This window comes from Pantherophis guttatus, chromosome 8 (assembly GCF_059756535.1).
Source record: "Pantherophis guttatus breed Tessera chromosome 8, ASM5975653v1, whole genome shotgun sequence".
Classification (NCBI taxonomy): Eukaryota; Metazoa; Chordata; class Lepidosauria; order Squamata; family Colubridae; genus Pantherophis; species Pantherophis guttatus.
In genome coordinates this window covers 80258861-80330949 of record NC_142070.1, presented here as the reverse complement: position 1 = coordinate 80330949, position 72089 = coordinate 80258861, and the positions used below count along the sequence as shown (strand labels likewise).

General features: G+C 44.3%; 1 protein-coding gene and 1 long non-coding RNA gene across 2 annotated transcripts; one reads left to right on the top strand and one right to left on the bottom strand.

The window, feature by feature from the left end:
- Nucleotides 1–36635: 36635 nt before the first annotated feature.
- On the bottom strand, nt 36636–57416 carry GRXCR1 (glutaredoxin and cysteine rich domain containing 1). The gene is made up of 4 exons (XM_087874974.1): nt 56868–57416; nt 46753–46992; nt 38496–38561; nt 36636–36931 (listed from the first exon to the last, which is right to left on the bottom strand). The coding sequence occupies exons 1-4, from the start codon at nt 57276–57278 to the stop codon at nt 36752–36754; spliced, it is 897 nt and encodes a 298-aa protein (XP_087731100.1). The 5' UTR covers nt 57279–57416; the 3' UTR covers nt 36636–36751.
- On the top strand, nt 36925–42890 carry LOC148112726 (uncharacterized). Its single transcript, XR_015729184.1, has 3 exons — nt 36925–37115; nt 40666–40844; nt 42105–42890. It is a non-coding gene; the product is annotated as an uncharacterized LOC148112726 (long non-coding RNA).
- Nucleotides 57417–72089: the final 14673 nt, after the last annotated feature.

Here is a 72089-nt window from a genome sequence, read left to right as displayed (position 1 = left end):
GCGCTGCGCTGTGCTACAATGGAGAAACGGACAACAGAGCAGCCGCCGCGAGGGAAGGAGAAGCCCACTTTCTCTCTTTCTTCTCCCTGCTCCTCCTCCTCCTTCCCTTGTGCTGGCGCTCCTTTGCCTGTTTCTCCATTGCAGTGCAGCGCAGTGTAGCACCCAGGATCCACTTTGATAGCGGGGGTGGGTGGGTGGGTGGGGTAATTTAATAACCAGTTCTCCCAGGGTCAGGTTGACCATCACTGGAGATTCATCCCGCATGTGCGGCAGAGATGGAGGTCGGGGATGGGCCACACCTCCCCCGAAAGCCAACCTGACCCTGGGCAAACTGGTTGTTAAATTATTTGAAGTCCACCACTGTCTGAAGCCCGTTTGCTTTCATCTAAAATGGCAGATTATATCACATTCAAAGTTTCTTCTTGTCAAGCTGTTAATCAAAACCCTGAGGTTACCCCATCCTTCTCTACTATCTCAATTGCTTTATGTCTTGGGACCTATTCTGCAATATGTATACTTCTTAGACTTTTTATCCACTGATGCCTGAAATCTCTTAGCGGTTGATCTACTTGATCGTATATTTAATTGATCTACTGCCTTTCTTTTGAATGTCGGTCTCTTTGTATTTGTAGTCTGGGCATTGCTAAAAGTAGGCATGGTACTTCGATGGGCCAAGTTATGTAACCGTTCTAAAATAAAATAACATTTATGACGACTGAAGATATTTGATGATCTTAATTGTTTTCTAGATTTTATTGTTAAGTCTGTAACATAGGACAGGATGGAGCATCATTATCCAGATCAATGACCTAATTTTGTATATGAGTAATCAAAGGGACGCGGTGGGCCAGTGGCTAAGACGCTGAGCTTGTCGATCGAAAGGACGGCAGTTCAGCAGTTCGAATCCCTAGTGCTGCGTAATGGGGTGAGCTCCCGTTACTTGTCCCAGCTTCTGCCAACCTAGCAGTCCGAAAGCACGTAAAAAATGCCAGTAGGAAAATAGGGACCACCTTTGGTGGGAAGGGAACAGCGTTCCGTGCGCCTTTGGCATTGAGTCATGCCGGCCACATGACCACGGAGATGTCTTCGGACAGCGCTGGCTCTTCGGCTTTGAAACGGAGAGGAGCACCGCCCCCTAGAGTCGGGAATGACTAGCACATATGTGCGAGGGGAACCTTTACCTTTACTAATCACAGGATTCCACAATCCAATAAAAAAAACCGCCATTACAATTGCAAAAGGCATAAAGATCATAAATTCATTAATCCACCACGTTGCTAAAGGTAATGATCAATCTTGCGGTGTCAATAATGCAAGAACAGTGTTACTAGAAATGACAAAGTATGGCTGTCCTTATGATCATAGATAAATATTCCAGTCTCTGCCTCTAATATTATTCATCCATCATCAAACCAGCTTTTTGGTACGATGCTTCAGTCACTCTAAAACAAAGAAACAAAACCGGATTTGTCCCAAAGGTGCTTTTTTCCAGGAGGCAACTGAACTTCCTTGTTTTTTTCAGTGGTGGGTTTCAAAAATTTTTACTACCGGTTCTGTGGGTGCGGCTTGATGGGCATGGCATGGCATAGCATGGTTTGATGGGCATGGCTTGGTGGGCATGGCAGGGGAAGGATACTGTAAAATCTCCATTCCCTCTCCAATCCAGAGGAAGATTACTGCAAAATCCCCATTTCCTCCCAACTGGGACTTGGGAGGCAGAGAATAGATGGGGGCAGGGCCAGTCAGAATTTTTACTACCGGTTCTCCGAACTACTCAAAATTTCCACTACCGGTTCTCCAGAACTGGTCAGAACCTCTAATACACAGATAGATAGATAGATAGATAGATAGATAGATAGATAGATAGATAGATAGATAGATAGATAGGCCACGAACACGAAGCCAAACAACAGCAACACAGCTCACCAGCTCAAATCCCCCTGCTACTCAGACTAACCCGAGCACAACCAAGCCCCCACCTAAACAGAACACACACCCATCCAATCAGAGCACAGCCAGCCCCCCATCCAATCAGAGCACAGCCAAACCCCCAACCAATCAGAACACACCTCCACCCAATCAGAACACAGCCAAGCTCCCACCCAATCAGTTCACACCCCCACTGGCAGTTAAAAGGAAGAAACAGCTGCGATCACACACATTGCTCCTAGAAGCACAAAGCCGAAAACACCAGCCTGAAGATGACGAATGAGACTTCGTCGAAACGTTGCCAAGACACCTCCAATTTTACGCGGGAGAAAACCCGAATAACCAACGACCTACATAGATAGATAGATAGATAGATAGATAGATAGATAGATAGATAGATAGATAGATGATAGATAGATGATAGATAGATAGATAGATAGATAGATAGATAGATAGATAGATAGATAGATAGATAGATAGATAGATAGATTTGCATTGTAGAAGCCATGCCCTCTGTGTAGGAGAAGGGATATCAGAACTGGAGGGCAGAGTGAAAAGGGGAATCAGCCTAGAATCATTATGTAGCCATAAGAGAATTAAATCCAACTTCCCTTGAATTCCGTTTATCCGTATCTAATTCCTAGCAGGTGATAACCATTAGTGGAGAAGATTTCTGTGCACAGAAACCAATTAGATTAATTGAATTTTCACGTGTCGACCTGGTCTTTCACACCTGACATTGTGTTACTGACATCTTGGCAAAAAAAAGTGGCCACTGAAACAAAACGAAACTTCTACAAGAAGCGTAGAGAGCACCAAGGACCTCAACGCTGAGCTACAAATATTCTCCTCTATTAGCCGTAGTTATCTCTGTGGGTGCTTTCTTGAGGTCAGGAAGCCGATGGCTGCCGCCTGTTGAGGAGTTCCTGCACACTTACGGCACGATTGCTTCTGCTACGCCCATGTTCTTAGGAGATCCGTTTTACATTTGTATTCAGGGTGAACCTTTTGCAGGCAGCTGAGGTGCTGGGCGTGCTGATAAGCCATGGATGTACAGCGAAAAGAATAAATTACTGGCTCTTCCCCCTAAGGAAAAAAAAAAAACCACCTTCAAAGGTAGAATGTCTCAAAGGAAGCTAGAAGGAGGAGAGAGAGGAGATGAGGAGGTCCCTGCACTCTGCACGAAACGGTGTTGCTACGGAGCTTCTTCTGGGGAGTCCCGAAAATCAAAGAGCACCTTCATGTATTCTCCTCCCGTTTGCTAGACTATCCGTTGCAATTAAATTTACACTGAGAGGGATAACACATTTTGTGGGGGGGGGGATGAAAAAAAACCAGAATGGGAAAAAGCATAGAAGAGGGACAATTCTGAGACGGGAACACTTGTTACATTACTTTTCTGTTCTCAGTTTCTTTTTCGTATAGCAGCTTTTCTATAACGAGGACTCTGATTAGGGCTAGAGAAGGGGTGAAATCCAGCAGGTTCTGACCAGTTCTAGAGAACCGGTAGCGGAAATTTTGAGTAGTTCGGAGAACCGGTAGCGGAAATTTTGAGTAGTTCGGAGAACCGGTAGCGGAAATTTTGAGTAGTTCGGAGAAGCGGCAAATACCACCTCTGGCTGGCCCCAGAATGGGGGTGGGAATGGAGATTTTGCAATATCCTTTCCCCTAGAGTGGGGTGGGAATGGAGATTTTGCAATATCCTTCCTCCAGGAGTGGGGTGAGAATGGGGATTTTGCAATATCCTTCCTCCAGGAGTGGGGTGAGAATGGGGATTTTGCAGTATCCTTCCCCTGGAGTGGGATGGGAATGGGGATTTTGCAGTATCCTTCCCCTGGAGTGGGATGGGGATGGGGATTTTGCAGTATCCTTCCCCTGGAGTGGGGTGGGAATAGGGATTTTGCAATATCTTTCCCCAAGGAATTGGGTGGGAATGGAGATTTTGCAATATCGTTTCCCCAGGAACGGGGTGGGAATAGGGATTTTGCAATATCCTTCCCCAAGGAATTGGATGGGGAATGGAGATTTTGCAATATCCTTCCCCCAGGAGTGGGGTGGGAATGGAGATTTTGTAATATCCCTTCCCTGCCACGCCCACCAAGCCACACCACTCCCATGAAGCCACGCCCACAGAACCAGTAGTAAAAAAAATGAATTTCACCACTAGGCTGTAGCCTCTACCTACGTCAGAGCTGAAGATGCTTCTTGGATGAGAAGCAAAACATCTTCTAAGAAAAAGTAAAGTCCAGTTGCTTTTTGAAAAAGCACCTTGCTCAGCAACTTGTAATCCTTTGACAATATTTTGTTTAGTTTACTTTTCTCTCCCTTGCCTTGTGGACGTCCGTTCAACCCAAATGAGGAATTCTGGGAGTTGAAGTCCACAAGTCTTTTAAGTTGCCAAGTTTGGAGCTTACCACATGGGGCTGTTGAGAGGACAAAAATGGAGCTGTGTGCCTACAACTTTCAGCGCTGCGACATCTCACTTCTTTCTTTAATGTATTTCGTCAAGCATGTATAAGATAACAGATATAAGTATAAACATGATTATGGATACAGGAAATGGATACGAATAAAAGAAGGACATTAGGACAGGGACGGTAGCAGTGGTGGGTTCCAAAATTTTTTACTACCGGTTCTGTGGGCGTGGCTTGGTGGGCATGGCTTGGTGGGCGTGGCAGGAGAAGGATACTGTAAAATCTCCATTCCTTCCCCAATCCAGGGGAAGGTTACTGCAAAATCCCCATTTCCTCCCGATCAGCTGGGACTTGGGAGGCAGAGAAAAAATGGGGGTGGAGCCAGTCAGAATTTTTACTACCGGTTCTCTGAACTACTCAAAATTTCCACTACCGGTTCTCCAGAACTGGTCAGAACCTGCTGAAACCCACCTCTGGACGGTAGGCACGCTGGTGCACTTATGCACGCCCCTTACAGACCTCTTAGGAATGGGGTGAGGTCAACAGTAGACAGTTTAAGGTTAAAGTTTTGGGGAAGAAACCACAGAGTCCGGTAGTGCATTCCAGGCATTGACCACTCTGTTGCTGAAGTTGTATTTTCTGCAATCGAGTTTGGAGCAGTTTAACCTTGAGTTTGTATCTATTGTGTGCTCGTGTATTGTTGTGGTTGAAGCTGAAGTAGTCATTGATAGGAAGGACGTTGTGGCAGATAATTTTATGTACTATGCTTAGGTCAGACTGAAGTTGGCGAGGTTCTAAGTTGTCTAAACCCAAAATTGGAAGTCTGGTGGCATAAGGTATTTTATTGCGGGTAGAGGAATGGAGGACTCTTCTCGTAAAATATCTTTGGACTCTCTCAATTAATGTCCGATATGCAGTTCGGGTTCCAGACAGATGAGCTGTATTCGAGAATTGGTCTAGCAAATGTTTTGTATGCTCTAGATTAGGTTAACAATCCTTTTTTTGGGGGGGGGGATTTTTTTTATTTTTAAACAAAACTTAAAACATAAAACAATTATCATCCATTACAATTACAGAAAGTGTATTGATCGGTTACAAATCTTTTGTGCTTAATCCTCTAGCCAACATTTTCTTATTTAACAGTTTATTACATTATTATTCTTATTTACCAATTATTTAACATATTGACTTTAAACCAGAGATATTTTTATTGGGGATTTTACCAGAAATATACAATAGAGAAATGAGATATTTAATTGTGAATTGTTTTAACGGCGGCTAGAATTGTATTTGCTAGAAACTGGAAAGGTGAGAAGATACCCATGGATGATGACGTTATCAAGAAAATTTTGGAGTGTGCTGAAATGAGTAAATTGACATTTGAAATTAGGGAACAAAGAAGATAAACAATATTATTTGATATGGGATTTATTTTATCAATGGTTAGACAAGAAAGAATGGAAATGAAGATTAGGTTAACAATCCTTAATGACTTTTCGGCAACGTTGTTACAGTGGGCTCTTCACTTCACCCCAGGCTCGCTTCAGCTTGGGCTTCATAAATGTAGGACACGTTATCGTTACAGAATGCCATTTTCCTCCTGACAGGATGTCACTCTTTTTCTTCCCCTGTAGGGTGAGACAATGGATGTCACTGGGCTCAGTTTCCTTTTATCTGTGTTTCATTCGTGTCATCATCCTCTTCATTGCCGGTCATTAAAAAGAAGGAGGGGGGGATTTTTGTTAAAAGAAATAAATAAATAAAAGTCTATTCAGAAAAATTAAACAATAATTCAGGATACAGTGGGGTTTGCCTTTGAGATAAGATGTGTCACGATGTGCTATTAGAGACGATGAAATGAAAGCTCCTGCTTGTCATTTCTTCTTCTTCGCGTCAATCAACTCTGGCACGAACTGTATTCAGGGCTATGGATTCTTCTTTTTTTTTCCCCTTAGAGAACAGTGTGAAATATATGGGTTATTTCGGTTTCTTTCTTTCTCTCTCTCTCTTTTTTTTTTTAGCCCTGCCGTCATTGTTAGATGAAGCTTCTTCCCTGGTCCCCCAGGTGAGTGGGAGTGATGAGGGACGCAAACCACAATCTTGGCTTTTGTGAGGATGCGAGCGTTTTTGAATAATGATAACAAATGGCTCTGCTTCAAGAGAACCCCGGGCAGATTCTAGAACAAAAATGAAAATGGATGAATCGGCTCGGAAGGGAATTTCAGAGCAGGGTTGCATCGTCTCGTTCCGCAAAAGGAGAAGATCTGTAGGCCTTCTTGCAAGAAGCTCAGCTTCATGAAAGGATCACACTAGATTGGGCCCTGCGATAGTACTTAGACTTATATACCGCTTCACAGTGCTTTTACAGCCCTCTCTAAGCGGTTTACAGAGTCAGACTCTTGCCCCCAACAATCTGGGTCCTCATTTTACTGAGGAAGGAAGGAAGGAAGGAAGGCAGCCAGGAAGGAAGGAAGGAAGGAAGGAAGGAAGGAAGGAAGGAAGGAAGGAAGGAAGGAAGGAAGGAAGGAAGGGCAATAGCATTTAGACTTATATACCGCTTCACAGTGCTTTTACAGCCCTCTCTAAGCGGTTTACAGAGTCAGCCTCTTGCCCCCAACAATCTGGGTCCTCATTTTACTGAGGAAGGAAGGAAGGAAGGAAGGAAGGAAGGAAGGAAGGAAGGAAGGAAGGAAGGAAGGAAGGAAGGAAGGCAGCCAGGAAGGAAGGAAGGAAGGCAGCCAGGAAGGAAGGAAGGAAGGAAGGAAGGAAGGAAGGAAGGAAGGAAGGAAGGAAGGAAGGAAGGAAGGAAGGGCAATAGCACTTAGACTTATATACCGCTTCACAGTGCTTTTACAGCCCTCTCTAAGCGGTTTACAGAGTCAGCCTCTTGCCCCCAACAATCTGGGTCCTCGTTTTACTGATCTCGGAAGGATGGAAGGCTGAGTCAACCTTGAGCCGGTCAGGATTGAACTCCTGGCAGTCGGCAGAGTTGGCCTGCAATGCTGCATTCTAACCACTGGGAAGGTTGTGAAGGCCCTGACTGAATCCCCACCTCTGGCACCACATCTTCTCCAGCCTCCTCGCTGTCCGACTCAAGCGCCGGCTGCACAGGCTGCTGGCGCAGCACCACACCAGCCTCCTCGTCGTCGGGATCAGCCACAATCCGCGCAGGCCTCTGGTGGGCCACAACACTGTCCTCTTGCATTTTCTTTGTTGTGTTAACTATAAAAAGGAATGTAAGATAGGTCTCGAAGTTCTCCCTTTTCATAGAGAGATCCCACTTTATCCGGGTATCCTAATAAAACTGCTTTTAAATGATTTTCCGACTCAGTTGGCTTATTGGGAAGGTAAACTGAGGCAGAACCTAGGGCCAGATTTGGGTATCACCAACCCACAAGCTTGGAGAACAAACCTCCACCTTCAGTCTGTTATGCTTCCAACTCAAGCTCTGGTTTCACCGTGCCTCTAACGTGTTTTAATTTTAGACAAACTCGCCTCTCATTAGCCTCTCTTTCCATTTGTTATCCTGACTCCAATTTTGATCATGTGTGTTTGGATAATGGTGAATAATTAGGCAAGGAGGAATAGAACTTGTTAAGGAATTGGCAGAGTAACCCTTGAGTAGCAAGGGTGTGCACATGAAAGCGATTGAGAGTAGTTACGAATAAACACAGCCAACACACAGATACACTGAGTTGTGTTTACTTTCAGGAAATAGTAAGGCACAGTCCAATAAACAGTCCAGGTCATACACATATAAAGCAGGAGATAGCAAAACGACAGTCCAGGGATAATCCAATAACAAAGTCTTCTTACCAGTCGTCGTAGTCATACGCAATAAACAGTTCTTCTGGATTTGCAAACAATAGCATACAGAGATATCAGAGAGCAAGAACAGCAAAGAGAAACAAACCATGTTTCTAGCTCCCTCTTAAGGATATTGGCTACAGAGCTAACCAATCAGGACACAGTATGATGCAATACAGCAGTCTTAAACCTATATTGAGGGTTATATATTGCCAACTCAACAAGGTAGGTAATAGTCATTTCCTAACAGAACTTCTGTTTGTTTCCAGCTAGAGTAAAACTCAGGGCATTATTAAAAGTTGCCAAGAGTGTCAAATTAATGGAGAACATCTGATTTCCCCCCCCCTTTTTTTTTTTTATGCATGACCCTTTGTTTTACTCTTACCTCCCTGGGTTTCAGCTGTTTATTAAAAGAAAAATGCACCAAAAATAATGTACTATCCGAGCAAGATTCCTGGTTGCCTCTGAAGACTCTGTTTGACTAAGATAATTAAACCATGCTGGACTTTTTAAATTATATTAATTTTAATTATGCATGGTACATTTTAATTACATAGTCCGGGGATGGATGTCTCCCATCTATTAAAAACCTCTGTGATTCATTTGAATATTGGACCCCCCTGCCCGTGGATAGATACGCTCTTCAAAATTTTTCCCCCGGTGTGCAAGGTTACGTTATTTGATAGCTTCATTAGTCGTGAAGGTGGAATTTTAATTTCAATTCCATTTATTGCTAGTGGGGGATAGAAACGGGTTCATTACTCCCCAGCACAGAAAATCAATTTTCTCATCAAAAAAAAATGAGGCTTCAAATAATCACACATTTAAGGTGATGTCCTTGCCAGACAGGTGAGTAATTTTAAAAATTTGAGCAGGTGTGTTTTTTTCCCCTGACTATGTGTATTTCAGGTATACGATAGCATTGACGTGTGCTTATTCAAAATAATTGAGCAACTGAGATGATTAAAAGCCTGGAGACTAAAACATATGAAAAACGGTTGCAGGATTTGGGTTTGGCCAGTCTAGGGAAAAGAAGGACTGGGGTGGGGACATGATACCCTGTTTCCCCCAAAATAAGACCTCCCCTGATAATAAGCCCAATCGGGCTTTTGAGCGCATGGCAATAAGGCCAAGCGCTTGTTTCAGAGTTCAAAAAAATATAAGACAGGGTCTTATTTTGGGGGAAACACGGTAGATAGAGATAGATAGATAGATAGATAGATAGATAGATAGAGAGAGAGAGAGAGAGAGAGAGAGAGAGAGAGAGAGAGAGAGAGAGAGATACCCTGTTTTCCCCAAAATAAGACCTCCCCTGATAATAAGCCCAATCAGGCTTTTGAGCTCATGGCAATAAGGCCAAGCGCTTATTTCATGGTTCTAAAAAATATAAGACAGGGTCTTATTTTTGGGGAAACACGGGAGATAGAGAGAGAGAGAGAGAGAGAGAGACAGAGAGAGAGAGAGAGAGAGAGAGAGAGAGAGAGAGAGAGAGAGGGAGGGAGGGAGGGAGGGAGAGGGAGAGGGAGATGGATAGATAGAGATAGATAGATAGATAGATAGATAGATAGATAGATAGATAGATAGATAGATAGAAATAGAGATAAATAGATAGAGAGAGATTAGAGAGATAGATAGATAGATAGATAGATAGATAGATAGATAGATAGATAGATAGATAGATAGATAGATAGATAGATACAGTAGGTAGGTAGGTAGGTAGGTAGGTAGATAGATAGATAGATAGATAGATAGATAGATAGATAGATAGATAGATAGATAGATAGATAGATAGATACAGTAGGTAGGTAGGTAGGTAGGTAGGTAGGTAGGTAGGTAGGTAGGTAGGTAGATAGATAGATAGATAGATAGATAGATAGATAGATAGATAGATAGATAGATAGATAGATAGATACAGTAGGTAGGTAGGTAGGTAGGTAGGTAGGTAGGTAGGTAGGTAGGTAGATAGATAGATAGATAGATAGATAGATAGATAGATAGATAGATAGATAGATAGATAGATAGGTAGGTAGGTAGGTAGGTAGGTAGGTAGGTAGGTAGGTAGGTAGGTAGGTAGGTAGGTAGGTAGGTAGATAGAAAGATAGATAGATAGATAGATAGATAGATAGATAGATAGATAGATAGATAGATAGATAGATAGATAGACAGACAGACAGACAGACAGACAGACAGACAGACAGACAGACAGACAATGACATAGACAGATACCCTGTTTCCCCCAAAATAAGACCTCCCCTGATAATAAGCCCAATCGGGCTTTTGAGCGCATGGCAATAAGGCCAAGCGCTTATTTCAGGGTTCAAAAAAATATAAAATAGGGTCTTATTTTCGGGGAAATGCGGTAGCTGTATACCAGTATTTGAGCAGCTGCCACAAAGAAGAGGGGGTCAATTTAGTTTCCAAAGCACCAGAGGGCATGTCAAGAAACAATGGCTGGAAACTACTCAAGGAGAGAAGCAACACGGAATTAAGGAGGAACTTTCCAATGGTGAGGACCTGCCCTCTATTCACCCTGCCCCCCCTGTGCATGCACACACGACCCCTGCATGCTCCCCCTGCTTTTGGCACGCGTTGGCACGGTGGGCATGGTAAGCCCATTTTTCGCCCTCCCCAGGCTCCAGAGGCTTTCTAGGAGCCTGGGGAGGCGAAAACATCGTTCCCCATCCCCTTGGAGGCCCTCCAGAAGCCGGAAACAGCTTGTTTCCCAACTTCCAGTGGGCCCAGAAGGCCCTAAAATCAGCTGGCTGGCACACGCATGCATGCCGGAGCCAAGGTCCCTTCCAACTCTGTTACTGTTACAAAAGAACCTGACCTAACCTAAGGACCTACCATACTTCTGTGTTTAATTCTGATTTCTCCATACCCGAAATTTCTTTGGGAGTTACCCAAAAGTTCAGAATTGAAAAAAGTTACCGACCAGTTTTCTGAGTTCATTGTTCATAAGCCATCGTTCAGATCCACCAGTCTGAGATCTGAAAAGCTTTTGGCTAACGAGTCATCTCTATTTTTCCTCCCTCCATTATGCTGACAGCAATTCTGTCGGTTGCTAGAAGAATGGCACACAGTGTTCACTGCCAATAGATGTTGAGCCCCCTTTGTTCCATCTGCAGAGGGGTGTGAGTAATGGAGCAATTCTCCGTGGCAATTTCAAGAGCAGAGAGGTTGATTTGAAGGACACAAGCAGAGTTCAAGCCATTAGTAGCATCAATGGGGGCCTACAGCAGAAGATCTCAAAGGCTTCCACCCTCATTGACTCCTTTTTGTGAGGTCAAGGTCTCGTTCAGCTCATTTGGAACTGGTTCCTTCTCCCTGTTGTGGTCCGCCAGCAGCCTGCGGAGCTGGCAGTGGACAGTGAGGAGGCTGAGGAAGAGCATGGGCCAGTCCTGGAGGCTGGGGATGACCCAGATGAAGGCTCTGCATCGGAGGCAGAGATGGGGCCAGGGTCATCGGGGAGTGATATGTGGACTCCGGAGCCTCCAGAGGCTGACAGCAGAGAGGCAGAGGAACAGGAGGAGCCTGTTCCTAGTGCACGCATGAGAAGAGCTGCCACAAGGCAAGAACAGCTAAAGCAAAAAGGACGACTTGGGAGTAAGGCCAGGAGATGATTGGCCCTCCCATAAGGCTTAAAAGACCAGCAACGGCTCTTGGCCTCTTTGCCGGAAAACAACGTTGATAGATTTGTTTCTTGTCTTGCTGCATTTATTTCTTGTCGGCGTCTTCTGCTCCTGAACTTTTGCCAAGAAAAGCCTTTGGCAGGTTGCCTAATTAGACCAAGGTTGGTGATTAGACTGAAGAATTTGTGTTAAGAAGAATTTGTTTTAATTTAATTTGGACTACACTGAGAATGTGTTAATCGTCAGCTGTTCTAATAAAGTCTGTTTGTTTTGGAACTGTTTGCATCTAATACTACCTACTTGGGCCTGGGTCACAACACTCCCCTCCCGCAACAAATTAGTTGGTCTTTGTGATAGACACCACTCATCCAGAACATGTCCATCCGTCTCAAGGATCTGAGTTCTGGACCTAAACCAGCATTAAAATGCCACTCTCATGGAGGCTAACTGGGTTTATTTAGCCGGACTCTGGCACACAATGGGTTCCAACAGCAAAATGCAGCAAAGATGTAAAATCAGTACTGGGAGCATCCACCTCCCAGCAAGTTTTATTTAGGCGAGCCACGCCCTTCTGTCGGTGCTGTCCTCACCACATTGTCAATAATGCGTCAGAATGAGCAATTGGATACCGCCCTGCCGTTCCATGGGCCAGAACAGCTGATCATTGGCCCAGAACAGCTGCTCATTGGCCTGACACTGGAGCTCTGAATCCTGGCCTCGCATTGCCCCGCCTCCCCGCTGCACAGCTGATCCGCAGCTCACTCTTCACCAACCAGCTGGTCTCTTGCATTCGTCAGCACACAGATGCAGCCTCTGGCTTTCTACACCCACCATCACCAGTGCTCCTTCCCTTCCCCGATATGGCAAATTCCAGGGCTTCAAGATTTGACAATCCATCTCTGTGTAGATTTTGTTGTTGCTGTTGCTACTTGGATCTACATCAGGGGTGAAATCCAGCAGGTTCTGACAGGTTCTGGAGAACCGGTAGGGGAAATTTTGAGTAGTTCGGAGAACCAGCAAATACCGACTCTGGCTGGCCCCAGAGTGGGGTGGGAATGGAGATTTTGCAATATCCTTCCCCCAGGAGTGCAGAGGGAATGGGGATTTTGCAGTATCCTTCCCCTGGAATGGGATGGGAATGGAGATTTTGCAGTATTCTTCCTTTGCCACACCCGCCAAGCCACGCCCACCAAGCCACACCATGCCCACCAAGCCACACCCACAGAACCAGTAGTAAAAAAATTTGGATTCCACCACTGGTCTACATATTATTTTTCATTCTCGATCAGGGACGAAAAAGCATGTCAACCCTAAAGTTGACTTGACCGAAAGCATTTTGAGGCTTCAGTGTTGCCACACTGGAGCTGAGAGATAAGGAGGGGGAGAAATTAGAGATAGCTGGGATTTTGTAGCCAAAACAAAATACTTTCTCTTGGGAACCAAGAGAAACACCTGGTCAGAGAGAGGAGGAGCAACGTTACCAGGCGACTAGAGGACACCTTGATCGGACTGTGTGACTGATTGTTTGGGGAAGGGGAAAAACCAGGGGTGAAATCCAGCAGGTTCTGACAGGTTCTGGAGAACCAGTAGTGGAAATTTTGAGCAGTTCAGAGAACCGGCAAATATCACCTCTGGCTGGCCCCAGAATGGAGATTTTGCAATATCCTTCCCCCAGGACTGGGGTGGGAATGGAGATCTTGCAGTATCCATCCCCTGCCACACCCACCAAGCCATGCCCACAGAACCGGTGGTAAAAAAAATTGGATTTCACCACTGGGAAAAACTTTTACTTTTAATTAGGTGAAACCGCAGGAACTTTCAGAGTCGGTTTTTCACCAGGACTGTGCCAATATGATATATCCAATGAAACGATTCTTTGAGGAATCTACCTGCCTTGTAGTTTTGTGTGCTATGGGTGCATTACTTGGAAACCTGACAAAGCATACCATTATTAAAATGGAGAGGTTTTTTAATCTATACTTCTCCCCCCCCCTTTTTTTTTTAATTCTCTCCTTCTCTTGAGGTTCCCCCAGAACACTCAAATTTGGATCAAAAGCATCACACTGAGATAGAAGCTTCTTTCTTTTGCGTGTATTAATGTTGATTGTCACTGCTCCATCGAAGAGTAAATAAGGGAAAACGTTAATGCACCGGTGTCCAAACTTGGCAACTTTAAGTCTTGTGGACTTCAACTCCCAGAATTCCCCAGCCAGCATGGTGATTCCTTTTGACTAAGAGCTTGCCACCATCACAACCATCTCAGCAGGATGCTAATCACTGCTGAAGATTCTCAATCCATAACAGAAGAAATCTTTGGACGTGATTACCATTACTGTAATTTGGCAATGCTAAGTCATTAAGTCAAAGTCTAGAAGAAAATCCAGTTGTCTCTGGAAAAAGCACTTTTGGGACAACCGTGACCTGGATGACGGAGAATCTCCGTAGACATTCAAAGTCTAGAAATAGATATTGCATCTATAGGATTGATTTAAATCAACGTGGAGAATACCATACTGATTTAAATCAATCATACAGATAAAATATCTATTTCTAGACTTTGGATACTGATTATATATAAGAGCCGAGGTGGCGCAGCGGTTAGAGTGCGGTACTGCAGCTACTTCAGCTGACTGCTAGTTCAGCAGATCAGCGGATCAAATCTCACCGGCTCAAGGTTGACTCAGCCTTCCATCCTTCCGAGGTGGGTAAAATGAGGACCCAGATTGTTGGGGGCAATATGATATTTAGTATACTGTCTTTGGTGTAAGAGTGGGCGGCATAGAAATGTGAATAAGGAGCCTTGATAGTACAGTGGTTTAGTGCACCCTGTCATTAACACAGCTGCCTGCAATTTCTGCTGGTTCGAATCTCTCCAAGGCTCAAGGTTGACTCAGCCTTCCATCCTTTCTAAGGTAGGTGAAATGAGGACCCAGCTTGTGGGGGCAATAAGCTGACTTTGTATAAAATATACAAAAGAATGAAGGCTATTGCTTAACGCATTGTAAGCCGCCCTGAGTCTCCGGAGAAGGGCGGCATATAAATAAAAAAAAATAAAATAATAAATAATAAATAATAAATAAATAAATAAATATATGGGTCGTAAGAGCACAATCAATAATGAAGGGCATTGGGCTTCCATAACAGGCTTCATAATTATCTATTGTTAGTCTAGAGAGCATTTTTCTCCCTGCTGGGTTTTTTCCTGAAATATTCTCATAAAATTCTACATCAGAACAACCAAGATTTCATCAAGAGAATGAGTGCCAAGAAACAACATCTTGAATGCTGCCGAAAAGAGTTCGCCTTGTCAACTGGTTGTCAGTACACCCTCTACGTGCTATACAGCTTAAAAATGGTACATATCCTATGACAGAAAAGCATTAGATGAATATTGGTTGAGGAAAAATCTCTCTTTCAGTTGTAAGGGGGGAAAAAACACCATTTCAAAGACATCTTTGTTTTGGACCCTAACCTTAACTAGAGGTGGTATTCAGCTGGTTTGGACCGGTTCACCAGAACCGGTAACAGAAATCGAGGACCTTCCCCGGCTCTATGCCATCCTGTTTAGGCACGTTTTTGAGGCCAGAGTTGTGGTCCGGCAACAGCCTGCGGAGCTGGCAGTGGAGTCAGACAGTGAGGAGGCTGAGGAAGAACATGGGCCAGTCCTGGAGGCTGGGGAAGGCCCGGATGAAGGCTCTGCATCCGAGGCAGAGATGGGGCCAGGGCCATCGGGGAGTGATGTGCGGACTCCGGAGCCTCCAGACGCTGACAGTAGAGAGGCAGAGGAACAGGAGGGGCCTGCTCCTAGTGCACATATGAGAAGAGCTGCCAGAAGGCAGGAGCAGATAAAGCAGAGAGGACGACTCGGGAGTAAGGCCAAGAGATGATTGGCCCCTCCCATAAGGCTTAAAAGACCAGCAACGGCTCTTGGCCTCTTTGCCGGAAAACAACCGTTGAGAGATTTGCTTCATGTTTGGATGTATTTCTTTCTTGTCAGCATCTTCTGTTCCTGAACTGTTGCCAAGAAAAGCCTTTGGCAGTTTGCCTAATTATCCCAAGGTCAGAGATAAAGTGAAGAGTGGTGTTTTGAGGACTTTGCTTTCATTTAATTTGGAATATGCTGAGAATGAGTTCATTCTCAGCTGTTTTAATAAAATCTGTTTGTTTTTTGGAACTGTTTTGCATTTAATATTAACTACGTGGGCCTGGGTCACAAAAGCTGGGAGCATGCGTGGAAGGTACGCACGCCAGCAAAGCACATGCACGGAAGGCCGGTGCATGTTCTCACATTTGTGAACAGGTAGGGAAAGTAAGTGAATATCAGCCCTGACCCTAACCCTGCACCGGAAGCAAGTTGTCTCCAATTCGCACTTCTCAACTTGCGAATAAGAACGTACGTCTCGTTCCTCAGCTCTCCGAATTTTGTCATCAAGCCCGTGACCTTAAAAATGTACCTGAATATTTCCACCACTGTGAAATTTACTGTGCTGCACTTGTTTCAAAAATCCCAGAGCAATATACCAAGCACAATTCGTTTTCTTTCTTTCTTTTTTTTTAAAAAAATGACATTGAAAATAAGCGCTAAAACAAGTGAACGTAAGAGTAGCATTAAGATATTAAAGTAAAGTATACAATGGGCCAGAACACACAGTTGTAGCTAATTGGTTGAAGAGTGTGGGCTCCTGTATGAGGTAATCTATGTTATGATTGGGTGCTGGGTGAGAAGGGGGAGTTCCCTTTTTTCCCGCCTTTTTCTTCTGTGTGCTCTGGGTGCTCTTTGAGATTTTACCTCATGATGTTCCTGTCTTTCATGTCTGCTGTAGACATAAATGTAAAACATATTTATTTATATAAAGCTATAACTGACTTCATTTGGACACTTGCTGCTCAATTCCCTGACAATAAGTCCGATCACGTTATGGTGAATCAAGATTAAAATATCACATTGTCAAAGCTGAAGATCATCATCATCTTCTTTTAACGACCCCATAATCCCTTGCGGGGGTGGAGTCTGGACAACTGAATGGAACTAGCAGAGTGTTTTAATGGCCGGATGCCCTTCCTGTCGCCAATACAGAGCTTTGTTCAGCAGATAGGTTCTCAGTGTGCCCAGAGAGAGAAATATCTGCCTCTACCTAGGATCGAACTCACAGCCTCCTGATTGTGAGGCGAGCTCCACCTCTAGGCCACCGCACCACTCCATTGTCAAAGCTGAAGATACCAAAGATTAATTATGGAATACATGAACTTCTACTCCGGCCTCTACTTAGTCATCAGCCTCCAAAATGTGCTACGTTCTCTTGAGTTTCTAATGATATCTTTACCCTGAGGCGATTCAACAGGCGTAGAAGCTTAATAGAATATCTGAGCATCTTTCCATCTGAATTGACAAAGACATCTCACTGGCCTAACACCGAATCTCTTCTGAAGTGTCTCCTATTTAGCAGAAGTGAATAGCAGCTCCTGGTTGTAATAATCCCTCCAGAGGAATAGAATGAAGCCAAGCGTTTAGTCTTGTTCTATAACTGATTAACCAGGTCATTGCTACTCATGCAGATGAAAGAGGCTGAATTAAATAGACTGTATATTTTAATTAGATGAAGGAAAATAGATATTCACCATCATCTACAGGGTAATATAAATGTAATAACTGAGCTCCAGAGCGCGCACACAAAAATCTTCACACATTTGTAGCAAGTCGCTGAGAGTTTCACATTTTTTCCTTTGGTTTGGTTGAACTTTGGCTGTTGTTTTTTCGAAACTTGTTGGAAGAAATCCACGAGTCCTCCATGCAACAGGAAGCAAATTAATTCAAGAAGTAAAACTTTCACAAGTGTCGGACCTGCTATAACTTAAACTTCTAAAGTGAAATGATCTTTGGCTCCATTTGTTGAGAAAGCTATATTAGAGATCAAGTGTACGGCAGTATTGCAAAGCCAGAACTGAGAATTGCACACCAAAATCCCTAAGTTCTACTTTTCCCTTCCTTCATGATCTCTCATTGCCCACCACGCAGTGGTGAAATCTGAATTTTTTTACTACTGGTTCTGTGGTGTGGCTTGGTGGGCGTGGCTTGGTGGGTGTGGCAGGGAAAGGATACTGCAAAATCTCCATTCCCACCCCACTCTGGGGCCAGCCAGAGGTGGCATTTGCCAGTTCTCCGAACTACTCAAAATTTCCGCTACCGGTTCTCCAAACTGCTCAAAATTTCTGCTACCAGTTCTCCGAACTGCTCAAAATTTCCGCTACCGGTTCTCCAGAACCTGTCAGAACCTGCTGGATTTCATCCCTGCCACCACGTCATAACCAATCATGTTCAGGCAAGATGTTTTCATAACAGTCAGTCCAAGTGGCGATTTGGTATGTGGCTCCCTCCTTCTCCCAGTGGGCTGACCTTGAGGCAGTGTCTGGAGGAGATACAGCAATTACTTTCATTTCCCCAAACATTTCCTGCTCTTCACTCTCTCTCCTGTCACTGCACAGCAGCGAAGTAGAAGCAAGCTTAAGGGGGCAGCTGACAATAAGTCTCCCCAGACCTCAGGAGCCTGATGGTGGTCCTCCTACATGAGTTGGTCTTTGCTGCCTTTCAACCACCGTCTTGCGGAACAATCTGTACCCCAAATATGGTTTTCTTTATGGGATGTCCGTCAACTCCTCTGCATCCCTTTACTTTTGGAAAACCTGATTTGTAGTCAGACACACAATAATTAAATGCATGCTCAAACTGATTTTTGTCCCACAATTTCTATCAGTAACTGTGAGAGGGATGTTGGAGTCCTAGTGGACAATCACTTTTTTTTTTAATTTGATTTATATGCTGCCCTTCTCCGGAGACTCAGGGCGGCTTACAATGCGTTAAGCAATAGCCTTCATACTTTTGTATATTTATACAAAGTCAGCTTATTGCCCCCACAAACTGGGTCCTCATTTAATCTACCTTAGAAAGGATGGAAGGCTGAGTCAACCTTGAGCCTTGGAGAGATTCGAACCAGCAGTAAATTGCAGGCAGCTGTGTTAATAACAGGGTGCATTAAACCACTGTACTACCAAGGCTCCTAAAAGATGAGCCAGCCGTTTGCTGGCCAACACAGTTCTGGACTGGATAAACAGAGGGATTAAAGAATCAAGATCACGCGAAGTGTTAATACCACTTGATAATGCCTTAGTAAGGCCACACTTGGAATCCTGCATCCAGTTTTGGTCCCCACAATGTTAAAAAAGATGTTGAGACTCTAGAAAGAGTGCAGAGAAGAGCAAGAAAGAGGATTAGGGGACTGGAGGCTCAAACATAGGAAGAACGGTTGCAGGAACTGGGAATGTCTAGTTTAATGAAAAGAAGGACTAGGGGAGACGTAATAGAAGTATGTTTCAATATCTCAGGGGCTGCCCCAAAAAAGAGGGAGTCAAACTATTCTCCAAAGCACCAGAAGGCAGGACAAGAAGCAGCGGGTGGAAACTCATCAAGGAGAGAAGCAACCTAGAACTAAGGAGAAATTTGCGGATAGTAAGAACAATTAATCAGTGGAACAACTTGCCTCCAGAAGTTGTAAATGCTCCAACACTGGAAGTTTTAAAGAAGAGATTGGACAACCATTTGTCTGAAATGGTACAGGGTTTCCTGCCTAAACAGGGGGTTGGACTAGAAGACCTCCAGGAAACAAAGATCTAACCTGTTTACTCATGCTGTGGAGGGTTTAGCGTTTTCTGTAGTTCCTTGTTCAATTTATGATGATAATTTACCTTTTAATTTACCAATTTAAGCATGTTATTGCTTAAATCAGGGGTGTTCAACCTCGGCAACTTTAAAACCTGTGGACATCAACTCCCTGAATCCCTCAGCCGCTATTCTTTTATAAACATCATGAGGAAAAAAAATTAAATATCAGCCTTGAACTCGGCAAACTCAAGCCATCGTTCTCCAGACCCCCTCATTAAAAAAAATAAAATAAATCCTTCTTGGAGCCCAAGGTTTTCATCTGGGAGCTTTATGAAGTCAGTCAAAGGACTCATTTCTTTTTCCAGGTGGAAAAATAATCAGATTCTCTTTCATCTGATCATCACAGATGATTGGATTCTTTTTGATGAGATCAGAATGATCAGATCATCAGAATCTCTTCGATCAGATTTTCTTTGACAGAAAGCTCCATTCAAGTGGATTGACCCAGAATGGAATTGTAATCCTTCCAAACAGTCACATTTGAGTCTCACCTTCTACAGAGTTTGGATAAATCGATGACCTTACTTCCTTCTGAATGATTTTTCTCCATATAAGGGTGTTAAAGGTAAAGGTAAAGGTTCCCCTCGCACATACGTGCTAGTCGTTCCTGACTCTAGGGGGCGGTGCTCATCTCCGTTTCAAAGCCGAAGAGCCAGCGCTGTCCGAAGACGTCTCCGTGGTCATGTGGCCGGCATGACTCAATGCCAAAGGCGCATGGAATGCTGTTACGGAATTCCCACCAAAGGTGGTCCCTATTTTTCTACTTGCATTTTTTACCTGCTTTCGAACTGCTAGCTGGGACAAGTCACCGGAGCTCACCCCGTTACGCGGCACTAGGGATTCAAACCGCGGAACTGCCGACCTTTTCGATCGACAAGCTCAGCATCTCAGCCACTGAGCCACCGCATCCCCTATAAGGGTGGTAGGACTCACTTTTTTCCTTGTTTGAATGTCAAAGCAATGCCCTCTGGATCTTTTTTTTGAAACGACGGTGATTTTACATCTAACTATCTCCCTTGTTGCTGCAGGGATGGAGTCAGGAGTTAATTGCTGCATTCTCTTAAATTAATGAACTGGAAAGTAGCCTTGGTATCTACAGTGTTTAGTAACTCCTACATGCTTCCTCAATTTTGTGAACTCGGGTCATTGGAAAAGTTGGACTTTTCCACGACAAACCCTCTGTAGTTGAAGTAATGATTCCTTTATTAGTGTTGTGACTCCGACCCCCGAGGCCGACTTATCGGAGGGAGAAGGCTCCGAACATGAAGGAGAGGAGTTGGCCAGGCCTCCCTCTCCAGGACCGTCCTCTCTGGCAGTGCCTCAGGTGTCTCCCAAAGGAGAAGAGATTGGCCAGGAGCCAGGTATTTCCTCGCAGTCGGACAGTGAGGGAGATAAGTCTTGGCTGGATCCACGCCAGCGTCGGAGAGACAAGCGCACGCAGCAGAAAAGGAGGCGTGCCAGAGATTAAGCTGAATCACTGGACCACACCCCACAGGGTATAAAAGGGGGTGAGGTGGCCATTCAGACTCTGTGATGGACAAAACTAAACTACTAGCGAGTCACATTGTATCTTTGGAAACAACGTTATCTGCCTTGGATTTAATACGGACTGGACTTGACAATTCTTGAACTGTGTGTATCTTGTTTTGGTTTATCTGAGGAACAACCCCTCCCTCTATGAGTAAAGTTCTTGGCAAGCAGCTACTGGGTTGCTGCCAATCCTCTTATCAAAAGAATTTGTTGTCTGCCAGTTTTATTTAACCCCTGGCTGTCTGTTCGTGTGCGTGTGTGAGACAGGGACAGAACAATTAGGAGCGTCAGCAGCTCCAGTAAAAAGTTTCTTTCTCACTGTAGTCTGTCCGGTAGGAAGATGAATAGTTGTCTGCCACATCTATTCACCTCTGCCCCCTGCCTTTTCTCCCCAGAGCTAGGGTGGGGCTTCACTAGCAGCGGTGGCTCTTCCATCCCGAGGACCGGCCCATAGATTTCCACTGCTCTCCTCTCCTCTGCCTATCCACGTGTCAGGCACTGGACCCAGCTGTTCCTCCTCTTTCTCATCAGCCACCTCCAGACCTGGGGGCTGTTGACTCTCCATCGGAGGGCTGACGGACAGCCCAGGCTCCGCCTCTGTCTGTCTCTCTCTCTCTGAGAGCTCCATTCCTTCTTCCCCCTCGGAGCTCTTAGGTTGCCTTGATGCTGATCCTGACTCCCACACCTCCTCTTCCTCCTCTGATTCAGCTGCTGGAGGGGCCGGTAGCCAACAGGCCACAACAGAAACCGAAGTCAATCCGTTTTGTTAGGACTTCATTCCCTCCATGACCAAAACATTGATTTCATTGTTGGTTCTGCTGCTAGATTTCCTCCTTTCCATGCACAGCAGTAACCATTTTTCAAAGCAATTCTATATATCACACCCAGGCATCTGCCTAGTGCACTGTTTGTCCATGTTAACCCACGAAAAATACAAAGCCATCCATCACTTCGCAAAGCCCGGCCAACTTGAAAGTGCCATGTTTGTACTTTCCCAACGTGTCATTTATAGTTTCCCCATATTTGGGGCTTTAAAGACTTCATCCTTAATCCTTTATCTTTAATTTAGACAACTAATTGCTTCAGACAAACTACCCGCATTCCCTTTCATATTTCCCTATATGCTGCAGAGTGATAAGTCACCTCAATTTATCAGCGATAGTCAGCTTCGTGTTAATTATATTCTCCAAAGCCCACAGGATTCATTCTGCTCTCTCCCAACTTTGGCAAGGCGTAAATGAGCTACATATTTAATATTCCAAGTTGCCGGGAAGAATTGAGCAAGAACAAAGTTGGAAATCCTAAGGCCTTTGCAATCGGAAGTCAAATGCGTTTGCAGCCATCTGACTGGGCTTGGTTCACCCTCTTGGTGTCAGGATCTGTGGGAAGAGCGAAAGGGGACGGGGGAAGTGAGGAAACGTGTGTCATGATGTTGCGACAGAAACTTTGCCCATTACGCACTTGCACGCAGGGAGTCATGATGGCAGTCACACAGGGGTGGGTTCTACTTACCTTTACTACCGATTTGCAGCGGGGCCGTGCGCGCGCTCTTCTGCGCAGGCGCAGAAGCGCTTTGGTGACGTTGGGGTCGGTGGGCGGAGCTTCCCATCGGTTTTACTATCAGTTCTATAGAACCGGGGGCAACTCACCACTGCAGTGACAACTATGCAATCAAGGGCCGTCCTGTTTTTGCAAGCAGGGGGTTGATTGGTTCTGCCTCCATCTTGATTTTTCTCCCCAAACACCTCCCTGCTTGCATGCAGGGGTGGGATTCTACCGGTTCAGACCGGTTTGGGTGAACCGGTAGCTCCGATGATCAGCTGGGAGCAAACCAGTTCCCTCCGACGATCAGGTTGGTCCACCTGCCCGCCCCTGCGCTTTACTTACCGTTATCTTTTCAGCTGATTGGTGTGCAGGGAAGCCTACTAGGCCCAAAAGGGGCATGGTGAGTGTGACCCCCCCACATGGCCTGTTTTTGCTCCCAGGGGGATGCAGGAGGCCGAGTGCTGCCTATCACACCCCCTGGCCATGCCCACCGTAGCCGCAGCAGAGGGCCCAAAGAGCCGTATGTGGCTCCGGAGCTGCAGGTTACCGACCCCTGGCTTAGGCAATAATAAAAGTAATCAAATCCTTTAAAAAAAATAGGTTCCAACCTGCAATTGGGTCAGCAGATTCAAAGCCCAGATCTTGACAGATGAAATTGCAGCTGAGCTATCAGGTGAAAACAACTGACTTTTTCACCGCTTAGATGAGAAAGGGCTCCTGCATTATTAAACACGAACCTCAGAAAGACGGGCCAGGATGGAAGACCTGTCTCACCTTAGCTCAATCATGGGCAGAAGTGGGATTCACATAATTTACCTACTGGTTTGCCCAGCACCAAAAATGTGAGAATGGGCACATGTGTCCAGCCTTCCGTGCACGTGTTTTGCTCGTACGCACATCTTCTGCGCATGCGCCCAGCCTCAAAAACGTGCCTAAATAGGACAGCATAGAGCCGGAGCTTTCCACTACCGATTTGCCCGAACCGGTCCATACCACCTCTGATCATGACCCTTTCCTACCAAACCCAACGAGAAACCTTAAAATGTAGAGCTCAGAGCTACTCAAACGCATTACAGGGATGGCCACACTAATACCAGCCCAACCTGTGTTTGAAATAATTCTCTTTGGAGGCTTTGCTAAGGAGTGGCTTGGCTGAGGAAATTCTGGGAGTCGAAGTCCACATGTTGGCTGAGGAATTCTGGGAGTTGAAGTCCACATGTTGGCTGAGGAAATTCTGGGAGTCAAAGTCCACATGTTGGCTGAGGAAATTCTGGGAGTCAAAGTCCACAGGTTGGCTGAGGAAATTCTGGGAGTCGAAGTCCACAGGTTGGCTGAGGAAATTCTGGGAGTTGAAGTCCACATGTTAGCTGAAGAATTCTGGGAGTTGAAGTCCACATGTTGGCTGAGGAAATTCTGGGAGTTGAAGTCCACATGTTAGCTGAAGAATTCTGGGAGTTGAAGTCCACATGTTGGCTGAGGAAATTCTGGGAGTTGAAGTCTACAGGTTGGCTGAGGAAATTCTGGGACTTGAAGTCCACAGGTTGGCTGAGGGAATTCTGGGAGTTGAAGTCCACATGTTGGCTGAGGAAATTCTGGGAGTTGAAGTCCACAGATTGGCTGAGGAAATTCTGGGAGTCGAAGTCCACAGGTTGGCTGAGGGAATTCTGGGAGTTGAAGTCCACACGTTGGCTGAGGAAATTCTGGGAGTAGAAGTCCACACGTTGGCTGAGGAAATTCTGGGAGTTGAAGTTGAAGTTAGAGACTCCTGAGTGGTACCTTATTCAGGCAACAATGGAATAATATCCATTTAGGTCCATGAAAATGCCCTTTTGACTCCAACAGACTTCTCTTCCAGACATTCACCCATAAATATTAATGCAAGTGCTTCTAGTAAGTGGGGAATTCATACAGTCTGCGGAGATGTTTAATATATAATTGTTAAGACTCAAATCCATTTCATCTCCCTCGTCATAAATTCACTCTCCCTACCAGGCAGAACCTCTTAAAATTTCCTGAAATTGCTTTCTGGCTTTCTATAAGACCTTTCCGTGAGACCTTTGTGTCTATCCTAAGGGAATAAGATTCTTCATTGTGGCAGGCGTAGCCACAGACTCTTAGCAAATTTAGAGCCAATTCAGATGGGAGCCGTGGGAAGCATTTCGTTCAGTTTTCACTCCGAAAACCTGACCCCGTGTTTGGCAACATTTAAAAGTCAGTTTCAGAGAAAGATGCTCGTATGAAAAAAATGATTCAGATAGGATTTCCTCTTCCACAGTGACGAACTACTAAAATTAATCCAAGTCCCAGGTTCCATTAGAAAGTCACCAGTGCTCTCTGTGAATGACTTATCAGGAGAGATAAAAAATAAAAATAAGATCCAGCAGCTGTTGCAAACTTGGCGATCCTAATGCTGAGGGGTTCTAAGTGGCCTCTGTTGATTTTAATAAAATTGATGGACGTTCTTCTTGGGACAATTACATCTCAAGCAGAATTAGCGGATGTAATAAAGGAGGAGAAGGAGGAGGAGGAGGAGGAAGAGGAGAAAGAGGAAGAGGAAGAGGAAGAGGAAGAGGAAGAGGAAAAGGAAGAGGAAGAGGAAGAAGAGGAGGAGGAGAAGGGAGGGAGAAGGAGAAGGAAGGAGGAGGAGGGGGAGGAGGAGGAGAAGAAGAAGAAGAAAAAGAAGAAGAAGAAGAAAAAGAAGAAGAGGAGGAGGAGGAGGAGGAGGAGGAAAAGGAAGAGGAAGAGGAGAAAGAGGAAGAGGAAGAGGAAGAAGAGGAGAAGGAGGAGGGAGGGAGAAGGAGAAAGAAGGAGGAGGAGGGGGAGGAGGAGGAGAAGGAGGAGGAGGAGGAGGAGAAGAAGAAGAAGAAGAAGAAGAAGAAGAAGAAGAAGAAGAAGAAGAAGAAGAAGAAGAAGAAGAAGAAGAAGAAGAAGAAGAAGAAGAAGAAGAGGAGGAGGAGGAGGAGGAGGAGGAGGAGGAGGAGGAGGAGGAGGAGGAGGAGGAGGAGGAGGAGGAGGAGGAAGAGAGAAGGAGAAGGAGAAGGAGAAGGAGAAGGAGAAGGAGAAGGAGAAGGAGAAGGAAAAGGAGGAGAAGGAGAAGCCCCCAACTGCTCCTTTATCTGCACAGTCCATCACATTATATCTTTATACCAACTTTTCCTGCCCCCCTTTTTCCCCCCATCAATCCAGCCCAGGGGTGTCAAACTCAAGGTCCACGGGCCAGATCCAGCTCACAGGGTGCTTAGACCTGGCCCACGGGGCCACCCTAGAAACCACGAAGGGCAGGCCTGCAGTGAATCTGCCAGCAAAATCAGAGCTCGGGAGGGCTGCGTACGGCCCACCCAGCTCCATCTTTGCTGGCAGAGGGTTGCAGGAGGCTGTCGCAGCCGGAAACGGAGCTTCGGACCGTGGTGGTATTCAGCCGGTTATATCCGGTTTAAGCGAACTGGTAGCGGCAGCTGTGGGAGGCTCCGCCCACCCATCCGGATGTCATCAGGTCCCATTTTTGATGCTCTACGCATGTGCGCGCTCTCATTTCCGAACCGGTAGTAAAGGTAAGTGAATATCACACCTGGCTTTGGAGCAGCACGTGCAGCCCTCGCAAGTGCCGTTTTCGGTGGCAGAGGGTTGCAGGTGGCCGTCGCAGGCGGAAACGGAGCCCGGGAGCACCACACGCAGCCCTCACAAGCTCCATTTTTGGTGGTAGAGGGCTGCAGGAAGCCATCATAGCCGGAAAAAGAACCCGGGAGCCCATTTTCACTGGCAGAGCGCTGGGGCCACTCCAACACGAGTGACATCAAGCTGGCCATGCCCACCAGGGGTGGGTTCTACTTACCTTTACTACCGGTTCACTACCGCGCACAGAAGCTTTCTGATGACGTCGGGGTCGGTGAGCGGAGCCTCCCTCTGGTTTTACTACCGGTTCTATAGAATCGGTCCGAACTGGGAGCAACCCACCACTGATGCCCCTGCCAGTCCCCCCCCCCAAGGTCAAACACAACCCTGACGCAGCCCTCAATGAAATCGAGTTTGACACCCCCGGTCTCGCCAATTGTCGCATCTGATGAAGTGAGAAGCAGCTCACAAAAGCATTCTGCCTTTTGACAGAATGACTTAGTCAGGAAAAAAAAAGTTCTATTAAACTCGGGATGTGCTTCTCTAAGGTTTATTCTCGTCTCCTAACTTTGTAGCTTCCTCTTAGAGTTTTGACACAATGGGCTATAGATCTGGTCTCGTTCGTTCTGCGAAGCATTTAAATATATTAAATACATTTCTTACCGCGCTGAGGTCTCTAGAAATACCGTACTTGGCTGTGGTGGCTGCCATTATTTTAGGGAGTTACTGACCTGGCGACTGAAGATTCAAAGCACAGCAGCTCCATCTGCTGATAATATTTGAGTATCCTTTCCAAACTGAGAACTGAGGCTAAAACAGATGGGAGCTTCATCACTGGAAGCTTTCAAGAAGAGACTGGTGTAAGGTCTTCTTGGGTGGGGGTTGGACTAGATGACCTACAAGGTCCCTTCCAACTCTGTTAATCTGTATCTGTAACCCACTGCTCAGGCAGGAAACCCTACACCACCTCAGACAAATGGTTATCTAGTCTCTTCTTAAAAACTTCCAGTGTTGGAGCATTCACAACTTCTGGAGGCAAGTTGTTCCACTGATTAATTGTTCTAATGGTCAGGAAATTCCTCCTTAGTTCTAAATTGCTTCTCTCCTTGATGAGTTTCCATCCGTCGCTGCTTATCCTACTCTCAGGTGCTTTGAAGAATAGCTTGACTCCCTCTTCTTTGGGGCAGCCCCTGAGATATCGGAAGACTGCTATCATGTCTCCCCTCGTCCTTTTCATCAAACTAGACATATCCAGTTCCAGCAACCGTTCTTCATATGTTTTAGCCTCTGGAGAAGATAGGTAGTGGCGCACAGAACAGGCAATGGCATCTCTTCAGAGAGAGAGAGAGAGAGAGAGGAAAAGAAAAACAAGCCATCATTTGTTTTAGCCTCCAGCCCCCTAATCATCTTTGTTGCTCTTCTCTGCACTCTTTCTAGAGTCTCAACTTCTTTTTTACATCGTGGCAACCAAAACTGAATGCAGTATTCCAAGTGTGGCCTTACCAAGGCATTATAAAGTGGTACTCAGGCTATTTGCTGATATTCTGCCTTAGCTATTTGCCCCCTTTCCACTTTTTATACATGTCCTTTTTGTCTTTCAATTTGTCAGAGAGTTCTTTATGCAGCCATACTGGTTTCTTTTGAGAGCTATTGTTTTTCTTCTTCATTGGTATTGTGCTAGACTGGGCTTTTATAATCTCACTTTTCAAAATTTCCCAAGCTTCTTGAGTTGTTTTCCCCTTGAGGATTCTTATCCATGGAATCCTTCCCAAGCTGTCTCTGTTTACTGAAATTAGCTCTCTTAAAGTCCAAGACTCTAGTTTGACTTTGTTTCTACTACTTGTGTTTGCACAATGTTGAATTCCAATATTGCATGATCACTTGCCCCCAAGGTTCCTGTAGTTTCCACACCTTCTATCATTTCATCTCTGTTTGTGAGAATTAAGTCCAATATGGCTGATCCCCTTGTTCCCTTCTCTACTTTTTGGGAAACAAAGTTGTCTGCTAGATTTGTTAGGAACCTGTTGGATCTTCCACTTGGTGCAGAGTTCGTCTCCCAGTTGATGTTAGGTTAGTTAAAATCCCCCATTACTATTGTGGTGTGCTTCCTACATACCTTAGCTAGCTGACTAGCAAAAAGTTCATCTACTTCCTCTGTTTTTAGACCTATGGCAATGCCATTCCCCCCCCCCCTTTAATATTGACCCAAATGCATTCAAGATAATTTTCATCGTTGTTGTGCTCTATTTCTGTAGAGATGTAGTTATTTCTTACATATAGTGCAACTCCACCTCCTCTTTTATTTGGTCTATTTCTTTTAAATAAGTTATATCCCTCTAGCTGTATGTTCCATTTGTGGGTTTCATCCCACCAAGTTTCCGTAATGGCAACAATATCATATCTGCCCTCATTTACTTGAATTTCTAATTCACCCTGTTTATTCCTCATGCTCTGTGCATCATTGTATAGACATTTGAGTCCATTTTGATTGACCCTGTGTTTACTGTCCAACAATGGACAGACCACCCCAACGATGCCCTTGAAGTGATGTCCCGATGCCTGGAGGCCGTGCGGATCTGGATGGGGAGGAATAGGCTCAGGCTCAACCCATCCAAGACCGAGTGGCTGTGGTTTCCGACATCCCGATATAGTCAGTTGGTGCCATCACTGACTATTGGGGGCGAATCATTGGCCCCCACGGAGAGGGCGCACAACTTGGGCGTCCTCCTGGATTCACGTCTGTCTTTAGAAGAGCACTTGACGGCCGTGACCGGGAGGATTTTTCATCAGGTTCGCCTGATCCGCCAGTTGCGTCCCTTTCTGGATCGAGACTCCTTACACACGGTCACTCATGCCCTTGTCACCTCCCGCCTGGACTATTGCAACGCTCTCTACATGGGGCTCCCCTCCAGGAGCACCCGGAGGCTCCAACTGGCGCAGAATGCAGCCGCGCGGGTGGTAATGGGAGCGACATGGCGTTCCCACGTAAAACCCCTCCTGCGCGAGCTGCACTGGCTCCAGGTGGTCTTCCGGGTGTGCTTCAAGGTTTTGGTTACCACCTTTAAAGCACTCCATGGCTCAGGACCTGGGTATTTGCGGGACTGCCTACTACCACCAATAACCTCCCACCGGCTGGTACGCTCCCATAGAGAGGGGCTCCTCCGGGTACCGTCGGCCAAACAATGCCGACTGGCGGCCCCCAGGGGGAGAGCCTTCTCTGTGGGGGCACCTACTATCTGGAACGAGCTCCCCCCGGAGATACGGAGGATCCCGGATCTGCGCACCTTCTGCCGTACCCTCAAAACATTTTTATTCCAGCAGGCTGGCCTGGCCTAATTTTCTCCCTCTTTTATAAAAGATTTTTAATTTTTTAATATCTTTTAGTATTTTATATATTCAAATTTTAAAATTGGTTTTAAATAGTTTGGGGTTTTAATTTGTCTGGGCCAAAACTATTTAATTTGATTTTAATTCTACTTTTAAATTTTGTATGTATGTGTTTTATTGTTTGGCTGTGCACCACCCTGAGTCCTTCGGGAGTAGGGCGGTATAGAAATCGAATAAAATAAATAAAAATAAATAAATACTGTCTACATAACCTGCATTGTGCCTGACTGCCACTACTTTCGTGCCACCTGTTTGATTAATGCACATGGTAAGGCACTTGCTATTAAATGCTTGCTTTTGATTGACAGCAAGGGTGATAATCCTACCTACACGGATAACCCTATTAATTTTGGATTGCTGGGGACAGAAATCTTCTGCGTCAATTAATTCTCTGTCCCCGCTGTTCAGTTTAAATGTTTATCCAGAAAATCTGTGAATTTATTGTTAAGTAACTCAGTCCCTTTCTTTGATGGATGCAATCCATCTCTTTTGTACAGTTCTTCATTGGACCAGCTGCAGACATCATGAGTAATAAAATCAAAGCCTTCCCTTCTACACCACTCCTTTAGCCACACATTAAACTCTGCTACAGGTTGGCCTTTCTCTTTTTGTTCCTTATATACCAGTAAAACCTCTGAAAAGATAAGCCTACAACCTATACTACTAAGTTCGTACCCCAAGCTCTGGAAATCATTCTGCACGGAAAGTACATCCTTTTGGGACAGATCATTTGTGCCAAGATGCATAATTGTTGTGGCTCCGTTACCTGAGCCTGTGTCATCGGCAGGAGAGGACTCCGAGAGTGAAGGAGAGGAGTTGGCAAGGCCTCCTTCTCCAGGACCCTCCTCTCTGGCAATGCCTTCGGTGTCCGCCGAAGGGCAAGAGATAGGGCCGGGGCCAAGCATGTCCATGCAGCCACAGGTGGACAGTGATGAGGGTAATGAGTCTTGGCTGGATCCTCGGCAGCGTCGCAGAGATAAGCACGCGCAACAGAAGAAAAGGCGTGCCAGAGATTAGGCTGAGTCACTGGACCACACCCCACAGGGTATACAAGGGGGTGAGGTGGCCATTCAGACTCTGTGACGGACAAAACTAACTACTACCAAGTCACATTGCATCTTTGGAAACAACATTATCGGCCTTGGATTTATTTTACGAACTGGACAATTCTTGACTGTGTGTATGCGACAAAATAAATAAATTTTGAAATAAAACAAAATCACAATGACAAGTGCACTAACCCTGAATGTATTATTGCTCTTTTTGGTTTATAGTTATATGACTCCACCCCCACCTTCACAGCCAGCAGCTCCTCCCACCAGCTTCTGTGAAGTTAAAATCATATCGATGGCAAGATAATTTAATCAGGAATGTCATGCAACAACTTTCATGAAGGATTTGCTATTAGAATAGCAGTTACAGTATAAAGAGGAAAAGGGAAACACGTAGAAAAAAACAAGATATAGGAAAATGATCACCCTAGAAAAAACGAGATCTACAAAAATTATCCCCGTGTCAGTGAATACTTTGTTGGGTAACTTTTAGCATGAATTGTGGCCTTTACAACGTCTTCCCATGGAGTGAACCAAGTCTTTAAGTTCTGCAGCTGTTCTCATGTGAAACCAGGTTTGAATGATGGCTTCTATTAACTGGGTTTTATTCCAGGGTTGCAAGTTCTGACTAACAAGTTTCTTTCGTCGGCTCCCTAGATTTTCCATTGGGTTAAGAAAGTTGGGCTATTCCCAGGCCATTCCAGCAGTGGAATAGGATTATCTTGAAACTCCCCCAAAAAAAGTAATACACTTTTCCCAAAAGGTTTCCACAATTTTGGCCACTACTGTACTTATTGGTTCAATTTATATTTATTGGTTCGATTTATATGCCGCCCTTCTCCAGAGACTCAGGCCGGCTTACAATGTGTTAAGCAATAGCCTTCATACTTTTGTATATTTATACAAAGTCAGCTTATTGCCCCCACAATCCGGGTCCTCATTTTACCTACCTCGAAAGGATGGAAGGCTGAGTCAACTTTGAGCCTGGTGAGATTCGAACTTGCAGTAATTGCAAGCAGCTGGTGTTACTTAACAGTGCTTTAATCTGCTGCGCCACCAAGGCTCTTCCTTTCAGGACACTCCAAGTAGCCAATGCCCGCCTCAAATACCCCATTTAGTGTGCAACAAAGCGATTAACACTGCACACACTTTGTATCTCACTGCCACAATTGCCAGCTTGCCTTTTAAAAAAAAGCTCCAATATCTTGTGGGACGTCCCTGGCAGCTGTGTAATATTTTCTCAGCCTTTTTTTAAAAAAATCTTTCTCGTGTTATAAAACCTTTCCTAAGCAAGGATTAATTGAATTAACTTGTTAATTGATTCAAAATCCCCGCCTGCGGGCGGCCTGCTTTTATTTTTTTATTTTTCTTCGAAGCGTGATTAAAACATTGGAAAAGGTCTTTGAACGGGTCTATGCAACGTGTTATGCCTTTTAAATCTCGACTTTTTACATTTTACTCCTGATTAATTATCCCATCAATAGGAATAATTTGAGCTGTTTGGCACCAAAGCCTTCCTTTGTTTATCCTAAACCCACTGGACATGAAAGTGGCATTGAAATAAAAATCCAGTTCTAATTCCAAGCCAGGAATAAAATCGAGGATGCTTAAGAAAGACAATTTATTGATATATAGAACCAACAACAGCTGACCAAATGGGATTGGGATTAGGTGGACTTTTATACACTCTTTGGGGTTTTGTGTTTGAGATGCTCCGGGGAGGTTGTGCAATTTTGTGAGCCTTGTGACTTTTGCTATTCTAATGATGGTAGGCAAATTCGATTATGTCTAAAAGGTCATTTCCTATCCTTGAAGCTGGGTGAGGAATGTAGATTTTAGGAATCTTCCCTTTTCTGCTTTTAATCCCTTCAAGGGGATCTGGGCTGAAAGTGTTTTGTTTATGAATAGGGTGGTCTGGATTTCTTAACGGGCCCGAAATATCCATCTCTAAAGTCTTTGGACATCTGCTGGAGGCTCTGTTAGAGATAAAAGATGGCGATTTGCATAATGAAGTGGGCCACTGCTGATTTTTCCTACCTGGCTAAACAAAAGCCATCACAAACTCCATCGAAGACCTAAATTGTAGCTATGGCCTTACCTGCCAGTGATGACTTTCTGCTTAGAGAAAGTCTTAGGAGGAGTAGGATCCCGTACTAATTCAGGTTACAAACCCATCACCTGACTTGAGTCTACATTCCTAGATGAGACAGAACTCCAGGGGCAGGCTAGAGAGAAATGGGGTACAGCAGCAGATTTTTTAATAGGGGGAGCTTATCCGGGGTGTGGAAGTGTCTACGTGCTGTTTCTAGGGTGACACTTGAGGGGTGTGTGTGTGTGTGTAGGTATGTTGATTCTTCTGAACATGCAGTTCCTCTGGGAGAGCTAATTTAATTAATTCTGTTCGTGTTTGCAGACCTTATCCTTTGATATGTGGATTAGGTCCGGATAACCTCCACACTTTCCGTAAGGCCCTGAAGACGTTTTTATTTCAGCAAGCCAGCCTGGCCTGAATAGGTTTTATGGATTAGTTTTTAATTGTATAGCTAGGGGTTTTAAATTGGGGCGGCCGTTTAATTTAATTTATTTTTAATTATTTTAACTTTTATATTGTATGTTATTTTAATTCTCGGCTGTTCACCGCCCTGAGTCCCTTTGGGGAGAAGGGCGGGATATAAATTTAATAAATAAATAAATAAATAAATAAATAAATAAATAAATAAATAAATAAATAAATAAATAAACAAACAAACAAACAAACCTATATGGGAATTTGCTAATTTTAGTTGATTAACTCAGTTTCAGTTTGGCTGTCGATTATCTAGTGGAGACCCCAGTTCTCAGGCCACTGTGAATTCGGTTAATATTTTAAGGGAAGATGGAAACAGTATAAAGAATAAAAACTACGTGGATATAAAACTTCTCACAGCTGTGAAGGCCACCATAATTGCATTTTTTTTCCTGAGCGTGGCTTTCAAAATTCTCTACACCGAGTAAAAGCCAGCCTGTACACAATTTTACAGAGCGTTCCTCTCCATGGACGTCACAACTCACATACGGGAACAAAGACTCCGCCGCCAGAGAAGAGTAAATGAATTTTTGGACTAGTCGAGCAGGAGGCTATTACAAATAAAATAGAATCCAGGCCCTACTGGTTTTACACTTGACAGCTAGGCGGTCGTCACAATAACCCAATTTTGACAAATCCCTCTCTTTGCGAGCTACAGCTGTTTTTTAATTTTTCAAAGCAGAAGGTCGTTCAATCCCCTCGTTGTATCAGCTTGCGAATACTTTGCTGAAGAAAAATAGACCTTTTGCAGAGATCTCTTATGAGGCGTCGTTGTATAGGGATTTATTTTTTTATTTTTTGGGCCTCCTGATGCAGGAATTTTTAAGAGCAATTTTCTTCATCGATGCCATTTTTACCAGCAATTTCCCCCCCCCCCCCGACAGATGGATTTTACATAATGCATGGGACACAGCTGCTTTATTAGAGGAGTGGGTGGCAAATTATGATGGGGTTATGAACATTAAAGATTAATTATGCTCCGGTCTCACGTTCTTCTGTTCGGAAAGAGTAAATAAAGTCATCCAGAATGTGATTCCCTGTTGTGGCCTGTTGGCCGCCGGCCCCTCCAGCAGCCGAATCAGAGGAGGAGGAGGTGTGGGAGTCGGGGTCAGCATCCGAAGGGGGAAGGGGGAATGGAGCTGGCAGAGAGAGAAAGAGAGACGGAGGTGGAGACTGGGCCGTCCATCAGCCCTCAGATGAAGAGTCAACAGCCCCAGGTCTGGAGGTGGATGATGAGGAAGAGGAGGAACAGCTGGGTCCAGTGCCTGACGCACAGATGCACAGAAGGCAGAGGAGAGGAGAGCAGTGGAAATCTATGGGCCGGTCCTTGGGACGGAAGAGCCATCGCTGCTAGCGAAGCCCCACCCTACCTCTGGGGATCAAAGGCAGGCAGCGGAGATGAATAGGTGTGGCAGACAACTATTGATCTCCCTTGTTAGTCTTTTTGGAACTGCTGAAAAGACTGTATTGTTGACTGGAGACTATCTATCTATCTATCTATCTATCTATCTATCTATCTATCTATCTATCTATCTATCATCTATCTATCTATCTATCTATCTATCATCTATCTATCTATCTATCTATCTATCATCTATCTATCTATCTATCTATCTATCTATCTATCTATCTATCATCTATCTATCTACAATATCTACCGACCAGTATCTATCGATCGATCGATCGATCGATCAGTATCTATCTATCTATCTATCTATCTATCTATCTATCTATCTATCTATCACGTTCCATGTAGTGATTTCAGTACTAGGACGTGGTCAAAAAAAGGCAAGATGGCAGAAGAATTTAAAAAATAATTAAATTAAATGTGAAGGTTTTCCGTGTAAGAAAAGTGGCATTACTTTAGAAAGAATTTGTTGTGGGGGGTTCATAAATCTTTCAGGATGTCTGAAAACCTTTATTCAAGATAGGCCAGAAGCATTTTAAACCAGATCGATCTTTTCATAAACCTTCCTCCCCTCTCCCAAAATATCATCATTTACCAATTCAACACTCAGATGAGAAAAAAAGGGATATTGGGCGAAAGAGTCAGGGAGATGCTTAAAGAATTATTTCTCTAATTTTCATGACGGAAATCGTCTCGGGATGACAACACTCTTCTGTCTCTCCCGTGAATTATTTAAACTAAGCCGAGCAATCAAAATTTTCCCACCGTCTAAATTATTTAGGGCATAAATGTTTCCTGTTGAATGCTTTTGAGCTCGTATCCAAAGTGAGTAAAGTTAGCTTTTAGGCAAGAGGGTAGAAATTATACATGGAACATCTGTCGTTGTTTTGTGAAGGATGTGATGGAGAGGCATGAAAAGAAGCATTAGAAGTAGCAAAATCCATACGTGGTTACTCATTAACAAAACCCAACAGCTATGGAAAAAGGTCTGTTTTTAGCAATGATGGAGCAATGATGCTCCATCATTAGCAATGATGAAGAAAGGATAAATTTGGTTTGGTTTGATTTTTAGGAATAGCACTTAGATTTATGTACCGCTTCATAGTGCTTTTACAGCACCTCTCCGAGCGGTTTACAGAATCAGCCTCTTGCCCACAATAATCTGGGTCCTCATTTTACTGACTTGGGAAGGATGGGAGGCTGAGTCAACCTTGAGCCGGTCAGGACTGAACTCCTGGCAGTGGGCAGAGTCAGCCTGCAATGCTGCATTCTAACCACTGTGCCACCGTGGAAGGAAGGAAGGAAGGAAGGAAGGAAGGAAGGAAGGAAGGAAGGAAGGAAGGAAGGAAGGAAGGAAGGAAGGAAGGATGGAAAAGGATGGAAGGAGGGAGGGAGGGAAGGAAGGAAGGAAGGAAAAATAAGGAAAGAGGAGAAGGAAGAAGGAAGAAGAAAGGAGAAGGAAGAGGGAAGGAAAAAGAAGAAAAGGGAGGGAGGGAGGGAGGAAGGAAAAGGATGGAAGGAGGGAGGGAGGGAAGGAAAGAAGGAAGGAAAAATAAGGAAAGAGGAGAAGGAAGAAGAAAGGAGAATGAAGAGGCAAGAAAAAAGAAGAGAAGGAAGGAAGGAAGGAAGGAAGGAAGGAAGGAAGGAAGGAAGGAAGGATGGATGGAAAAGGATGGAAGGAGGGAGGGAGGGAAGAAAGGAAGGAAACATAAGGAAAGAGGAGAAGGAAGAAGAAAGGAGAATGAAGAGGCAAGAAAAAAGAAGAGAAGGAAAGAAGGAAGGAAGGAAGGAAGGAAGGAAGGAAGGAAGGAAGGAAGGAAGGAAGGAAGGAAGGAAAAGGATGGAAGGAGGGAGGGAGGGAAGGAAGGAAGGAAACATAAGGAAATAGGAGAAGGAAGAAGAAAGGAGAATGAAGAGGCAAGAAAAAAGAAGAGAAGGAAGGAAGGAAGGAAGGAAGGAAGGCAGGCTTCTCGTTTCCTTCAGTGTGGACTCCCTTTATATATATTACACAAACGAGCCGAATGGATTCAACTAAATAAACGTGGTGGCTTTTAATTTAAAAAAAATTGAGCATCACAAGCGGCTCTGTTGACATAACAAAATGAGGTTGTGCGTGTGGGTTTGGGTTGCGCGTGGGAGACGCAGGCCATTCTCAGCTCGTGCAGTTCTGGCAGCGTTGCAAGCCGTTCTCGTTGCATGCGGTGCACCTGAGGGCTTTGAAGGAGTCTGTAAAACGGTTCCGGAACATGGACATCTTGCTCCCATGGCACATCGAGCACGGAAGGAAACCGAAGCCCCCACAGGAGAGGCACTCGTGGGGGTGTTGAACTCTCTACAGGAACGGGAGGAAAAAAAGAACAATGGCATCTATTAGTGGCGTTAGACCAGTGGTGAAATCCTCCGTGGTTTGCCACTGCTTCGCTGCCCACGGATGTGTGGTGTGTGCCAAACGCACGCAGCACATGCACAGTGCGCGCCAGACACATGCTTCGCATGGGAAAAGGAGGCTTAAGAAGGTAAGTAGAACAGCGAGGGGGGAACAGCTGTGCCGCGCGATTTAGATTAGCTAGAAAGCCTGCTTTCTAGAGAATATAAATCGTGCGGCATAGCTGATCATCGGAAATACCAGTTCGAACGAACCTGTAGCTCTTTTTTTTACTACCAATTCACCCGAACTGGTAGCTTCTATTACTACCGGTTCACCCGATAACACAGGGGTGAAAAGCGAACCAGTAGCTTTTCACCCCTGCGTTAGACCCATGATCCTCAACCCTAGCAACTTTGAGATGGATGGATTTCAAGCCCCCCAAAATGGTGCAGTCCTTCGTGCTCTCTGAACTTCGTTGTTTTCCTGCAGAGATTTCATTAACCATGGGTGACATCATCAGTGCTAGAAGGGAATGAGATTTTTGGAGGGGAGGAGGAGGAGAGGAGGAGGAGGAGGAGGAGGAGGAGAGGAGGGGGAGGGAGGAGGAGGAAGAAGAGGAGGGGGAGGAGGAGAAGAGGAGGGGGGAGGAGGAGGAGGAGGAGAAGAGGAGGAGAGGAGGAGGAGAGGAGGAGGAGGAGAGGAGGAGGAGGAAGGAAGGAGGAGGAGAAGGAGGAGGAGGAAGAAGAAGAGGAGGGGGACGGGGAGAGGAGGAGGAGGAGGAAGAAGAGGAGGAGGAGGAGAATTGTTGGGCCCTTGGTACTCTCTGAGTTTGGTGGTTTACTTGTAGACGTTTCACTACCAACCCAGGTAACTTCATCAGCTGTAGAAGGGAGTGGGTTTTCCTCTAATTTTATAATCTAGGGGTTTCCTAGGAATGTTCTTGGTGATCCCTTGATTGGGCTGTTTGTTTATGACTTAGTTGTTGTTCTACGGTTGATCTTGATGTTCACCTCTGCTTATCTGGGTGTTGAGGAGGTACTCTGGTCTCTCTGTTTCCTTTCTGACTTTTTGGACTGTCTCTTTTGAATAGTGTGCAAATGTGGTTTACCTCTATGTGCCCGTTGATGGCCAATTTGTATGCTTGCCGGGTTTCCAAGAATTCTCTAGCATTTTTGGATTTAGCTTGATCTGGGATGCTCACAGCTTCCCCGTTGAAACCACGGTTAAATCTGGTTAACTAATGGTTAACTCCCAGAATTCTCCCACAGATCCCCAGCATAATAGCTGTATGCACCTATATTCTTACCAATCCATGGGAAAATTCAATAGTCTATCATTTTAAGGCAAATAATCATAGCAATTAGAGCACAAAGGGTAAAAAAAAATCTTTAAATGCTTTAGTAAAGATTTGTCTGGAGAAATCAAGTGGGCCTTTTGTATATATTTGGATCAATATAATGACACACTCTTGTGACGAGGAAATGTGAAGTTTTATTCCATATGGATTTTTGCTAAGCGCGTTAATTACCTCAATTTTGGTTAAGAGGTCCTGCAGTTTTCCCGATTCATTCATTGACAAAATTTTCTCGGCACCCTAGAAGGAAAAAAGCAAAAACTATTTAGTTGGTGTGGCTAGGTGTTCTGACCCAGCCTTAGCAGAAACAAGAAACAGACTCCTTCTCTCGAAAAAAACCCTCTTGATTTATCTTCAGTGAATGAATGGCATTCACACACCAAAAAGTCCAAGCAAGAGTCCTGCAAAGAGTTAAATACAGAAACAAACCTTATCAGTTCCTTGCGATAATTGCCAGGCTGTGAGCTCCCGGCCGAAAAGCTGCAAATTAAGTTTGTCTGGAAAGCAGTCTTTGATGCACAAAACCATCCATGGTTTTGGGGTGAAGTACCACCAGTACGCTGATGACACCCAGCTGTACATCTCCACCCCAGACAACCCAAACGATGCCCTTGAAGTGATGTCCCGGTGCCTGGAGGCCGTGCGGATCTGGATGGGGAGGAATAGGCTCAGGCTCAATCCATCCAAGACCGAGTGGCTGTGGTTTCCGACGTCCCGATATAGTCAGTTGGTGCCATCACTGACTATTGGGGGCAAATCATTGGCCCCCATGGAGAGGGCACGCAACTTGGGTGTCCTCCTGGATTCACGGCTGTCTTTAGAAGAGCACTTGACGGCCGTGACCGGGAGGATTTTTCATCAGGTTCGACTGATTCGCCAGTTGCGTCCCTTTCTGGATCGGGACTCCTTACGCACAGTCATTCATGCCCTCGTCACCTCCTGCCTGGACTATTGTAACACTCTCTACATGGGGCTCCCCTTGAGGAGCACCCGGAGGCTCCAACTGTCACAGAGTGCGGCCGCGTGGGTGGTAATGGGAGCGACATGGTGCTCCCATGTAACACCCCTCCTGCGCGAGCTGCACTGGCTCCCGGGGGTCTTCCGGGTGAGCTTCAAGGTTTTGGTTACCACCTTTAAAGCGCTCCATGGCTCAGGACCTGGGTACTTGCGGGACCGCCTACTACCACCAATAGCCTCCCACCGGCTGGTACACTCTCATAGAGAGGAGCTCCTCTGGGTGCCGTCGGCCAAACAATGTCGACTGGCGGCCCCCAGGGGGAGAGCCTTCTCTGTGGGGGCACCTACTATCTGGAACGAGCTCCCCCCGGAGATACGGAGGATCCCGGATCTGCGCGCCTTCCGCCGCGCTCTAAAGACCTTTTTATTTCACCAGGCGGGCCTGGCCTAACTTTCTCCCTCTTTTTTAAAAGTTTTTTAAAATTTTAATTTTAATTTTAATATTTTTAATACTCAAAGTTTAAATTTGTTTTAAATTGATTGGGGTTTTAATCTACCTGGGCCAAACTATTTAATTCGATTTTATTTCTGCTTTTTAAATTTTGTATGTATGTATTTTATTGTTGGCTGTTCACCGCCCTGAGTCCTTCGGGAGTAGGGCGGTATACAAATCAAATAAAAGTAAAAGTAAAACACAATGAGCAAAATCTCCAGAAATATGAATGGTTGTCTCCTACAACAATCACTCCCTTTCCTTCTATTTATTCCCCAGCCAGGGAGGGGCCATTCAGCATCCACATGTACTTTGCTTCCTGAGTCAACTCCTTGTCTTCCATTGTTCCCCTCTCCTAACTGCTCTACGCATATGTGCATCTGGAACAGGCCCCAGCTATTCTTCCTCCTCACTCATCTCAGCCTCCAAAGGCAGCTGCCTCTCCGGTGGCTGGGAAATGTCGGACAGCCCTGGCTCTATCTCTGCGTCCGACACAGAACATCCATCAGAGCCTTCACCAGACTCCAGGACTGGCCCAAGTTCCTCCGCAACCTCCTCATTGTCTGAGTCTGCCGGCAGCTCTGCTGGCCGCTGGCAGGCCACAACAGTATGTGTGTACCTGACTGTGTGTGTGAGTAAGACACAGAGAGAGAAAGAGAGAGAAAGGTGGACGATGTTTACTTTTGAGAATTGAACAGAGAAAAGGAGAAACTCTTTTTGCAAAAAGTATTGGCATAAATCAACACTTTTTCCGTTATACCAAGTCAAGCCCGCTGAAGAAATAACATTTGTTTAAATAGTGCGACATGGGCATTGCCAAATGTACTTCTTGCTTTACTAAATATGCCTTTCTATCAAAACAGAGTTAAAACGTACTCTTTAATTTCTTCATAGACAGGTCGTCCTTGATTCAGGCTTCAATGGGGGCATGGCACAATGTCTCCTATACAGACTAGCCAACAGGTTGTGGCTGTGACACTTTTTGAAGACGCCTTGGAAACAAAGCCATTTCCCGCATCAAGGAAGACAACAATTTGTCCGGAATAGTATAAAGTCAGGCGTGGGATTCAGGGGTGGGTTCTAAATTTTTTTACTACCGGTTCTGTGGGTGTGGCTTATTTTGTGGGTGTGGCTTGGAGAGCATGTGACTAGGTGGGCATGGCTAGCTTGTCAGAGCCATTTCTGGAAGGTCCTCGCACTTACGACCAGTCCTCGCACTTACGGCCCGACTCATTTGTTTGCTTTTAACACTGATCAGCTGTAGGGCGGCCCTTTGAAGCCCCGCGGCAAGAGTTTAAACAGTTTTTTTTCCCTCTAGTCATCAGCTGGGACTCAGGAGGCAGCAATAGATTGGGGTTGGGACCAAATAAAAGGTAAGAATAATGTGGGGGGGGTGGGGGGAGGGCAGGGAGGGGAGAACCAGTTCAGTGACATCATATCGTCACCGCTACCGGCTCGGCCGAACCGGACTGAACCTGGAGGAACCCACCACTGGTGGGATTCAGCCAGTTCTAATTTTACATCTGGTTCGCTGAACTGGTAGTTGCGAGGACTGACTGGCCCTGCCCACCCCACCCCACCCCACCCCTCCCAGGAGTCTCCACACGGCCCATTTTGGATGCCAGGTAAGTGCAGCGCCCATGCGGAGGCTCTGGGAGGGCAAAAAATGGGCCTCCCGGAAGTTTCGGAAGTCTGGAAATGGGCTCGTTTCCAGTCTCCGGAGGGCCTCCTGAGTCTAGGGGTGGCCGTTTTCACCCTCCCGGAGGCTTGAAAAAAGCCTCCAGAGCTTGGGGAGGGGGAAAACGTCCCCCCGCACCATGGTGCAGGAGGCCGAGTAGGCCACGCCCACCATGGCCTACCCAGCAATCAGGCCGAGAACCAGTTGCTAAAATTTTTGAATCTCAACCCTGTATAAAGTCTCCTTCTCAAGCAGGAGGGGTGGACTACAGGACCTCCAAGGTCCCTTCGGATCCTGTTATTCTATGTTGTATGGAGGTGATGTGAAATTTAGCACCAGCAATGGTTAAGGGTCCAGAGATGAGCAAGTGCTAAGTTTGGAGACCCCAGATAGACAGTTCTCGGCTGCCCGGGATTGTATGGCCATCTCTTTTGAACTTCTTAGCTTCTCGTCTTAGCTAGGTCAGCTTCTGATGGCCAAGTTATTTTGCTTTGCTTTGCTTTTTAATTGCTCACAGCAGCCCTCAAGCTAAGAGTTAGCAGCCACTCCTAAAGCCTCAGTGGATATAGGAAGTATACAGCTACCACGGTCATTGCAAGTTTAATGAGCAAGCACCATCTGGTTCTCAGTCATTCTCTCGTGTTTTTTTCTCTAGGTACTTCCAATCATTCAAACTCGGAGCCCTCCCTTCAGTTCCAAGTTCTCAAGAACATCACCGGTTGCCTGGAAGGGCCAACAACTTTCAATCTTCTGCTGAAGAGTGAAGAGATTCCAACTGATGAGAATGTGATTCGGCAAATATTAGAATGTGCAGAAATGAATAGATTAACATTGGCTGTAAAGGAGAAGGAACAAACGGAATATTATATGACATGGGAGCTCTTTTATGGATGGTTGGAGAATACAAACAGAAGTTAGAAACAAATGGAGGTCAAGTGAAATGTAGAAAATATGTTTATTTTATTTTTATTTATTTTATTTTATTTCAAATTTATCTACCGCACCTTCTCCCGAGGGACTCAGGGCGGTGTACAGCCAGATAAAAACATACAATACAAACGTTAAAAACAATTAAAAGAATATATATTAATTTGGCCCCAGTTTAAAATGACAAACCAATTAAAAATATTTAAAAATATGTTAAGCCAGCCCGGCTTGCTGAAAAAAGAAAGTTTTGATGTTAAGATAGAGATGTAAACAATATGATGATTCTTACAAATATTATTGTTAAGACTATTGTGTTTAATGTTACTATTATATATTCCTTTTAGAAGATACGTTAAGAGGGAGAAATGAATAGGTTTATTATGCTTATTATTGTTATTATTATTATTAGATTAGAGAATTAATATCAGTGTAATGAATACCGTAAATTCTGATTGCACACAGATATTTGTACCCAGACGACACACTGTTTAATGGAAGATGAAATGTTCAAATTAAAAAATTAAAAAATATATATATAAAAAAAAAACTTTCAATCTTCTGCTGTGTTTTTGTTGTTGTTGTTGTTTTTGACAGATGGAAACTCGTTAAAGAGAGAAGCAACCTGGAATTAAGAAGAAACTTCCTAAAAGTGAGGACAATTAACCAGTGGAACTGCTTGCCACCAGAAGTTGTGGATGCTCCATCACTGGAGGTTTTTAAGAAGAGACTGGACAGTCACTTGTCTGAAATGGTGTAGGATCTCTTGTTTGAGCAGGGGGTTGGACTAGAAGACCTCCAAGGTCCCTCTATTCTGATTGAGAAATTGTAGCTTCTCTCTCTTGCTGTCTCTTCTCTTACTAGATGTGTATGGATGTGTAACTTGTATGTAAAAGAAAATATATATATAACTTTTTCGTAACTTACTCATTGGGTCTGCGTTCCTTTGGCAGAAAATCTAGACTGGATTTTGGATCAAATCAGCCAAGCTTTTATCTTATTAAATATGATTTCTAATAATCATGGCAGAAGAGAATTATTGCCTCTCTTTCAAGCTCATTATCTCTGCTGGACTCCCTTAAAATGCTTGCTTTCACTGTAAGAAAAGAAATAAGGTCCAATTTTTCTGCCTGATAATTGCTTTTAAAATTCTTTTTTTTTTTTTTTGTAATTTGATTCAATAATCAAAGATAGCAAAGGACTTGGCAGCTGAGTTTATTGTTCGATGCCATTATTTTTCCATCTAAAAAAAAGAAAAGAATTAGATGTATTTTCCAATAAGATGCATGTGTCATCGTCTATCTTTGATGGTTATTCCCGCTGGTTGAGTGGAAAGATTTCTGTCAAATATCTATTGTGCCTATCTATTCTCCTTAACTGTCCTCTTTGCCGGCCTCTTTCGCCCCTCCCAGACCTTCTGAAAAATGAAGGACAGTAAACACAGTGCTGCGTTTTTTCTAAGTGCCTCCTTGCTCCTCTTCTTTCTGCTATTAGAATTTTAGTTGCCACCTAATGCTCCCTTCAAAAGCTCTTCAGATTAATTACACGTTAAGGAGGCTGAGGGAGGGAGGGAGGGAAGGGAAGGGAAGAGGAGGGAGGGAGGAGGATGGGAGGGAGGGAGGGAAGGAACGATGGAAGGAAGGGGAAGAGGAGGGAGGGAGGGATGGGGGAGAGAAGGAGGGAGGGAGGGAAGGAAAGACAGAAGGAAGGAAGGGGAAGAGGAGAGAGGGAGAGAGATGGTTGGGGGAGAGGGAGGGAGGGAAGGAAGGGGAAGAGGAGAGAGGAAGGGAGGGAGATGATTGGGAGAGAGGGGAGGGAGGGAGGGAAGGAAGGAAGGAAGGGGAAGAGGAGAGAGGGAGGGAGCGAGATGGTTGGGAGAGAGGGAAGGAAGGAAGGAAGGAAGGGGAAGAGGAGAGAGGGAGTGAGATGGCTGAGAGGGAGGGAGGGAAGGAAGGAAGGAAGGAAGGGGAAGAGGAGAGAGGGAGGGAGCGAGATGGTTGGGAGAGAGGGAAGGAAGGAAGGAAGGGGAAGAGGAGAGAGGGAGGGAGATGGTTGGGGGAGAGGGAGGGAAGGAAGGAAGGAAGGAAGGGGAAGAGGAGAGAGGGAGGGAAATGGTTGGGAGAGAGGGAGGGAAGGAAGGAAGGAAGGGGAGGAGGAGAGAGGGAGGGAGGGAGATGGTTGGGAGAGAGGGAGGGAGGGAAGGAAGGGGAGGAGGAGAGAGGGAGGGAGGGAGATGGTTGGGAGAGAGGGAGGGAGGGAAGGAAGGGGAAGAGGAGAGAGGGAGGGAGATGGTTGGGGGAGAGGGAGGGAGGGAGGGAAGGACGGAAGGAAGGGGAAGAGGAGAGAGGGAGCGAGATGGTTGAGAGGGAGGGAGGGAAGGAAGGAAGGAAGGGGAAGAGGAGAGAGGGAGGGAAATGGTTGGGAGAGAGGGAGGGAAGGAAGGAAGGAAGGGGAGGAGGAGAGAGGGAGGGAGGGAGATGGTTGGGAGAGAGGGAGGGAGGGAAGGAAGGGGAGGAGGAGAGAGGGAGGGAGGGAGATGGTTGGGAGAGAGGGAGGGAGGGAAGGAAGGGGAAGAGGAGAGAGGGAGGGAGATGGTTGGGGGAGAGGGAGGGAGGGAGGGAAGGACGGAAGGAAGGGGAAGAGGAGAGAGGGAGCGAGATGGTTGAGAGGGAGGGAGGGAAGGAAGGAAGGAAGGGGAAGAGGAGAGAGGGAGGGAGCGAGATGGTTGAGAGGGAGGGAGGGAGGGATGGAAGGAAGGAAGGAAGGAAGGAAGGAAGGAAGGGGAAGAGGAGAGAGGGAGGGAGCGAGATGGTTGAGAGGGAGGGAGGGAGGGATGGAAGGAAGGAAGGGGAGGAGGAGAGAGGAAGGGAGGAAGATCGTTGGGAGGGAGGGAGGGAGGATCCCTTTTCTCCCACCTGTTACCTCCAGGAGGTTTGTATAATCATGTGAAACGTCAACTCGCCTCCTATTTTTTTCTTTTTTAAAAAAAAAAAAACACCAAATAACCCAACCTCCAACCTCTTAGAGACCCAGGATTAACCATCCGTGCTTTCCTTGCGCCTCTCATCCGAAATCCTGCTTAGCAAACCCGTTGGACTAGATTTGAGGATTTCCACAAAGCTGATTTTTCTTGGCAGACCCAGATCCTGCTGCGTTGGGCCGGGACGGTCTTCCTCTTAGCGGGAACGGACAGCTCTGCTTAGCTTATTTTCTGAACGGGGGTCTTTAAATAATACCTTTCCTCCCCTAAACCGGTCGAGCATGAAATTACGTTGCATATTGTATCATCTTCCTCCATCCTTTCAGTAATTTCAACCCAAGTCCCCTTTTTATGTAACCTTCCAGCAAATTGACATAAAATAAAAACGTTATATTCTTTTCCCAGCAGAGGGCGCAATTCGTTTTCAGATATGACCGCAGAAGATAGGGGGCAGAAACAGTTTATTTCTTTCAAAGATTTCTCTTTTTTTTTTTTTAACCTTGCCTTTATTATTCTTATAAATAAATCCAGGCGACGAACATACCCCTAGGGGAGAGCTTAGGGAAGTTAATATTACAGGTAGTCCTCGACTTACGACAATTCGTTTAGTGACCGTTCAAAGTCACAACGGACCTGAAAAACGTGACTTAGGACCGGTTTTTGAACTTACGATCTTTGCAGCATCCCCATTGATCAGGTGATCAAAATTGGCAGCCGGTTCATATTTACGACAGCCGCCGTATCCCAGGGTCATGTGATCAAAATTCAGACATGTGGCAAACCGACGCGTACTTATTGCAGGGGATCCCCTTTTGCGGCCTTCTGGCAAGCAAAGTCAACGGGGAGGCCGGATTCATTTAACAACCAAAATACTAACTTAACCACTGCAACGATTCGCTTAACAACAGGGGCAAGAAAAGTCTTACCATGGGACACAGCTCACTCGGCGAACGTCTCACTTAACTAAATAAATTTTGGACCGTAAGCCAAGGACTACCTATGTATGCTATTCAAATTTTTTTACTACCGGTTCTGTGGGCGTGGCTTGGTGGGTGTGGCTTGGTGGGCGTGGCAGGGGAAGGATACTGTAAAATCTCCATTCCCTCCCAACTCCAGGGGAAAGTTACTGCAAAATCCCCATTTCCTCCGGATCAGCTGGGATTCAGGAGGCAGAGAATAGATGGGGGCGAGGCCAGTCAGAATTTTTACTACCGGTTCTCCGAACTACTCAAAATTTCCGCTACCAGTTCGCCCGAACTGGTCAGAACCTGCTGAAACCCACCTCTGATGCTATCTCTTTCTCCTGTGTGCATCCCTTTGGTTTCTCATGCTTTCAGGTTTAAAATCTGCAGGCAGACACACATAATCTCAACAATGTCTCAATAAGGCACTTACTTACCCCCAGATACTGGCCTTCGATGAAGGCAACGGGGACCGAGGGAGCTTCTCCCAGTTTTCGGCACCTCTCGCCGAGTTCCTTCCCGTAGTCTCCGTTCAACGCAATGTTTTTCTCTTCAAATTTCACCCGGTGGTTTTGGAAGATCTTCCGAACTAATTCGCATCTTTCGAAAGTCGTTCTCACCACCCGGAGGCTGGTGGTGTAAATGACGATGCGTCCGTTTTCCAAAACAGACGATAACTGCAAACATAAAAGAGACAGAGAGATGAGAGAGAGAGAGATGAGAGAGAGAGAAAGAGATGATAGATAGATAGATAGATAGATAGATAGATAGATAGATAGATAGATAGATAGATAGATAGATAGATAGATAGATAGATATGAGAGAGAGAGAGATGAGAGAGAAATAGTGATTAGAGAGAGAGAGAGAGAAATAGAGATGATATATATATATAGAAAGAGAGATGAGAGAGAGAGAGTTTATATATATAGCGAGAGAGAGAGAGAGAGATGAGAGAGAGAGAAATAGAGATGAGAGAGAGATGAGAGAGATAGAAATAGAGATTAGAGAGAGAGAGAAATAGAGATGATATATATATAGAGAGAGATGAGAGAGAGAGATGAGAGAGATTTTATATATATATATATATAGAGAGAGAGAGAGAGAGAGATGAGAGATGAGAGAAATAGAGATGAGAGAGAGAGATGAGAGAGATTTTATATATATATATAGAGAGAGAGAGATGAGAGAGAGAAATAGATGAGAGAGAGAGAAATGAGAGAGAGATGAGAGAGAGACAGAGAGAAATAGAGATGAGAGAGAGAGAGAAATAGAGATGAGAGAGAGAGATGAGAGAGATTTTATATATATATATAGCGAGCGAGAGAGAGAGATGAGAGAGAGAAATAGATGAGAGAGAGAGAGATAAGAGAGATTTTATATAGAGAGAGAGAGTGAGAGAAAGATGAGAGAGAGAAATAGAGATTAGAGAGAGAGAAAAAGATGAGAGAGAGAAACAGAGATGAGAGAGAGAGATAGAAATAGAGATTAGAGAGAGAGACAGAGATTTGTTAAGAGAGTTTTGCCCTCATTTTAGAACCTTCCTTGCCACAGTCATTAAGCGAATCAGCACAGGTCTTCAATTAGTTACAAGGCGGTTAAGGGAATCTGGCTTTCCCCCTTGTTGGAAAGTTGCAAAAGGGGATCACTTGACATTGGGACACTGTGTCCGTCATAAATGTGAATCTAGTTGTCAACCATCTGAATTTTGATCATTTACAAACCATGGAAGATGGTTGGGAGGGAGGGAGGGAGAAAAGAAGGGGGAGGAGGAAGGAAGATGGTTGGGAGGGAGGAAGATGTGAGGGAGGGAGGGAGGGAGGGAGAAAGGAGGGAGGGAGGGAGGGAGAGAAAAAAGAAGATAGATGGGAGGAAGGGGGGAAAGGAGGGAAGGAGGGAGGAAAGAAGGAAGGAAGGAAGGGAGAAGAGAGGGAGAAAAGAAGGGAGGGTGGGAGGGAGAAAAGAAGAAAGGTGAGAGGGAAGGAAAGGAAGGGGAAAGGGAAGGGGAGGTGCCATTGTGTACAAGTTGTTGCAGTCACAATTCTCAAACCTTGTGCAAATTTAAGTAGATGCCAATCTCCCTTATAGAGTGTCACCAAAGGCGAAATATGAAATTTTATTTGTTTGGTTTCTATTCTTCTTTCTAACCTAATTAGCACTCTCAAAGTAGTGAATGCAATTTTCACAATTTCAGTAACAGAAATCCATTAACAGCCTAAAACAACAGGTACAAACACAGCCAGCTGCTGCATATATTTATATATAAATTTAGTTATTTATAAAATTGCCAAGGAGGTGTCTTTTAACCTCAGAATAACATTCCTTTAGCTGAATGAAGCTTTAAAAACGTTGAATCTGTGCCACGGCAAACCAATCTATCCAACAGGAAAGAAAAATAGAGCAGAAGTAATGATATTCGAAACCAACCTTTTGTAAAGATAAGCAGGTTAGAAAAAAAGTTTAAGGACCTTAAACTGAATTAAAAAGAGAAGCTGGTGTCCTCTTATCAAGAAGCCGTGTGCTCTGTTCTTATCAAGCTAATCTCCAGAAAAGATTTCCAGAACAAACTTAGTTTTCAAACACGTTGATGCTAGAAGGGAGCTAGCTGAGTCCAAAACCTTACGACAAAGATGGAGAAATATATTTTACCTTGCTACATGCAGTCAGGTACGAAATATCACACTGAATGAAGGGAAGGAGGGAGGGAGGGAGGAAAGAAAGTTAAGGGGGAAAAGGGAAGGAGGAAGGAAGATGGGAAGGAGGGAGGGAGGGAGGGAGGGAGGGAGGGAGGGAGGGAGGGAGGGAGGGAGGGAGGGAGGAAGGAAGGAAGGAAGGAAGGTTAAGGGGAAGAGGGAAGTAGGAAAGAAGGAAAGAAGGAAAGAAGGAAAGGGAAAGAGGAAGGAGGAACCATGTTGCCAACTGAACAACAGCCGAGTTTCATTTGACAAGGAAAGTCATCAAATGGGGCCAAACTCGCTTAGTGTCAACTCGCAAAGCATCCCTGGCCTGCTCTCGAGTTGCCATAGGCAAGGGGGATGGGAAACCGACGAAGCAGTATGGCAATCAAAGACAGGAGTACCTTCCAGACATATCTTTCTCAAGGCTGTCTCCCAGGGTTACCCACAGCAGCCGGAGGGGAGTGATCTCTACAACCCACAAAATTGCTCCATTGGCGAATATGATTGATGACACACCCTGGGGGAAGGGGGGGAAACAGGGTCATGATTGGGGCCGTAAATTACGTGGGGTCAGAGCTGGCTTTATTTTGGAACGTGCCGACCTGAAGCTCCTAATAAATAACTGGATTTCTTTCGAAGCTTGGCTCGAGGCTCGTGATTTAATGAGGGCATCCATCGGAACCCTTAGCACATTTCTCCCTTAACAACATAAATGTGGGGCTCAACTGTGGTTGTACGTCGAGGACTATCTGTATTTATCCTTATCTGAGGAGGGGAAGAGTGGATGGCTCTAGGAGTGGGCTTCAAAAATTTTAGCAGGGGGTTCTCTGCCCGGTTGCTGGGTGGGCGTGGCCATGGTGGGCACGGCCTAGTCAGACTCCTGCATCACGGTGGAGGGAGTGTTTTTGCCCTCCCCGGGCTCCGGAGGCTTTCCTCGAACCTCCAGGAGGGCGAAAACGGCCTCCCCAGGCTCCGGAGGCCCTCTGGAGGCCAGAAACGGGCCCATTTCCAGCCTTACCGAACTTCCAGTAGGCCTGTTTTTGCCCTCCCCGAGCCTCCGCGTGTGTCCTGCACTTACCTGCATCCAAAACGGGCCGCATGGGGACTCCTGGGAGGAGCGGGGCGGGGTGGGAGGGGCCAGCCAGGTGTGGGATTTAGGGGTTCTCCAAATTGCACAGAATCTTAGCTACAGATTCTCCCGAACCCCCAGCATCCCAGCCCTGGGTGGCTCCGTCTTGAAGCAGCAAGAGAGATTCGTTTCAAGAAAGGTTGGAAAAGGCGCTTGAATTATTTGCGTGAATTTTTTGGGGGGGTTAATTCTTTATTAATGTAGCCTCCCAGCATTTTCACAGACACGAAGGCAAAGGCTGCAGGCCCTTCCTTGGCCGGGAAAAAACCGAGAGTTTAAATAAGGTTGAGGTTTAATTAATTATGTATCGGGGATCTTTTATTCGTAGCCCTTAGTTTAGATGAGGACATATGCTAATTATCCTAAGAGGCGTCATTCCAAGAAGGGGTTTTTTTAAAAAAAAAAATGCATTGTTTTTATTTACTGCCTGATTTCTTCAGCAATCCAAATGAATAGTCCAAGGGGGGAAGGAGAGACGGGGAAGTGGGGGGAAAAGGATGAATTATTAAGACTTCTGGATGGGAAATATACTTCTCTCCAGAGTCCATTTGATGTGCATTTTCTTGGCTTCGGGGCGAGCATTTTTATTCACGCAGTTCGACGTACCCATGGGCGTAATAAAGCATCTATATTTCATGGTCACATACTCTGCCATCTCGGATTTCCAACACACTTGCCGAGGATTTTCAAAAACAGAAAATAGAGATTTGTAGCAGCCTCAGAATAACAGAGTGGGAAGGGGCCTTGAAGGTCATCTCGTCCAACCCCCTGCTATGGGAAATAGGAAACCCTATACCGTTTCAGACACATGGTTGTCCAATCTCTTCTTTAAAATTTCCAGTGGTGGAAAATTCACAACTTCTGGAGGCAAGTTGTTCCACTGATTAATTGTTCTGTCAGGAAGTTTCTCCTTAGTTCCAGGTTGCTTCTCTCCTTGATGAGTTTCCATCCGTTGCTTCTTGTCCTACGTTCAGGTGCTTTGGAGAATAGCTTGACCCATTCTTCTTTGGGGCAGCCCCTGAGATATTGGAACACTGCTATCATGTCTCCCCTAGTCCTTCTCTTTATTAAATTAGATATACCCGATTCATAAAACATAGAATAATAGAGTTGGAAGGGACCTTGGAGGTCTTCTAGTCCAACCCCCTGCTCAGGCAGGAGACCCTCTACCAGTGGTGGGATTCAGCCAGTTCGCACTTATTCGGGAGAACCGGCTGTTAACTTTCTAAGCAGTTCGGATAACCGGTTGTTGGAAGAAATCTTATTTTGTTTTTTTCCACTTTACAGGACTAATCCTGTAAGGAAGTCAGGAAGGAAACATTCTGGTGGTGTTTCTAGCCTAATCTTTATTGCCCTGCTTACAGAAACTGCCTCTCCGGTTAACCCTTGTTACATTGTAACAGCTAAGGCAAAGCGCCCATCGACGCGAGTGACGTTGAGTTGGCCATGCCCACACGGTCACATGACCACCGAGCCACGCCTACCCAGCTGGTCATTAGGGCAGAGAACTGGTTGTTAAATTATTTGAATCCCACCACTGCCCTATACCATTTCAGACAAATGGTTCTCCAATCTCTTCTTGAAAACTTTCAGTGTTGGAGCACCCATAACTTCTGAAGACAAGTTGTTCCACTGATTAATTGTTTTAATTGTCAGGAAGTTTCTCCTTAATTCCAGGTTGCTTCTCTCCTTGATTAGTCTCCATCCATTGAATCAGAATAGAGCTGGAAGGGACCTTGGAGGTCTTCTAGTCCAGCCCCCTGATCAAGCAGGAGAACCTATACCATTTCAGACAAGTGACTGTCCAGTCTCTTCTTGAAACCCTCTCCCTCTTCTTTGTCACAGTCCCTGAAATATTGGAAGACTGCTCTCATGTCACCCCTAGTCCTTCTTTTCATTAGACTAGACATCCCCAATTCCAGCAAGAAGGAATCTGCATTTCAAAAATGAGCCTGAGTGGTGTAGAAGGCTAATGCCTCCTACTAAGGCAGCATTTAACATCCAGCTGCCTGCAATTACTGCGAGTTCAGTTCTCACCAGGCTCAAGGTCGACTCAGCCTTCCATCCTTTCTAAGGTGGGTAAAATGAGGACCCGGTTTGTGGGGGCAATAAGCTGACTTTGTATAAATATACAAAAGGATGAAGGCTATTGCTTAACGCATTGTAAGCCGCCCTGAGTCTCCAGAGAAGAGCGGCATATAAAAATAAATAAATAAATAAAAAATGAAGTCTGGCTAATTATGAATGGTCAAACAAGGGGCAATTCCAAATTTCTGCTAACAAATGCTCAGTCCTGCACATTGGCAATAGAAATAAGAACATCAAATATTTGCTGGCCAGAAACGATCTAAAAGTTGACCCACACTCTGTCAAGGACCTAGGACAGTGATGGCTAACCTTTTCGCCATCGCATGCCAGGAGGGGGGGAGGGGGGAGGTAGCGCACACGTGCCCACACCCATAACTCTATGTGTCCCGCGCATTCGCGTGCGCCCCCCTCCCCCCACCCGCTCCTGGCACGTGATGGCCCGGTAGGCCCATTTTTCTTTCTCACCTGGCTCCTCCGGCGGGGTGGGGAAGGTTGTTTTTGCCCTCCCCAGACTCCTAGAGAAGCCCTGGAGGCTGGAAACAGCAAAAAACAGACCTTCCGGTCCCACCGGAAGTTGTTAAACGGGCTGTTTTCGGCCTTTGGAGGACCTCCGGGGGGGGTGGGGAAGGCTGTTTTTGCCCTCCCCAGACTCTTAGAGAAACCCTGGAGGCTGGTGAGAAAGAAATACAGGCCTTCCTCTCTCCCCACCAGGCCCTCTGGAGGCCACTACTTCTGGTGGGCCCAGAAGACCTGAAAATCAGCTGGCTGGCGCGCGCATGCACGCCGGAGCTGAGCTCGTGTGCCCACTGATACGACTTCACATGCCACCTGTGGCATGTGTGCTATAAGTTCACCAACACGGATCTAGGAGTACTCATTTCAAAAGATCTAAGCCCCAGAGCTCACTGTTAACATCATTGCAAAAAAAGGCATTAAGAGTTGTCAATTTTATTTTACAAAGTTTTCTCTCTGGTAACGCTATACTTCAAACTAGGGCCTACAAAACCTTTGCCAGACCTATCCTTGAATGTTGCTCACCTGTCTGGAACCAACACTGTATTTCGGACATTGATACATTAGAGATGGCCCAGAGGTATTTGACTAGAAGAGTACTCAGATCCTCTGCTCGGAATAAAATCCCCTGAGTCTCTGAGAATGTTAAGCAACTTTCTCAAACAGCGAGATTCGAAGATGTCGTCCAGGGCTGGTAGCTGGAGCCCGATGATATTTTGGGCATAAAATTATTTATTTCCTTTTATCTGTGTCCATGTCCAATTCTATACTGTTACTTGTTTCTTTGTACTTGTTGACAAATAAATAAATAAATAAAATAAATAAATAATTAAGTCTCAGTTATTTGGGAGCTGAAAGACAAATAGCAAAATCCCAACACTGCATAACTATTAGAGGAAAATCCACTTTTCTGCTGAAGAGGGATAGGAATGCAATTTCCTGCTGCTTGGATAGAGGTGAATTACCATGAGGACTACCGTCCTGGAGCCTTATCCTCCATCTTATAACCAAAAACCAAAGGAAAAAGATCAGCCCACGGTGGTTATGTCACCTTTTTTCCACGCTTTTTAGTTCTTCAGTTCACACCCGGAGGATGTCGAAAGGTGTTGTCCTGGCAACCACGTCACAGAAAGATGAAGGGGAAGGGGTCGCCATAGCAACCTTTCCTCCACTTCAGACATCAGGGGGAAAGCCTGAGGAGATAAATCACCTCACAGGCAACGGAACCACTTTCTAGGAAGATCAAAAAGCCCGTTTTTCTACATCTACTTTTGTCAAAAGCGAGATGTTTTATTTTTTTCCGTGGAAGGAGGGGAAAAAAATCTGCCATTCCGAAAAGCAGAGAAGAATCTGGAAGACTTTTCAGAAATTTATCCTTTGACTTTCCTTTTTCCTTTCATGTCTGATGTCAGAGTTGTGGTTCCTAAGTGTCCTGCTGGTGGAAAAAGACACACACAAATCTCTAAGTAGCCTCGGGTAAAGGTAAAGGTTCCCCTCGCACATGTGTGCTGGTCGTTCCCGACTCTAGGGGGCGGTGCTCATCTCTGTTTCAAAGCCGAAGAGCCAGCGCTGTCCGAAGACGTCTCCGTGGTCATGTGGCCGGCGTGACTCAATGCCAAAGGCACACAGAACACTGTTCCCTTCCCGCCAAAGGTGGTCCCTATTTTTCTACTTGCATTTTTTACGTGCTTTCGAACTGCTAGGTTGGCAGAAGCTGGGACAAGTCACGGGAGCTCACCCTGTTACGCGGCACTAGGGATTCAAACCGCTGAACTGCCGACCTTTCGATCAACAAGCTCAGCGTCTTAGCTACTGAGTCACCGTGTCCTCAACAAATGGCCTCAATAACCCCCTAAAAAGGATGCAAATGACCAGCAGTTTTCAAGGAGTATAAATCCTCCCATTCCCCACCCTTCAGTCAGAGCTGAAGAAGCTTCTTGGATGAGAAGCGAATGTCAACTCGGAAAGATTTCCTGACCTGTTCCCCTAGGCCGGGGAATGGGGAATCGCGCCTCGCAGCTGCATTGAGGGATTCGAACCTCAGTCAAAACAAAACACATCCTAGCCGACCGAAGTCAAGGCCATTTCCACGGAGACTTCTATGACCCGCGAAATTGCATCTAGGCACTGAGCCACCGCATCCCACATACGTTGCTTTACCTTGTATTAAAAAATCCTCTGTCAATAATAATAATAATAATAATAATAATAATAATAATAATAATAATAATAATAATGACAAATTTTAAAGACAACTAAAACAAAAGCAGAATATAAGAAAGAAATAATTGAGCAGCGAGCTGAAAATTGGAAACACAAAGCTCTGCATGGCCAATACTTGAAAAGTATTGAAGGCAAAGCTGACCAGAAACTAACTTGGAACTGGTTAAGATCAGGAGTACTGAAAAAAGAAACAGAAAGCTTTATTTTGGCAGCTCAAGAACAAGCCCTAGCCACAAACTGCATGAAGGCAAAAATTCAACATGTTACCACCAACAGCAAATGCCGCCTCTGCAATGAGAAAGAGGAGACAGTCGACCACCTGATGCAGCAAAATTTCACAAACTGACTACCTACAATGCCATGACCGCGTTGCTAAGATCATTCACTGGAAATTGTGCCAGAAGTTTGGATTTGAGTACAGCAAAAACCACTGGGAACATCAGGTTGAGAAAGTTTTAGAGAATGAGAAACTCAAGATCTTGTGGGTCTTTAGGATTCAGACTGACAGGCCCTTGGTCCACAACACACCTGACATAACAATAGTTGAAAAGAAAAAAGTATGGTTCATTGACATTGCAATACCTGGTGATGCACGGATTGAAGATAAGCAGCAAGAAAAAAATCACAAAGTACCGGGACTTGCAAATTGAAGTTGAGAGACTGTGGAAAAAGAAATTGTGTGTTGTCCCGATTGTAATTGGAGCCCCTGGAGCAATACCCAAAGGGCTACCCCGCTATTTAGAAATTCTAAATTTGCCAGACTTGAACATTTTGACTCTACAAAAAACCACCTTACTCGGAACAGCTTACATCCTCCGACGATACCTTAACAGTTCCTAGGTCCTTGGTTAGGACTCGAGCTGCTGAGCTATTAACCAGCCTCAAAGCTGTGAATCTCACTAAAGATTAACCAATAAATAATAATAATAATAATAATAATATGAACATAACAGGTCAGATATCATGGTTCTTGAGGGCCGAAGCGTACAGTTTATTGACATCGCGGTACCAGGAGACGCCAGAGTCGAAGAAAAAGAACTGGAAAAAAATCATGAAATATCGCGACCTGGTCATCGAAACTACACGGCTATGGATGAAACATGTCACGGTGATACCCATTGTCATCCGGGCACCATGTCCAAGAATCTTTCAAAATACATCAAGAAATTGCAGCTTCCTGCAATAACACCAGCGGAACTGCAAAAAACTGCGCTACTCGGAAAATGGTACATCTTAAGAAGGTACTTGGTTGATCCCTAGGACGCTGGCAGCAACTCCTATCAACCATTAGCGCCAGTCAATGGTATTTGTGACGCATTTTTGAATGTTCAGTTGACTGAGTTTCATATTTAATGAATAAAAGAGAAAACTATGAACAACAAATCAAAGAAATACATAAAGGTAGCCCTTGACTTACAACAATTCATTTAGTGACTGTTGAAAGTTACAGCATCACTGGAAAAGGTAACTTGTGACCGTTTTTCACACTTACGACCATTGAGGACCACCACCACCCCAATGGCCCCACAATTTGCATTCGAATGTTTGACAACTGATTCACATTTATGACGATCGCAGTGTCCCAGGGGTTAGGCGATCCGCTTTTGCGACCTTCTGACAAGCCAAGTCAACGGAGGGAAACCAGATTCACTTACGACAGTGTTACTAATTTAACAGCTGCAGCGGTTCACTGAAGAAACGTGGACGAGAAAAATGTCGTAAAGCGGGGCAAAACTCCCTCAACACGTGTCTCGCTTAGCAACATTGGGTTCCATTGTGGTCGTAAGTACACAAAAAATTAAAATACACAGCCGCTGAGGGGAAAAAAACTGACCCTAATTCACCAGGGGTGTGGGTTTGTGTTACACCTGAGAAGGGAAGCAGCGAAGGGGTGATTGCATAAAAGGAGAACTCGCCCACTTACCTCAAAGGCTTTGCTTAAGTTGTCGAAAAGGACCTGGCCAGCGCTGACTTTATGCTTCACTCCTCTGACCGTCCCGTTTTTGCTGAGGATGTTGATTTGTTTAGTGCCGAACCCTCTTTCTTTGGCGGCCCTCAGGAACGCGAACGTCTCGTCCATCTCCGTCTCGTTCTCATCGCCTTCCGAGCTGGCCTGTCCGTTGTTCTGTCCATCCGACTCGCTGAGGCGGCTGTTGGGGTCGCTTTCCGAGCTGCTGGTACACTCCGAATCCAAGGAGTCGGATGTTTCTCCATTGGTGTAGACCTCCTTCAGGATCCGTCCGCTGTGAGAAGACGCGATGCGAAATCTGACTTTCCTCGGCTGCCTCTGGCCCTCCGCCGGGGTGTTCTCCCTCGTCAACATTGTCCCATCCATTGACGGGAACCCGCTTACATCATCCCTGGTCTAGGTTGTCATTAGAGACGCCAGATCCTCACACTAATAACAATATCAAAGTTGTCTTCCAGTGACAGCAGGACGGCTGATAGGAAGCCACTGACTAAAGGAAACTGGACGCCTGAAACGTTCGAGCACCGTTCTGCCATGAATTATGGATGTCCCAGTGTGCTATGGTTACCTTTAAACGAACACCTGCAAAATGAGAACTTTCATTCAATATTAATGACCCAGGGTGTACTTTCCCTTCAGTGGAGGAAGCCGAATAATTCTGATTCTTTCTTTCTTTCTTTCTTTCTTTCTTTCTTTCTTTCTTTCTTTCTTTCTTTCTTTCTTTCTTTCTTTCTCTCTCTTTGTTTCTTTGTTTCTTTCCTTTCTTTCTTTCCTTCCTATCTTTTTTCTTTCCTATCTTTCTTTCTTTCCTATTTTTCTTTCCTATCTTTCTTTCTTTCCTATCTTTCTTTCTTTCTTTCTTTCTTTCTTTCTTTCCTCCTACCTTTCTTTCCTATCTTTCTTTCTTTCCTATCTTTCTTTCTTTCTTTCTTTCTTTCTCTTTCTTTCTTTCTTTCCTTTCTTTCTTTCCTTCCTATCTTTTTTCTTTCCTATCTTTCTTTCTTTCCTATTTTTCTTTCCTATCTTTCTTTCTTTCTTTCCTATCTTTCTTTCTTTCCTATTTTTCTTTCCTATCTTTCTTTCTTTTCTCCTACCTTTCTTTCTTTCCTATCTTTCTTTCTTTCCTACCTTTCTTTCTTTCCTATCTTTCTTTCCTATCTTTCTTTCTTTCTTTCTTTCCTATCTTTCTTTCTTTCTTTCCTATCTTTCTTTCTTTCCCATCTTTCTTTCTTTTTTTCTTTCTTTTCTTTCTTTCTTTTCTTTCTTTCTTTCCTTCCTTTCTTTCTTTCTTATCTTTCTTTTTTCCTATCTTTCTTTCTTTCCTATCTTTCTTTCTTTCCTATCTTTCTTTCTTTCTTTCTTTCTTAAAAAATATCAGAAATGTATCTCAGACACACATAGTACATCAGTTTTCATGGGTTTATGGGCAGGATACAAGAAATAAACGTGAAGAGATCGTGTGTAGGGTAATAGTGGATCCTCCCATCCCTTGAGGAGATCTGTATGAAAACAGGTGGCCGCGGGTGACCTACTACGCAGGGGGTCCTTGACTTACTACAGTTCATTGAGTGACCATTCAAAGTTACAACGGCAATGAAAAAAGTGAAAAGGATTTGCCAGTGACATCACTGTTGTCCTTGGGGGATGCTCAATTGGGGATGTTTTTCATGTCCCCAGCTGGAGCAAAGGACGAGCGCTCAACCCCGCCCCAGGCAGCTCTCGGGACTCAAACACGGACTTGCTAACCTCCTGCCCAGTGTCCCAACCAAGTGAGCAATTGTGTTCTTTTGGTCAGGTAGATATAATTGGAAAAGACGGTCCTTCAAATAACCTGGTCCAGGCCTATGTAAGGCTTTGAAGGTGAATTGAATTGGAACTGGAAGCTAATTCATCTAACTCAGGTCCTGCAAGAGAGGTGACTCACATGCCAATCTAGGTTTTGCACAAAACCTGTTCTGAACTAGCTCCCCAAACACGACAAACCCTCTGATGTGAATTCCAAAGATTCCTTTATTAGGAGTGCTGGAGGCCCTGGCAAAAAGTTTTCCTCGCAGGCTAACAAGTCCATCCGGCAGGGAGATGAATAATTGTCTGCCACATCGATCCATCTCCATCGCCTGCCTTAAGAACAATTTAAGATGTTGATATTTCAGTTCACTATGAATTCATATAGAATAGAATAGAATAGAATAGAATAGAATAGAATAGAATAGAATAGAATAGAATAGAATAGAATAGAATAGAATAGAATAGAATAGAAAATATGGAATGGAATGGAATGGAATGGAATGGAATAGAATAGAAAAAATGGAATGGAATGGAATGGAATGGAATGGAATGGAATGGAATAGAATAGAATAGAATAGAATAGAATAGAATAGAATAGAATAGAATAGAATAGAATAGAATAGAAAATATGGAATGGAATGGAATGGAATGGAATGGAATGGAATGGAATGGAATAGAATAGAATAGAATAGAAAATATGGAATGGAATGGAATGGAATAGAATAGAATAGAATAGAATAGAATAGAATAGAATAGAATAGAATAGAATAGAATAGAATAGAATAGAATAGAATAGAAAATATGGAATGGAATGGAATGGAATGGAATGGAATAGAATAGAATAGAATAGAATAGAATAGAATAGAATAGAATAGAATAGAATAGAATAGAATAGAAAATATGGAATGGAATGGAATGGAATGGAATGGAATGGAATGGAATGGAATAGAATAGAATAGAATAGAAATCATAGGGATAAAAGGAAGAAAGTTACAGTCATGCAGTCATAAGTGGGAGGAGATGGGTGATGGGAACGATGAGAAGATTAATAATAATAGTAATGCAGACTTATGCTTATATGCTTATAACATATATTTATTTCTGTTTGGGAGTACATATTTGAGCAAAAGTCAAAATAATTTACGATCTCTCTCTTTTTTTCCTAATTTGCCTCTAACATTTGGAACGTTTTAGAAGCAATTGTATTTTTTTCTTTGACAGTTTGCTGGCTGTTTACTTACAATTACTTCTAGAATGCATTTCATTTTCCCACAATTGCTGATCTCACTCCCTCCTAATGCTAAAAGACAATCCTACGGGGAGAAGTTATTTTATTTTAGATGGCTTAGAACCCTTATCTGGAGGAAATTTCTCATCCCACCTGCTTTCAAAGGGATCATTACAGTTTTGGCATCCCGTATCAACCCAACGAGCTCTCGGTCCAATCTATATCATTCAGCGACAGTCAAACGGCAACAAAACTATTTCTTTTCTTTCTTTCTTTTTTTCTTTCTACTTTCTTTTGTTTTCTTTACTGTGGCATGTTTTGCCATTTGAAACAAACCACTGGGATGACCTGGGACACGGCACAGAGGCAACAAAGGCAGCTGATAGTTTCAAACCGCCTCTTTATTGCTCCAAATTGCCCCAAACGTTCCCACATTTCTGGCAAGTCCCAGAGCAAAGTGATGACACAGACACACCCGTACAAACCTCCAGCAGCCTCTGGGCTGCAAGTAGTCCAGCCCAACGCTGTGAGCACAATGGCTGCAAAGCAAGAAATCCAGCAGGGCAAGTCAAGGAGTCCAGGAAGCAAAGGAACAAGGCAAGTAATCCAGAAAGCCAGAAAGGAAGCAAGGAATCCAGGAAAGTTCAAACCTCAGCAATGGCACTGATTAATTGTTCTGACTGTCAGGAAATTTCTCCTTAGTTCTAGGTTGCTTCTCTCCTTGATTAGTTTCCATCCGTTGCTTCTTGTCCTGCCTTCAGGTGCTTTGGAGAATAGTTCGACTCCCTCTTCTTTGTGGCAGCTCCTGAGATATTGGAAGACTCTGCTATCATTTTGCCCTTCTTCTCTTTAACAGATTAACAGAGTTGGAAGGGACCTTGTAGGTCATCTAGTCCAACCCCCCGCCCAAGCAGGAGACCCTACACCATTTCTGACAGAGGGCAGTCCAGTCTCTTCTTGAAAGCTTTCAGGGAGGAAGCTCCCACAACTTCTGTTCCTTTGGTGGATTGTTCTCACTGTCTGAAAATTCCTCCTTATTTCCAGATTGAATCTCTCCTTGTTCAGTTTCCATCCATTGTTCCTTGTCTGGCCTTCAGGTGCTTTGGAGAATAGCTTGATCCCCTTCCTCTCTATAACAGCCCCTCAAATATTGGAAGACTGCTATCCTGTCTCCCCTGGTCCTTCTCTTCACTAGACTAGACTAGATTGTCTTGCCTCCAGAACAGTGGTGAAATCCAATTTTTTTTTACTACTGGTTTTGTGGGCGTGGCTTGGTGGGCATGGTGTGGCTTGGTGGGCATGGCAGGGGAAGGATACTGCAAAATCTCCATTCTCACCCCACTCTGGGGCCAGCCAGAGGTGGTATTTGCCGTTTCTCCGAAGTACTCAAAATTTCCGCTACCGGTTCTCCCGAACCTGTCAGAACCTGCTGGATTTCACCCCTGCCTGTATCCGATGCTGAGATTGTAACACTTGCTACGAGATTACCAGAAGGAGTAATTTGCTACTTCCCGTGAAAATTGTGGGCCTCTCTGTCTGCATAATGGCCTCCTAAATTGAATTAGCTCTCCTTCATGTTTTGATAATGCAAGGCAGGAAAACAGGGAGGGAAGGAAGGACAATGAGCTCACACGGTAGGGGAAATGTGGTAGCCAGGGGAGATCAAGGCTGTTACTGCTGATGTGCTTTGAGTCTCTAGACCTCATTAAGGCTGAAGTGGGGACCAGAAATAAAATGGTGCCATGTGACTTCGACTGTACTTACAAGGCTGCATTTTAACAACGGCGAAAAAATGCAAAGGTGAAGGCACTTGGAAGCTAAATGAACTGAATGTCTATGGAGATTCTCAGTCATCCAGGTCACAGACATCCCAACGGTGCTTTTTCAAAAGGCAACTGGACTTTTGTTTTTTTCCTTGAAGAGGTTTCACTTCCCATCCACGAGAAGCTTCTTCAGTTCTGACTGAATGGTGGAGAAAAATCAGAAATCCTTCCATCCTCCACCACTCAGTCCGAACTGAAGAAGATACTGGATAAACACAGCAATGACAACGCAGAAAATATTTAAGAGACAAAGATTAATGAAACCTGGAGTTTTTCTTTTAGGTAGAATGGACAAGCCAATGGAAAGACAATTTGGGGGTGCGATTCCTTCATGGGATGCTTGACTGCTGAAGAATGGATTTTGAAATTGACTGAACTGAATTAGCGGAGATGGAGAAATTAACTGCTTTGATTAGATGGACTAGACAGCTCTCTAAGACACCAGAAACCGTTTGTGGACTTTTCATGCGCTAAATATAATAACAGATGGTTAACAGAGGGATTTGAAGATTAATGTAATGTTTAGCTTAATGTTTAGTTCTATTGTTTAGACTGCTTTTTCTTCTTTCATAGATAGATAGATAGATAGATAGATAGATAGATAGATAGATAGATAGATAGATAGATAGATAGATAGATAGATGTGGGTGGGTGGGTGGGTGGATGGATGGATGGATTAGATAGATATGATAGATTAGATTAGATAGATTACATAGACAGATAGACAGATAGTTGTAGATAGATAGAAGATAGATAGATAGATAGATAGATAGATAGATAGATAGATAGATAGATAGATAGATAGATAGATGTGGGTGGGTGGGTGGGTGGATGGATGGATGGATTAGATAGATATGATAGATTAGATTAGATAGATTACATAGACAGATAGACAGATAGTTGTAGATAGATAGAAGATAGATAGATAGATAGATAGATAGATAGATAGATAGATAGATAGATAGATAGATTGATAGACAGACAGACAGACAGATAGATATGAGATAGAGGGAGAGATAGATGGAGGGATAAACAAAGGGAAAGAGAGAGGATGGAAAGATAGGATGGATAGATAGAGAGATGGATGGATGGATGGATGGATATGGTAGATAGATAGATAGATAGATAGATAGATAGATAGATAGATAGATAGATAGATAGATAGATAGATAGATAGATAGATAGATAGATAGATAGATATGAGATAGAGGGAGAGATAGATGGAGGGATAAACAAAGGGAAAGTGAGAAGATGGAAAGATAGGATGGATAGATAGAGAGATGGATGGATGGATATGGTAGATTATAGATAGATGATAGATGATAGATAGATAGATAGATAGATAGATAGATAGATAGATAGATAGATAGATAGATAGATAGATAGATATGGTGGATGAGAGAGAGAGGGAGGGAGGGAGATATTTGTAAAAGGGGAGGAGAATTTATTCCTTTTTCTTTTCTTTCAGCACTCAGCCAGGGTGGATCCTACATGCTAAATGTTAAATTTAATTGAACACTTTTTCCTCTCTAGTAGCAGGGTTACTAATTAACAAAAATCAAACAAATATACTAACTAAGAATATCTTAGAAGAATCTAAGAAAGGCTTACAGGAGGTGACCGGATTAAATGTAGTTAATAAAGTTAAATACTTGGGAATTTGGCTAACTGGCAAATGTTCGAGCATACAGGAGGATAATTATAATAAACTATTAATTCAAACAAGAAAAGATCTAGACAAATGGGGCAAAATACAACTCTCACTCCTAGGACGAGTAACAACAGTTAAATCCTATGTTTTACAGAAGTTAAATTTTTTATTTCAAACCGCCCCAGTGAATCTACCTAAAAAATTCTTCATGGAGTTAAACCAAATAATAACTAAATTTATCTGGCAGGGGAAGAAACCGCGGATTAAAAGAAAGATGATGCAAGAGATAAAAGAAAGAGGAGGCCTAGGGTTACCATGTTGGGAGAACTATTACTCAGCTGCTTTATTAGCCTGGGTAAAAGAATGGATTACCTTAGGAAATAGCCGTCTTCTTAAAAATACACTATTTTGTTGTTGTTAGGGTTGAATGTATGTTTTTGTTTTGTTTCGTTTCGTTTGTTTTACTGCTCTGTATTTTACTCTTTGTGATAAAACTATAAAGAATAAGAATATAAGAACTGAGGAAGCTTCTTGGATGAAAAGCGAAACGTTTCAGCTTGACTGTCAATCATCTAATGGAAATGCTGACTCTCAGGCCATTGTGCATTCTGCTAATATTTTACGGGAAGGTGGAAACAATAAGGAGAATAAAATATATTTTGATATAAAACCTCTCTCAGTTTCTTTTCCTTCTCTTTCAAGGCAAAAAGTACATAATAAATTGCCTTTTTTTTTCTCGTTGCAGAGGTAGTTCATTCTTGCTGCCACAGGAGGGATACATGTCAATGTATTAATATATGAGTGGAAAATATCATTCTTTAAATGATATTTAAATTCACCTTCTCTGAGAGTTAAGTACTGAATAGACAAATCGTTGCATCATTGGTGTTATTAATCATTAATATTATCAGTGTTAAACCAGTGGTGAAATCCAAAAATTTTTACTACCAGTTCTGTGGGCATGGCTTGGTGGGCGTGGTGTGGCTTGGTGGGCGTGGCTTGGTGGGCATGGCAGGGAAAGGATACTGCAAAATCTCCATTTCCACTCCACTCCAGGGGAAGGATACTGTAAAATCCCCATTCCCTCCCGACTCCAGGGGGAAGGATATTGCAAAATCTCCATTCCCACCCCACCCTGGGACCAGCCGGAGGTGGTATTTGCCAGTTCTCCAAACTACTCAAAATTTCTGCTACCGGTTCTCCGAACTAATCAAAATTTCCGCTACCGGTTCTCCAGAACCTGTCAGAACCTGCTGGATTTCACCCCTGTGTTAAACCATGCTGCACTGCTAGCATTAGAAGATAAGAATTAGAAGACGGTATGCACACAGACAGGCAAACGTCTTACATATTGTGGGAAACCACACACCCCCAGAAGAAGGAAATAGTTTGGAGAATATTAAAAAGGCAGAATATTATACTTTTTATAATGTTTTTTTTTTTTGCACAATTTTTATTTTGCAAGTTCTATATGATAGTGATTGAATAACTTCAGATGTTCATCTTGGCTACCAATTAGACCAGGGGTGAAATCCTACTGGTTTGGACCAGTTCGGGTGAACCGCTACGGATTATGTGAAAATATCTACAGACCCCTCGCATCCTGGACATAAACTGTTTCAACTCCTACCCTCAAAACGATGCTATAGGGCACTGCACACCAGAACAACTAGACATGAGGACAGTTTTTCCCCGAATGCCATCACTCTGCTCAACAAATTATTCCCTCAACACTGTCAAACTAGTTACTAAGTCTGCACTACTATTAATCTTCTCATCGTTCCCATCACCCATCTCCTCCCGCTTATGACTGTAACTTCATTGCTTGTATCCTTACGATTTATATTGATATTGTTTCCTGATTGCTTATTTGTTCCCTATGACTATCATTAAGTGTTGTACCTTATGATTCTTGATGAATGTATTTTTTTATGTACACTGAGAGCGTATGGACCAAAGACAAATTCCTTGTGTGTCCAATCACATTTGACCAATAAAGAATTCTATTCTATTCTATCCTATCCTATCCTATCCTATCCTATCCTATCCTACTCTACTCTACTCTACTCTACTCTACTCTACTCTACTCTACTCTACTCTACTCTACTCTACCCTACCCTACCCTACCCTACCCTACTCTATTCTATTCTATTCTATTCTATTCTATTCTATTCTATTCTATTTAGCCGGTAGACACCCTCAAGCAATAAAGTCAATAGAAAAAGACTGTCTAAAACATTTGAAAGACACCTGACTGATATTCCGCATTTTTATAACAAATAAAAAAGAAAAGAAAAGCAGCAATAGGACTACAGAGCGAGATATAGAAAAAGTGAGCGAAGATTTCATTACAAAACCTGGACAGGTTTACGACTCTCGATTTTAAATGGCTGTGAAGACAATCAGAACGGAATTGCACAGGGACCAGCAGCTTATCTGATTAATTGCACGAAGAAAAGGAAAGAAAGGGAATTTAGAGACTGGAAGAATGGAAAAGTAAACAAGACACAAAGGGAACCAGAAAACCATGACTGAAATATCACTGCTCCAAATCGGTCTGTTCCACCGAAGCAAACAGAAGTTAACAGATCTTGCGGTTGTTATAGAGGCTGCAATGCATTTGAAATATGTTTATTTTCCCCTTTTGTGGCCAGGAATCTTAGCTAGATTTATTGTTGTTTACTGCATTTTCTAGCCTTGGAATCTTCTGGGTGACATCAGCCGAGTCTCGGAAGACACACCAAGAAATAAATTGAGAGGAACCTGAACTCATGGGGAGAAAGATAGAGCTTTGGCACCCCAAAAACACTTAAAAGAACGACGTCCAGTCAAATAAAACAAATGCACAATTCTTGGTCAATGGACGCTAACAGTATTTTTGCAGGTTCTACTTCAGATCCCCAGCACAGCAGTGACCTTACGGTTAAATCTTTTTCAAGAGGGAGGGGAAAAAAACAACAACATCCATTCTCAAAGTGAATATAAAGTTAAAACCAGAAACTTTACTGTTGGGTTTCATGGGAAAAGACTCGAGGAAAAAAGTTTAGAACTTTGATGTTATCTACATTGAAGGCAGCAAGATTACTGTACGCACAAATATAGAAGGACGCTTTGATTCCCACAATGGACAAAGGGCTGCAAAAGTCGATGGACGTAGCAGAGATGGCTAAATTGACTGTCTTGATTAAAGGGAAAAAAAACACACAATTGTTGTAGCCCGCCAGCGACCAATGGAGCTGGCAGCAGAGTCGGACAGTGAGGAGGTTGGGGAGAAACTTGGGCCAGTCCTGGGGGCTGGGGAAAGCTCGGACGAGGGCTCTGCGTCGGAGGCAGAGAGGGAGTTAAACAGCAGCGAGGCAGAGGAAAGCTGGAGCCTGTTCCCAGTATGTGCATGCGCAGAGCTAACAGAAGACAAAAACAACTCAGAAAGCAGGGTCGACTCAGGAGTAAAGCCACACCTTGGAGGTGATTGGACCCTCCCATAGGAAACAGAAGAGGAGCGAACAGGGAGTGGGCCTTTTGCAGGAAACAATTCGTTCGTTCCGTGACTCTGAGAGACTCTGTGCCAAGTTTGGCCTTGTACTGCGGTTGGAAACAAGTTGCGTGGCAGCTTTGCCAAACGACATAAGGTGTGTTGAGAAATATTCCTTTGCAAAACTGTTTGGACAAACCTTGCTGGCTGTGAATGAGCGTAATTCACAGTCGTGTAAATAAAAGAGGTTTTGCCGGGAGCGATTCCTGCCTCCTGCTTGTTAAGGGAGCCTAGCTCAGAACAGCAATGACTTTTGTTTCTACTTGGAAACCGCTTCTGGGCTTTGTGCTCGAGGTGGCGGGAAAAAATGAAACTTTGATTTTGGGGCTTTGCCGATTTGATAGATTTGTTGTTATAGAAATGGCTAGTTGATATTACCATGCAAAAGTAAAAAGTTGAGGTATGATGCTGTTATTTTATTCTACTGCACCAAAGGGAGTCAGAAATCAATGCCTTTTCTTTCTTTTTTCCCTACTTTCTTTCGGAGGCTGGGGAAGCTGTTTTCGCCCTCCCGGAGGCTCAAGGAAAGCCTCCAGAGCCCGGGGAGGGCAAAAATGCCCCCCCACCATGGTGCAGGAGGCCGACTAGGCCACGCCCACCTTGCAACCAGGCAGAGAACCCCTTGCTAAAATTTTTGAAGCCCACCCCGTATTGCATTTTTTTTTATTTTTATTTTTTTAATTTGATTTATATGCCGCCCTTCTCCGGAGACTCAGGGCGGCTTACAATGCGTTAAGCAATAGCCTTCATCCTTTTGTATATTTATACAAAGTCAGCTTATTGCCCCCACAACTGGGTCCTCAATTTACCTACCTTAGAAAGGATGGAAGGCTGAGTCAACTTTGAGCCTGGTGAGATTCGAACCTGCGGTAATTGCAAGCAGCTGGTCTTAATAACAGGGTGCTTTAGACCACTGTACTACCAAGGCTCTTGTATTGTACTGTACTGTACTGTACTGTACTATATTATATTATTGTCAACTTGCAAAGCTTTCAAGTTGCCATGAGCAGAAGAGAGGGAGAACTGATGGAGCTGATTGATTTCCCTAACTGAAACTACATTCCACAGATGCTTTTTTACCGCAATCAGTAGGAGAGTTTTGGGTTTCACAAGCCAGCCAAAGTGGTTCATTGGAGAATGTGATTTATTACATGGCCAGGGAGGAGTGGGAGAGACAGGGTCATAGGGGAACGTAAATCTATGTGGGATTAGTTCTAACTGCATTCTAATATTGCCAAACTGGTGCTCCTAATAAATGACTGTATTTCTTTTGAAGTTTGGTTGTGGCTCATGAATTAGTTAGGGCATCTTTCGGAAACTATATTATATTATATTATATTATATTATATTATATTATATTATATTATATTATATTATATTATATTATATTATATTATATTATATTATATTATATTATATTATATATTATATTATATTATATTATATTATATTATATTATATTATATTATATTATTATATTATATTATACTATACTATATTATATTATATTATATTATATTATATTATATTATATTATACTATGCTATATTATATTATATTATATTATTATTGTCAACTTGCAAAGCTTTCAAGTTGCCATGAGCAGGAGGGAGGGAGAACTGATAGAGCTGATTGATTTCCCTAACTGAAACTACATTCCACAGATGCTTTTTTACCGCAATCAGTAGGAGAGTTTTGGGTTTCACAGCCAGCCAAAGTGATTAATTGGAGAATGTGATTTATGACATGGCCAGAGAGGAGGGGAGAGACAGGGTCATAGGGGAACGTAAATCTATGTGGGATTAGTTCTAACTGCATTCGAATATTGCCAAAATGGTGCTCCTAATAAATGACTGTATTTCTTTTGAAGTTTGGCTCATGGCTCATGAATTAATTAGGGCATCTTTCGGAAACTTTATTATATTATATTATATTATATTATATTATATTATATTATATTATATTATATTATATTATATTATATTATATTATATTATATTATATTATATTATATTAATTATATTAATTATATTATTATTATATTAATTATATTATATTCTGATTTTTTAAAAAAATTAAACATTAGAAAAAGGGAAAAAACATCCAGGATTAATGGGCTGATATTTGTTTCCATCTTGCTGGGAACTGCAGAAAGCTGGGTTCGTTTCCTACACCAGCCAAGAGTTACATTAATTTTAGATCAGAATAGGCACAAGCCAGAAACTTCTAGTCCAACGAGAGAGGAACAAGAAGTACCGTCTGAGACCGATATTTCCCTCGCTTGCAGGCTCGAATTTTTGACAGCAGAGTGAGATTTTTTTCTGGCGTGGAAAATAAATGATCTATTGTAATGGAATTAGAAAAAGAAAGAAAGAATCGCTTTCCCGCAATCCTCCCCAAAAGAGTTTTTTTTAAAAAAATATTTTTGCAAGAGTAAAAATCCTGCCACGTTTAATTCGGCCCTGATTCCTGCCTGCCTGTTAAAAGTTCTACGGGAAGCCAGACATTTTTAAAAGGAAATCTGTCCTAACTTCCTCCAGAACTCATGCAGGTTGTCTTAACACCTGGTCCTGATGGGCACTTACCTGTGGGTCCCATTAGCATAGGGCCCCATACTAATCTGTGTATGTTAACCAGTGGTGGAATTCAATTTTTTTACTACCGGTTCTGTGGGCGTGGCTTTGTGGGCATGGTGTGGCTTGGTGGGTGTGGCAGGGGAAGGATACTGCAAAATCCCCATTCCCTACCCACTCCTGGGGGGAGGATACTGCAAAATCCCCATTCCCACCCCACTCCAGGGGAAAGGATATTGCAAAATCCCCATTCCCTCCCCACTCCAGGGGGAGGATACTGCAAAATCCCCATTTCCACCCCACTCCAGGGGAAGGATACTGCAAAATCCCCATTCCCTCCCCACTCCAGGGGAAAGGATATTGCAAAATCCCCATTCCCTCCCCACTCCAGGGGAAGGATACTGCAAAATCCCCATTTCCACCCCACTCCAGGAGAAGGATACTGCAAAATCCCCATTCCCTCCCCACTCCAGGGGAAAGGATATTGCAAAATCCCCATTCCCTCCCCACTTCAGGGGAAGGATACTGCAAAATCCCCATTCCCTCCCCATTCCTGGGGGAAGGATACTACAAAATCCCCATTCCCTACCCACTCCAGGGGAATGATACTGCAAAATCCCCATTCCCTCCCCACTCCTGGGAGAAAGATACTGCAAAATCCCCATTCCCACCCCACTGCGGTCAGCCAGAGGTGGCATTTACCGGTTCTCAAAATTTCTGCTACCGGTTCTCCAGAACCTGTCAGAGCCTGCTGAATAACCCTTCAATGCACCTTGTATCATATAAATACAACAACATCTTTATTACATTTTACTGCATTTTTAAAAAAATTAATACTAACATGCATGAATAGAAATTAACACTGATTTCTTTTTACTCGTAGATGATGAGACGAGCCCACCTGTTTTTAATGTTTCAACACCGATTTTGTTGGAAGTGCCAATAAAATGAATATATGTTTAATTTTATCGGCCATTTACATTTTTATTCCTGTGAGTAGTTTATTTATTTATTTTATTATCAGACTTATATGCCGCCCTCTCTCCACAAGGACTCAGGGCGGCTCACAGCAATAAAAAACAACAAGTCCAATTAAAATTCAACTATAAAACTAAAATTAAAATTAAAATTCCCATTAAAACCCCATTCAGTCCAGGCCAGCTTGGCGAAACAGCCATGTTTTAAGGTCACGGCGGAAGGAGCGACGATCGGGGGCTACCCGGAGCTCCAAGGGGAGCTGATTCCAGAGGGTAGGTGCACCCACAGAGAAGGCTCGCTCCCTAGGGGCCGTCAGCCGACATCGTTTGGCCGACGGAACCCCAAGTAGGCCCTCTCTATGTGAGCGCACGGGGCGATGGGGAGCTGTTGCTGGCCGCAGGTAGTCCACCAAATACCCCGGGCCTAAGCCATGTAGGGCTTTAATTGACGTAGGGGTCCCAGTACACTCCTTTGCCCGGGGCCCATAATGCTGTTAAGACAGCCCTGATTGGGAGGGTCAGTGGGTTCGACATTTGCCCATGAGAAAGTACAAAGAGTTCCTGTCCTTTCCGGGGGGGAGGGGGCAGGAGTGAAATCCAGCAGGTTCTGACAGGTTCTAGAGAACCGGTAGCGGATAGTTTGAGTCGTTCGGAGAACCGGCAAATACCACTTCTGGCTGGCCCCAGAGTGGGGTGGGAATGGGGATTTTGCAATATCTGCACCTTTGTTCATTGTGCAAGGCAGGGCTGATGAGCAGGGATGAAGACCAACCTACGTATTCATATTTGCCAGGGGGGAGGAATAAATGTCACTCCCGGGCTTCATCCTACAAGATGAACTTATTTTAGAAACCATACGGGCTGCGAGTTGCCTACTAAGAACCACGTTCACACTGTGCTCCGATCCCCACTCAAACAAGAAGGTGGTTTTGCCATGCGACAGCTCCCACTCCCACTCCCACTCCTATCCTGCAGGCAGATTCTGTTGGTTGTATTACAACATTGTGATGGTTTGTCCTACACCTGCAATGTTTTGTAATACCTCATAGTTTTTCTTTATTATTTAAGTATTTCAGGATGATGTAGCGGAAATCACGCCCCCTCCCCAACTCTATGCCATCCTATTTAGGCACGTGTCAGCACTTCAACCTGCATTTACTCTAGTGCTGACATAAGAAGGAGAAGAGGGGGGCAGCTGGCAAGAGGACGCTTGATTTTTACCTACTTATTTTCCCTGAAAATAATATCCCTTAGGAGATGAGATGGGAGGGGGGACATTCCTGGGAGCTGAAGTAGTAGATATGGGGAGAGTGATTTGGAAGGTGGCCAATGAGACGCAGAGAATTGGGGAACGGAAAGGGAAGGTTTGGGGTCAGGAAGTCAGAGTTGGCTACGCCACGATCGGGGACAGGTTGTCGTGCTTAATAAAATGAAAGACTTCTTCAAAGACTATTTGTTTGGAAATGCGATTTATTTTATTTGAGACGACATCGAAACCTGACAGAGGGTTTTTGAGGCCAGGCGCACGCATGAGCAAAGCCCATGCACAGAAGGCCGGGCGCATGCACGGAAGGCAGGGGCGTGCACGAGCGTACACGAAGCAAG

Bases quoted from the DNA above. Each gene is read 5' to 3' on its own strand.
- GRXCR1 (XM_087874974.1), bottom strand. From the start codon at position 57,278: ATGGATGGGACAATGTTGACGAGGGAGAACACCCCGGCGGAGGGCCAG. The intron at 38,562-46,752 runs GTAAGTAAGTGC...TTTTCCTTCTAG, and splicing joins TCGAAGGCCAGTATCTGGGG to GGTGCCGAGAAAATTTTGTC. The intron at 36,932-38,495 runs GTAATTAACGCG...CCGTTCCTGTAG, and splicing joins ACCTCTTAACCAAAATTGAG to AGAGTTCAACACCCCCACGA.